At 42.3% G+C, this 72,089-nt stretch overlaps 4 protein-coding genes across 4 annotated transcripts; all 4 read right to left on the bottom strand.

Annotated features, from left to right (window-relative positions):
* Nucleotides 1–1,851: 1,851 nt before the first annotated feature.
* LOC310692605 (olfactory receptor 10G6-like) lies at nt 1,852–11,783 on the bottom strand (the record flags this gene model as incomplete). The annotated part of the gene is made up of 2 exons (XM_083473548.1): nt 1,852–2,507; nt 11,498–11,783. 2 exons carry the CDS (start codon nt 11,781–11,783, stop codon nt 1,852–1,854), a joined length of 942 nt encoding a protein of 313 aa, XP_083329674.1.
* LOC310692480 (olfactory receptor 10G6-like) lies at nt 7,854–8,813 on the bottom strand (the record flags this gene model as incomplete). Its single annotated transcript, XM_083473426.1, has 1 exon — nt 7,854–8,813. The coding sequence occupies one exon, from the start codon at nt 8,811–8,813 to the stop codon at nt 7,854–7,856; it is 960 nt and encodes a 319-aa protein (XP_083329552.1).
* A 2,019-nt stretch (nt 11,784–13,802) lies between the features above and the next one.
* Nucleotides 13,803–14,762, bottom strand: LOC310692604 (olfactory receptor 10G6-like; the record flags this gene model as incomplete). Its single annotated transcript, XM_083473547.1, has 1 exon — nt 13,803–14,762. One exon carries the CDS (start codon nt 14,760–14,762, stop codon nt 13,803–13,805), a length of 960 nt encoding a protein of 319 aa, XP_083329673.1.
* A 1,552-nt stretch (nt 14,763–16,314) lies between these two features.
* Nucleotides 16,315–23,907, bottom strand: LOC310692603 (vomeronasal type-2 receptor 26-like; the record flags this gene model as incomplete). Its single annotated transcript, XM_083473546.1, has 6 exons — nt 16,315–17,216; nt 17,766–17,892; nt 19,280–19,507; nt 21,262–21,645; nt 22,712–23,003; nt 23,699–23,907. 6 exons carry the CDS (start codon nt 23,905–23,907, stop codon nt 16,315–16,317), a joined length of 2,142 nt encoding a protein of 713 aa, XP_083329672.1.
* Nucleotides 23,908–72,089: the final 48,182 nt, after the last annotated feature.

Genomic DNA, 72,089 nt, shown 5'->3' with positions numbered 1-72,089 from the left:
AGAGGCTGCTGCATCTCTCATCGGCTGGAAAAATGTGGCTGCAGCAAAGACCACAGAGGTGGGGCAGGGCCATGCCGCAATGCTATGCCATCATGGAAAGTAGGTGGAACTGTCCAATTGCTTTGAGTCAGTGGTGCCTCACTGGTAAAAATAAAATAAAATCCCTAGCTCTCCTGCCAGTTCTCCATGGTGGCAGGATCACCTGCCCGTTTATTTCACTTAGTGATTAGAGAAAGAACATCTAACATATCTCTATGTGATTGAGAATTATTTCAGCCTGAACGTCTCGCCATAAGTGTTTGAGCCAAAATCTATGTCAACACATGCTGAGACCATGATCTACAGGAATACAGAGAGCTGCCATATACTGTGTCAGACCATTGGCCCATCTGGCTAAGTATTGTCAACACTGACTGGCAGCTGTTCCCTGGAGTTTCAGGCAGCGAATCTTTCTCTATCCTACTAGGAGAAAAAGGGGTGGTGGCGGCTGGACCTTGGACCTTCTGTAGGCAAGGCAAATGTTCTGTGTATACCCCAAAGGCATCTGATTGGCTACTGTAAGAATAGGATGCTGAACTTAGATGAGTCTTTGTTCTGATCCAGCAAGGCTTATGTTCCTTGAGTGACAGGTTAGACTAACAACAACAACAACAACTCCTTCAGCCTACCTTTCCGGAGAACTATGGATTATATGAAGGTGGGGGTAGGTGTGGGGATTGGCTGAAAGGTGCTGCAGAAATAAATTCTAGCAGACACAATTCCACTCAGTCCTGCTTAGGTTAAATGAGTGGCACTCAGTTCCTGTTGAAATCAACAAGATAATAACTCATGAGTAACGGTGTCAGATTGATTTCAGTGGGACTGAGCTTAGACTAGATATAAACCAACTGTCAGGAGCTGCTGTATTTTGTGAGTATATATGTCTATTCCATGTATTCAACCAATGAGCTGCAGGGGCCAGCAAATAACTTTCTGGACTGGCTGCTCATTGGATCATCTTGAACCTGTTCTTCTTCAGCTCTGATATGTTTCTCCTTCAGTCCTGCTGGGTTTTCAGTTCTGGCCAATAGCCCGTCTCATAGCTCCTGGTTTCTGGCTGCTGAAGCCTGCCAAACCCCTGCCCAAAAACTCAGCCTTTCCACAAACAACATTGTTTGCAAATAATTGTTCCCCCGGAGAGTTCTTAACAAGAATCACAACTCAATGAGGGTTTGAGACCCATTGGCTCCCCTCACCTGGTTTAGCCAACCAGTTGAAGCTGTTTCCTGGGGTGTGGACTGTTGCATGCTGGCAGCTTCTAGGAACCACAGGTGAAAACTGAGTGCAGAGTGGGGGCCAAAAGTGGAGAAACTATCTTGAAGGAGCATGACATGTCCCCCACCAGAGGGACTACCACTCCCCTAACACTGCTGTTTATTGTATAGGAAAGCACAACTTCAGTTTGCCTTCAAATGCAAAGTGAATAGAAATTCTTCCCCATCTGTACTCTGTAGTAAATGAGTTTAGATCTGCAGCCTCGGACATTTATGTTGCAGTCTGGAAGGCAGCCATGGATAAGCAGCAGTCGCCTGGAGAAGGACTGTATAAATTGAGCTTTAAATGCATGCATGGAAACAGATGAGTGGTGCAAACAAATGAGAATTTGTGGTTACAGATCGTTACTCTTCATCTTGCAGGCACCAGGTTGCAAATGACAGAAAAAAGATAGTAGAGCTCAGGTGAGTATCCCATGCTCAAGAGCTGCTTGCAAACAGTGGAGATGTTCTTAACCATTGGAACGCAAGAGTAGGTTTTAGAAAAGCTCGTTTATTTTCTCTGATTTTCAATAAAACTAATTGCAATAACAAGAACTCAGTTAGTTAAGTGAGTGCTGTGTTTTCTACTGCACAATTTCTTCACGCCAACTTTCATCTCATTGTTCCTCAGAGTGTATATGAGAGGGTTTAAGAGAGGGGTCAATGCTGTGTAGAACACAGCAACAATACCATCAAGGGAGTCCTGAGATGGTGGACGCAGGTAGTTGTAAACCACAGGGACATAATATATAACCACCAAGGTGATATGGGCTGTACAGGTGGAGAAGGCACGTTGTCTCCCTGTGGCAGTGGGAATCCTCAGGATGGCAGAAATAATATACACGTAGGATGTCAGGATCAGGAGGGAGCAGGTGACAGCCACTACTTCAACGTCAACCGAAATCACCATCTCATTGATGGATGTGTCAGTACAGGCCAGCTTCAGCACAGCTGGGATGTCACAGAAGATGTAGTTCACCTGACTTCCTCGTCCATATGGCAAACGGAAGGTGAGGTAGGTCTCTACCACAGAGTGCAGGCAGCCTCCAAACCAGGCGCCAACAGAAAGACAGGTGCCCAGACGATGGTTCATGATGGTGCTGTAGTGGAGTGGCTTGCAGATGGCCAGAAAGCGATCAAAAGCCATCACAGTGTACAGCAAGCACTCTGAACAGCCCAGGGTGTGGAAGAAGAAGAGCTGGGTTGCACATTCTGTAAAGGAAATGTCCCCATTGCCCTTGAGCATCCAGGAAATCATCTTGGGTACCACCACTGAGCAGATCATCATATCTATGATTGACAGATGGCAGAGGAACCAGTACATAGGCTTGTGCAAACTAGGTTCCAGTGCAACCACCAAGAGGATCAAGCCGTTTCCAAAAAGAGACAATATATACATGAGGAAGAAGAAGGTGAGCAACAGGATCTTTAGCTCTTTGGGATATGTGAACCCCATAAGTTCAAAATGTTCAAGCACTGATGTTACATTTCCACACTCCATTCAGGCAATACTTTGCCAATCTACTGCCAATCACCTGTCTGCTTCAGATGCCACTATCCTAGCTCCCTATAACACCCTTTCCCCCCACTCCAGTAGTCCTTGAACAGAAACTGAAAGAACCAAAATGCTCAGTAAGACATTACTATTTCAGACACACAGGGATGTACCCAATCAAGTTCTACTCATACTATACCTCTTGAAATTCATTTACATTATTTTCAATATATCTGCTTTGAACATGACTAACATTGGATAAAACCTCTGGTATATAGGGAGGAGACAGCCATTTAACAGACCCCCAACACATTTTTTTCATTTTGTCCTTGAGAGCAAAATTAGCAGAAACATCCTGATTTTGAAACATAGGCTGTGAATGGGCTGTTGTTAGCTGGAATGCTCCTGTGATGATAGTTTACCCATCACTGTTCATTACATCATTTTATCCCCCTTCCTCTGGAGCAGCAGCTGATGGCTGATATATTGAACAGAGCAGAGGATCTTCAAGAGAAGTGCTGCCTTTTACTCTTCTTACTCCTACAAATGAAACAACTCAGTCTATCCAGATCTCACCTAACATATAGAAAAACAGATACAGTATGTGGGTTTCAGTGGAGTGGAAAGAAGGTCAGTTAGCTGAACATCTTTGGTGATAACCATCATGTGCATGAATCTAGAAAGCTTGTAACAAAATACAACCTGTATTATTTTATCAGTCATTAGTACCCAGTTGGCATACAAGATATCCCATCCTACTCATCCCCCTCCTCCTTAAAATAAAGGTTCCTTCAAATTCCCTTCATCAGCTTTTGGGTAAGAGATAGCTTTGTTGGCAATGAGTTATCAAAAATATTGGGCATATTCTTCTGATATAGTTGTCTGGGTTCAAAGCAAGCACCCACCTGATATAAATGGGAAGAAGAGCCTAGGCAATTGGCTTCCTCCTGAACACCTGTCCTCAGGTACTCATATTTATCCCCTACCTGCATTGCTTTCTTTTCCTTATCCCCACACTGCCATCTCATTTTGCATGTTGTGGGACATAAGCTTGTGTGGTATGGCATGATCTTGAGTTAATGATGATAGGAGCTGAAACCCCAGAAGTCCTTATTAAAGTGTTACTTCCTTTGGGGGAACGTCAAGGAACCATTCCATGATGCAACCCTTTGAATATTTATGCACATCACAATTATATTCATTTGAACACTTCTTGGGAGGGAAGATTGTTGACCCATCCATATTTGACTTTCCACATTATTGCTCAGCGGAAAGTGGAGGTAACAAGGAGTTTAACCCACAGTAAACATTGTCAACTTCAGCAGCAAAATATTATAGTTCAGTCCACAGTACTGTTCCATTCCCATTTGTTTTCCAACCTTGTTGACCAAAGCAGAGATGATTAGGGCATAAAATGAACCCCTTCCCTCAGCAGTGATTGAATTAATCAAAATTAAATAACTTATAACTAAGTACCAGTTTATGATAAGTACCTGTGAAAGACAGGGATGGCTTCAAATCTGAAGGATCCTTAGGCAACCATCTCTGCTGTTCTTCCCTCTATTGCTGGGCCTTTCCTCTCTTCCCCTTCTCCCTTCCATTGCTGTGTCCTCTTTGAATTGGCTCACAGTCGGCCCTAGTATAGCATTGCATTGTCATTATACTGGCCATATATATTGTGACACACCACCCCAATCTCCATGAGCAGTGTGAGATTCCAGTGGTTCCAGGTGCGCTTGACCCAGAATCTGTGTTTCCGATTGGACAATGAGGCACAGTGGAGACTGTAGTGTCTTTGTGATATTTGGTTTATTTACACATATAAACAACCTGAGTCTAGATGGAGAGAGTGTGGAGCATTCACATTGTAAGAGGGTTTCTTGCTTCTCCCATTGGTCTCAGAACAGAGAAACCAGCCCTGCTCTCGGTCTCTTTGTTTCAGCCTGTCTCAGTCAGCCCACAGGGTGCTCTTTGCCCCCTTCCTCTTCCTTGTCTCCACTAAAAGACTGTAAGGGATTTCCTCTCCCACCCACATCAGGCAGACTGAAATCCTAAACCCTTTTTTGGTCTCTGCCCACTAGCACACAGCTGGAGGAGGGACCCCACTCTTCTTTGTTGTCTGGCACTTAATGTCCTCACTCACTAGGGGCTGCTGGCCTCGCTTGCTTTGCTCACCTACCCTCCAACCCTTTTGCCATCCCGCTTCCCACCATCTCACCAACCCCTTGTCCCTTTAGAGCTCACCGAATCTCCTCCCTCTACAACACATCTGCCCCATCACCTATCTTCTCCAAGCTCACCCCAAATGCCTCCCCCTCTTCTCACAGCTCACCCCCAAACAGCTCCCCTAACAGCTTGCCACAGCACCCACTCTTTAAATAAAATAAAATAAAATAGGGAGGGGCTTCATAGAATGGTTTTTTGAAGCAGCTGCTCCCTCCGTTAGATGTTTCTGCAGCCATGTTTAATATAATTGGGAGTGGCACTGCACAGAGTGACTCGTGAAACGCTTCTCCCTTCTATTAATCCTTGCTGTAGCCATGTTTCACAGTGGGGAGGGGTACTTAGCCCCTACTTTCCTCCATTAAATGGCTCACCTGGGTGGCTGCCACCCTGCTGTCATTTGGTTGGCATAGGCAGCCACATAAACTAAAACGTGATGATAGCCTTGCATTTTTCTCTATATAGGAAAATCTCTCTCTCTCTCTTACTGATTTACCACTTTTAAAAATTTGGTTAGTGATATTTTGTATTGTATTTGATTTTTATTCTGTATACTGTTTTGAGGTGGTTGTCATCTTTGAGTTCTGTTTGGTATCCCATTTTTATTTATTTTCTATACACTTTGTATATTGATTTAAGATTCCTTTATGCTGTATTTGATTTTAATATTGTATATTGATTCAAGGTTTTATTTGTATTGTGTTTGATATGCATTTTATACAAGGTTTGGATATTCTATTGTTTGATATTTGGCCATACTTTGTACAATGTTCTGAAATTGCACTATTTTCTCTCATCTCTTTATGAGTCTCTTGAATAGAGAGCAAGTTAGATATTCCCCAAATAAGTAAATATAAAATATAAATATACATTTACATGCATATGTTAGTGACTCTCCAGACTGGGCCCAATCAATCAAACTTTTCAACCCAATTACCATATTTTTCGCCCTATAGGACGCACCGGCCCGTAGGAAGCACCTAGATTTTTTTTTTTTGGGGGGGGAAATAAAGGATTTTTTTTATTCCCCCCCCCAGGCACGGGGCTGGGGCGGGGGAAGTCCGAGCATCCCCCACCCCAGCCCCCAGAACAGGCAGATCTCCGCAAGCCGTTGGAGGCCAGTTCAAAGTCGCGCCGGGCTCCCACAGCTTGCGGTGAGCTGCACGAAGCCTGCTCTGGGAGCATGCGGGGCTGGGGGAGGGGAAGCCCAAGCTTCCCCCATCCCCAGCCTCCAGAATGGGTCCCAGAGCGATCCCGAAGCTGTGCGCAGCTTCGCGATTGCTCTGGGAGCTTGGGGAGGGGCTTCCCCCATCCCCAGCCCCCAGAACAGCCCGCCCCCAGCCTCCAAACCACGTTGGGAGACAGCGGGATGGCGCGCTGCGCCTCCCCTCTGTCCCCTGAGCTTGCGGGGCTGGCGGCAGGGAGAAACGGGCTTCTCCCGCCGCCAGCCTCCAAACCACATCGGGAAACAGCGGGATGGTGGCGTTCTGCCTCCCCGCTGTCCCCCGAGCTTGTGGGGCTGGTGGTGGGGCTCTCCTGAAGCCTGCATTTGCCCCACAGGACGCACACACATTTCCCCTTCATTTTTGGAGGGGAAAAAGTGCGTCCTATAGGGCGAAAAATACGGTAGTTTCAACATGAGAGAGTTAAACATATTCCACTGAAATCTGTGGGACATGAATGTCACTGTGGTTGGATCCAGGAGTGGTATATTGGAATGATTGACACAAAGATTTCAACATGGCAACACTCTAGGGCAATTCATTTGAGGAGACTAAAAGGAAGACAAGTGCCATTAAAATGAAGCATTCAATCATGAAATATGCTGGGGAAGAAATAGATGCTGTGATTCCTTTCACTTCAAGGGCAGAAGATACTTAGGAAGGAGCACCCTGCATCTTGTACAATTGAATCCTCCGGTTACCAGCTGAGAAACAGCATCAGCCTCTCCAGCTGTGATTCCCTAGTGACTTGCTTTCAAAGGCATTCTGCCTGTGATACTGGAGGCAATGAAACCATCATGGCTAGTAGCCACAAACAACCTTAAATTCACTCTATGATGGTGCCTATCACAACATTTTCTGTTGTGGTGGTTTTGAGTTGTTGTCTCAAAAGACAATGGAGTGGGAATTGTAGTCCAACAACTTATGGAGAATGCCCCATTGGTTACCCCTGCTTCACAGTTAGTATTTGAAAATAACCAGGTCCCAGTGGTTTACTCCACTGTAGCAGGTTTCCATTAGTTCCACTGCATCTATGCTCTCATTGACAACCAGGCACTCCAGCTGACACATTTTGGCTCAAAAGCTTTTAACATTAACTTATAAAGACCAACAGATTCTCTCTCTCTCTCTCTCTTAATGGCTCTGGCATGTATGTTTCCCCTTCAAATTTCATTGGTCTCTTTCAATAGCTGTTGTTGTTGTTGTTGTTAACAACAACAACAAAATTAAATTTATATACTGCCCATCATCCATAGATCTCAGGGCTATTATGTGCTATTGCACTTTGATTGCTTAGTTCTATCCAGCCACCTTTGGACCAGTCAGAAATATTTTCATCCTAATCACTTAGGGATGATTCATCCTGAACCAGAAGTTGCTTAGATCCTATTAGATTTTCCCCAGTTTCATCTTCTCACAATACAAAAAGCCAACAGATGAATAGTTTAGACAAAGAATATTTTTAGGTTTGAGATTTCTATTTACAACAGGTAAAAGGAGAGAATAGAGATCAGGGAAATGTTCCATGTTCAGATTATTTGTTGTCTCTAGCTATTCCTAAAATACCCATATCTACTTAACAGTTGGACTGCAAGGATTTCTCAATATATAATGTTTTCAAGAAGATGATCTCACATGGTTAAGGGAGTGCTGTGGTTTCCTACTGCACAATTTCTTCACACCAACTTTCATCTCATTGTTCCTCAGAGTGTATATGAGAGGGTTTAAGAATGGTGTCACCGCTGTGTAGAACACAGCAATGGTCCCATCAAGGGACTCCTGAGATGGTGGACGCAGGTAGTTGTAAACCACAGGGACATAGAATATCACCACCAAAGTGATATGGGCTGTGCAGGTGGAGAAGGCACGGTGTCTCCCTGTGGCAGTGGGAATCCTCAGGATGGCACAAATGATATACATGTAGGATGTGAGGATCAGGAGGAAGGAAACCAAAGACACAATCCCAATGTCAACAAAGGTCACCAGCTCATGGAAGGATGTGTCTCCACAGGCCAGCTTCAGCACAGCTGGGATGTCACAGAAGATGTAGTTCACCTGGTTCCCCCGTCCATATGGCAAATGGAAGGTGAGGTAGGTATGTACCATAGAGTGCAGGCAGCCTCCAAACCAGATGCCAATAGAGAAGTTGAAGCAAATCTGATGGTTCATGATGGTGCCGTAGTGGAGTGGTTTGCAGATGGCCAGAAAGCGATCAAAGGCCATCACGGTGTACAAGAAGCATTCTGTGCAGCCCAGGAAGTGAAAGAGGAAGAGCTGGGACACACAACCTGTGACGGAGATGACCCCATTGCCCTCTATCAACCAAAAAATCATCTTGGGCACCACCACTGAGCAGATCATCATATCCAACACAGACAGATGGCAGAGGAACCAGTACATAGGCTTGTGCAAATGAGGTTCCAGGGCTACCACCAGAAGGATCAAGCCATTTCCAGAAAGAGATAATATATACATGATGGAAAAGAAGGTGAGCAACGGAAACTTTAGCTCTTTGGGATATATGAATCCCACAAGTTCAAAATGTTCAAACACTGATGTTACATTTCCACACTCCATTTAGGCAGCACTCATCTTAGCAGAACAGAACGGATGGTGATAATGGTCACAAATTGAAGGAAAACCAAAGTCAGCATCTCTTGGTGGGATGTGTCAGCTCAGGCTAGTTTTCATCTATATCTTCCATCAGTGGGTGGGTGCAAATTTCAGTTATGTCTAACAACTCCTTTAATGTGCCAGTCTTTTATTGCCACATGATATAAATGGCAAGAGAGTCCTAATATGCTCTTGTATTATGCATCTACCCCTCTTGTTCTGATCACCCATCTTTATAATCTTCTTTTTGTTCCCTCTCTGCTCTCTTCTTATCTTGTGTCTCTTAGGTTACCAAGCCCTGGCCATTGGGGTGCTCTTGAGTTAATAACAGCTGAAACTCCAGAGGGCCTCATTAAAATGTTGATTCATTTGTGGGAACCATGGGAATCATTCCATAATGGAACCTTGTGTTTAGTTATGTGACTTACTAGGCAGCATAAGTGGTGATGGTGGATACATTATGTGGTTGGTATATGTAAGGTGTGATAGGTCATGTGTGTGTGTGTTTGTGTGTGTGTGAAACCACTCTTTACCCCCCTTCCCACTATGTCCCCTAATCCTAAGTTCCCGAGTTCAATGACTTGACCTAGCACCTGATGTTCAGCAAGCAGAAGAACTGTCCCATTGATCAGGCAAATGCACATGGCCAGGATTTTTATATTTATGCTAGATGTGGCCAATCCAGGCAGTACATTACTCAAATATATTTCACCAGAAGCCTGAGAACAAGCTGTGTTAATTATGAACCCCCAAATTTGGAATTTCCTCCAAACCTCCCAAAGAACAGAGTAAATAATACATCAAATTCGGGTACCTTATTAACAGTGCTTGAAATCCAACCTTGTTCAATTTACTCCTAATCTGGGCCAAAGTTTTGCAATTGTTTTGCAGAATTTGCAGTGCAAACTTGATGTTTTGCAGAGCCCCCAAAACTGAATAGCTGCAAAATGCTGTACATAAAACTTTGGCCCAATTTTGGAGTAAATCGGACAAAGTTGGATTTTGAGGTGTTAGCCACATGTTCTTATGTTCGTGTTCTATCTACCCCATTTCCAGTCCATGCTTTATTTTAACCCTTTATATCTTTTTCAAAACAGTTTATTAGAGAAAATTAGTATCTGAAAACATTACATAGTGCACTTCAGCAATACACTATGAATATAACATTGGCATCAATGCAAATATGTCTAATCCTGAGAACTATAATTTATGATGAACGAATCTTTATTTTTTTACTGAAGAAGTGTGACTCGAAATATTTACTAAAAATATCAATTTATTTTTTATTTGTTAGTATTAAGGTAACAGAAAAGCAAAATCTTATAAAATAAAATAGTTTTTCAACCCAAGAATGTGGATAGTCATCAGGGAGATGCTTATACAATCAAGGTAAGTAAAATTATACACATGGATATTAAACTAAAACATATTTCAGGAGGACCAAACTTCTTTCTTAGGGGCAGGTAAGGAATTGTGCAGAAAAGCAAAAGTTATTTCAACCACAAAACACCCTAGAACATGGCAGACATCCTGAGAAATTCAGAAGGGAATGCAAGGAGGCTTCTTCAAAGTACAGCCACATAGTTTTTTAAATATATCATTTAATTATTTTTGCTTTTCAATCCTACCTTTCAACCAAGGAGTTCAAGGTGAAGTACATTCTCTTCTTCTCCCCCTTTTATCCTCTCAACAACCCTGTGAGGTTGCTTAGGCTGAGAGATGGTGACTGAGCCAAGTCACCCAGTGAGCTTCATAGCTGACTGGGAACTTGAACCTGGTTTCCCAAGTGTTAGTCCAACACCCTAACCAATACATGACCCCACACCTTAAACTGAGCATAGACAACACTGGCAGTCACCCCAGGTCCCACAGAACTGGTTGGCTAAGTTCCAGCCTATTCCATCATTGTTTCAGCTCCTGCAACCAATTCATCACATGGTGAAGCCAATCCGACTTGAACTGGCATTCTAAAAAGCAGCTAAAAAGCTGTGTGAAGATGGGTGCTGTTTACTCTGCATTCCCACTCCACTTTTTCACCAGAGCGGTCTTCATCTCCTTGTTCCTAAGTGTGTAGATGAGCGGGTTCAGAAATGGGGTTATCGTGGTGTAGAACACGCACACCACAGCATCCATGGAGTCCTGAGAAGCTGGCCTCAGGTAGTGATAAACCACAGGTAGGTAATAAACACCCACCACAATGAGATGGGCTGTGCAGGTTGAGAAGGCCCATCGACGCCCTTCCCTGCTGCTGATCCTCAAAATAGCTGAAATGATGTAGACATAGGAGGTCAAGATAAGGAGGAAGCAGGTCATTGCTACAATGCCAATGTCAATCAACATCACCATCTGATTGAGCTCTGTGTCAGCACAAGTCAGCTTCAACACTGCAGGGATGTCACAGAAGATGTAATCAACGTACTTTCTCCACCCATATGGCAAATGGAAGGTGAGGGTTGTCTCCATGATTGAGTTCAGGCAGCCTCCAATCACCGTCCCCAAGGAGAGGCCAAGGCAGGCTTTCCAATTCATGATGTTGGTGTAATGGAGGGACTTACAAATGGCCAAGAAGCGATCATAAGCCATCAAGGTGTAAAGGAGACTTTCTGCACATCCAAGGAAGTTGAAGAAAAATAACTGAGAGATGCAACTTGTGAAGGAGATGACTTTTCCACCGGGGATAAATCCTGCAATCACTTTGGGAACGACGACAGAAGAGAAAGCCATGTCCAGGATGGACAGATGGCAGAGGAACCAGTACATGGGCTTGTGCAACTGGAGGTCAGAAGCCACCACCCAGAGAATGAGAGAATTTCCAGACAGGGTCAGCAGGAACATGAGCAAGAAGAAGAGAAACAAAGGGACCTTCAACTCTTGTGGGTATGGAAGCCCGGAGAGGACGAACTCTGTTGGTGCTGTTAAATTTGCACACTCCATTGGTAAGAGAGGCAGATTTAGGGGAGTGTGACTGGCTTGGTTGCACGGGACACGGAGCTTCAAGGGTGCTGTAGGGGGTGTTGCAACTATGCTTTAGAATGGAGTGTGAGAAATGGGGGGGGGGCTCTGAATTTTGGGGTTGCACAGGGCGCTGCTGAAATTTGAGGCCGCAAGATCTGCTGCTGTTCGTAAGATACTTTGTGGTAGGTGGGATCAAAAACTGGGGGAAATGACAGTGCACAATATTCAGAAATAATCCCAAACTACATTAATATCAGGATTTCATGCACATGATGTTTTTGCCATGATCTCATTCTCCAAAGACTATTTTGAGCTTATTTTATTTTATTACTTATTAAATCCTTAACGTCGTCCAGAAATGCATTTGGGAGCTATTCAATCCAGTTTCCTGATAGGCGTTGGCCAAATGACCTCTTTGATGAGATTATAGGTGTGCTATAAAATCACTGGTAAAATTACCTGAGGAATGGCTAGAATGTCTGATGGATCATAGGATAATTCGATCACTTATCAAGACATCATTAGCAAAAGCTTGCTGAAGCTTAGTTGTTATTATATCATTGCAGTTAGTTTCTGTTCAGGAGACTCATGGATATTTTACCAAGCTATTTGCCTCAGACATACCTTCAGTCAAACGTCAGCTAGCTGAGTGTGCAGAGGAGATTCTGAAACTAACTCCCCTCTTCAGAGTAGTAACTGTGTGATCTTCTGAAGGAGATTAAACAGAGGGTGTAGAAACACCTTAACTGCTTTCAGTTGTGTTGTGGCCAGGCAAGTCCTGAGCACACAAATTAGATTTTCTCTTATTCATATTTGTTTCTTCTGAGATGCAGAAAGAAAGAATAACCAGTCTGGGGGATACAGATTGGCTACAGGATAGCTGTAGAAGATAATCAACTGAACATTTTCCACCATGACAGACCATTTCGTCTCCCCCCTGTGTCTTTATAATGTTGCAGCTTCTCTGAATTTCATGCAACCTCCTTACTTGTTCTCTCGGGATATGTGCACATCTGGGGAACATGTTTATGCCCTGTGGTTTCACCAGAGTCCAGCGTGTATTATTAAAACTATTGTTTATTTGAAAGTTAAAAAAATATTGTTGCTTGGAACTCTACTGGGGAACAATCATTTGCAAACAATTGTTTTGGTATAGAGGCTTGGCTATGGGCAAAAGTCTGGGGTGAGACAGCAGCGAGAAGCCAGGAGCTACACGACAGGTAATTGGCCAGAACTCATGGGCTGGATAGGACTGAAGGGGAAACCAGGGTTTCAACATGAAAGAACAACAAAAATTACAGAAACACATCAGAACTGAAGAAGAACTGGTTAAAGAAGATCCAATGGGATGCCTGGGTGGGCAGTATCGGTCCAGAAAGGTCTTCACTGCCCCCTGCATTTCACTGGATGACCACATGGGGCACACAAAAACCAGCAACCATAGGTAGGTACCACCTGCACAATTACTACCTAAATTGGACTTTGAATCCATGTGCACAGATAGAGGAAGAGATGTGAGGTATAACCAAAGGAGACTTTGTGGTCATGGATGGTTATTTCCTATCATGTGCAGAACACATGGTAAATGGCATAAAGGGTTACAATAGAGCGAGGTGGGTATTCGATGCTCAGGTTGTGCACCATGGTGTCTGTCTTCTCTTGCAATGACCAGAAAATCAAATGTTCATAAACACTCAAGATCTACACAACAGTTGGACTGCATGGTTCTTTAAAAATAAATAAATATTAAAAAAACACACACAAAGCAAACCAAAAGGCATGAAATATTTGTTTCCTCCAGGTTTCAGCAAAACTCCTACTTAAAACCATCATAGAATTGGAAAGGATCAACTAGTTCAGGGTTTCCTAGACATGGGTCTGCAAGTTCAAAAACAGCTGGAGATGCAAGCTTGGGAAACCCTGATCTTGTCCAATACTCTGCAACACAGCAATATGCAACTGTCCCTTATGAGGATCAAACCTGCAACCTTGACATTATCAGCACCACGCTCGAACCAACTTGTTAGAACCCTGCCATTTTGTACTGCACAATTTCTTCAAACCCACTTTCATCTCATTGTTCCTCAGTGTGTATATGAGAGGGTTTAAAAAGGGGGTCACTGCTGCATAAAACATGGCAATGATGCCGTCAAAGGATTCCTGAGATGCTGGCCTCAGGTAGTTGTAAACAACAGGCACGTAATAGATCATCACCAAGGTGATATGGGCTGTGCAAGTGGAAAAGGCACGGTGTCTGCCCTTGGCAGTGGGAATTCTCAGGATGGCACAAATGATATAAAAGTAAGATGTCAGGATCAGGAGGAAGCAAGCCATGGCGACCAACCCCACGTCAATGAAAGTCACCATCTCATTGAGGGATGTGTCCACGCAGGCCAGCTTCAGCACAGCTGGGATGTCGCAGACAATGAAGTTCACCTGGTTTCCCCGTCCATATGGCAAATGGAAGGTGAGGGAAGTCTCTAGAGCAGAGTGCAGAGCACCTCCCAACACGGTGCCAGCAGAAAGGTAGAAGCACACACGGTGGTTCATGATGGTGCTGTAGTGTAGTGGTTTGCAGATGGCCAGGAAGCGATCAAATGCCATCACAGTGTAAAGGAAGCATTCTGTGCAGCCCAGGAAGTGGAAGAAAAAGAGCTGGGCTACACACCCTGCAAAGGAGATGGCCCCATTCCCTCCCATCAGCCAAACAATCAACTTGGGCACTACCACTGAGGAGACCATCATGTCTATGATGGACAGGTGGCAGAGGAACCAGTACATAGGCTTGTGCAAGTGGGGTTCCAGTCCTACCACTAAGAGGATCAAGCCATTTCCGGAAAGACACAATATGTACATGAAGAAGAAGAAGATGAGCAACATGGACTTTAGGTCTTTGGGGTACAGGAATCCTAGAAGTTCAAAATGTTCAAGGACCGATGTTACATTTCCACACGCCATTCAGGCAGTACACATCATGGGAGAACAAAATATATGGTGTTGATGGTCACAGATTGAAGGGCAAGCAAGTCAGCATCTCTTGGCCGGATGTGTCAGCTCAGACCAGTTTATCCTGAGATGTTACCCCAGAGTGAACTATTTAGGATAATGTTTAGAGGTAAAAATATAGAAATGTCATTTTAAGACACTTGTAGTCTAACAACTCCTTTAACACAGTGATTATATATACTTAATTTTCATGCTGCTCTGAAGAGAATCTGTTTCTGGATTGAAATCAATACATTTTCCTAACCTCTACTGCTCTAAGGTATGGGAATTCACATGTCTTGAAACCATTATTCACCTGTGGATCTTTATACATCACACAAATCTTTATACATCACACAAGGCCCACCAGATGAAGATCTCGGTGCAGACAACAATGGGAATAAATCTAGAAAGTGTTTTTTTAATGCAGTCTGCATGATTTTATCCAACATCAGTATAACATTCCTACTTGAAATACTTTAGCATTTGAATCCTATTCTTTTACCCTCTGATCACTCCCCAAATACTCTTTCCCAGCTTTAAGGAAGATACGACTTTGTCAACAATAAGCTTTACCATGTTATCAAGAACTAACGTATTCTTCTGAAATAGCTGGTCAGGTTCAAAGGAAGGACCCACCTGAAGGAAATGACAACTCTAGCTTTGCAAGGAAAATACCAGGAAATTGACTTTATCCTAAAGACCTGCCCTCTCATTCTCACCCCCCATATTTATACCCTGTGTATCTCCTACTTCTCCTTTCCCCTCTGCTCTCTAGTCAAATTGCACTCCTCAAGTGATGGGAAGTTATGCCTGTGAGACCTGGGTTGTTTTGAGTTAATGGTGCTAATGGCAAACTCAAGAGGCCCTCATTAAAACATGGCTGATTTGGAAGTATACAAAATAATTAATTCCATGATGCAACCATCCTGTGTCCAATTATTCCCTTTGCAATGATGTTCTTCTGAGCACTTATTGGGAGAAGGAATATTGTTCCATCCATACGCATACCCTCTGAGTGTACCGATTTTCCAGGGACAGTCCCGGAATTAAAAAAACCCATCCTGGCTTCTGATGTGATCCTAGAATATCGCTATTTCCTTTGCCAGGGCTGCTGCTGTGAAGCTGAACAAGGGCTGCTGTAGCTACTGTGAGGGAACATTGCATTGCCTCTCCATGGACGCTACTGCCATCCTCTTCCCTTGGGCAGATTGTAGCAGCTGCTGGAGAGTGGGCAGGAAGGACGAGAGGTGGCTGCAGCCAAGGCCCAGTACCATGTGACACACTGGCTCTGAAGGGCAAGCAGAGGTCAGGGCTGCACTGGGTGGGAAGAAAGGAGGAGTGGAGCATAGTACAAAGAAACAGAGCCCTTTGAGCAGAAATGTGGGACACCCATGGGAATGCAGGAGAAAAAAAAGGTAAGGAGCAAACACTGCACATATCTGGAGTATGGACCCAGAAAGTGATACCAGCCAGCAAGTCCATGCAGCCTCAGACCCAAAAGAACCACAAATTCCATTGTCATCTATACCTTTCTTTTTGTTAGCTGCTCTCTGTTGTTCAGGTCAGGCCTCACCACAATAATGTAGCATTTAGGGCAAAAAATGCAAGCCAGTAACCCAGCACCAGAAGCAAAGATGGAGAAGATCTCCACAGCCACCATGTATTTTCCTCTGGTGCTCAGGTAGGTTGGAATGAAGGAGAGCCAAACACTGCAGAAGACCAGCATGCTGAAGGTGATGAACTTGGCTTCGTTGAAAGTGTCAGGCAACTTCCTGGCTAGGAAGGCCACCGTGAAGCTGAAAGTGGCCAGGAAGCCCATGTAGCCCAAAACACAATAGAACATGGAGACTGACCCTTCATTACAAAGAAATATGATTTCTTCCATCATTGAGTGCATGTCCACATCTGGGAATGGGGGAGAGGTTGCCAGCCAGAGGACACAGATACCTACTTGAACAATGGAGCAGGAAAAGACAATGGAATATGCCAGTTCTTTGCCTACCCATTTCCTCATATTGGATCCTGGTTTGGTAGCCATGAATGCCAAAACCACCAATATGGTTTTGGCTAAGATGCTGGAGAGAGCCACAGAGAAGACAATGCCAAAAGCAGTTTGTCGGAGAAGGCAAGTCACCATATTAGGTTTTCCGATAAACAGCAAAGAAGAGAGGAAACACAAGAGGAGGGAGATAAGGAGACCATAGGTGAGGCTTCGGTTGTTGGCTTTGACTATGGCTGTATTGCGATGCTTAATGAAGATGCCGAGCACCAGAATTGTGACGAGAGAGAATAAAAGTGCAGAGGAAGTTGAAACAATAGCCAAGGTTTCATCAAAGGCTAGGAAGTTTGGAATCTTAGGAATGCATAGATCCTGGCCGCTGTTTGGATACTGATCTGCTGGGCAACTGACACATGTATCCATGTCTGAAAATACAAAAACAATGTGTGACAATTTGAAGCCTCCAAAACTATTTTTAATAATTTCCTCATCAATAATCCATCTAGCACAGTGTTTTCTACCTAAAAATGTTTAAGAACTTCAAGTCCAAAAGCTTTTAAGCTAGAGGCATCAAAAATTAATCTCATGAATCAAACCCGGAATTTTCTACATGGAGGACATCTTCTCTTATAGTCCCCCTGCTTGGTCTAAGAACCACATAAACTGTATAGCAAATTAAATAATAAATTACAGTTGAAATCTTTGGAGTCCAGAAAGGCATTCATCCTTTTGTCAAACAACCTAACTCTTAGAGGAGAAATGACCAATTCTATTCCACCCTAATTTTGTAGAAGGTGAAGGTAAAAAATAAATTTTTTAAAATTCTTCAAAATATTTTAATGATAAAAATATTTTGATGTTGTCTATAAACAATGAGATCAACACATCAATTTAATTTAAACCTTCCCTCCTTCAGCAGTTTAATAACCATGGAATTGCATTGTTTGGTATTGTCTTAAGATTACATGGTTCACCTTTCTCATTTGAGATCATTCCTTCTGGACATGGATCACAATCATAACAGCAAAACTTCTTCCCCTCCTTCTTTGTCTTCCTGTATCCAGAATGGCAGATGTCATTACATACAGAAGGGGGTGGCACCTATCCAAAGAGGTAGGAAAAGTAAAATTGGGGGGGATTTATCTAGTATCCAAGATCAGGTGATTTAACAATAAATACAAGGACTAATAGTGTGAAATATATGATCCATAGGTGCACAGGTGTCACATACAGTGGGGTAAAGAGCTGCTCCTCTAAGCATTATACAAACTCAAGAAAACTGCAATATTCATACCTAGATCATCCACCCTTACAGCTGTGCCAGAATTCAGTCTAATTTCACCTCAGAACCTAACTGCATTTTCTTCAAGGATTTCACGTATGTTTTTTGTTGTGACTCAAGGAGATGGGAATTAAAGGTACCCCATTACAGTGGTTCTGTTCCTACCTGCAGGGTCACTCTGAGAAACTAGTACTAGGGAACCACTCCATGGCTTTTGGGCTTTGGTGTCCCTTTAAGACCCATTCTGTGTTTTGTTGCCATTTATCACCTGTATGCAACTCTTCAGAATCATATCCTAGGATCCAGAACACAGTGTTATCTGTATGGTGATGATGTGTTGCTCTATCTCTCCATTCCATTGGAATGAGAGGAGGTGGTGAAGTTGCTGGACAGGTTTCTGGAGAGAGTGATGGATTGGATGGGGGTTGAATCCTGATAGGAGGGAAATGCTTTGGTATGTGGTTCCTACTCCTGACCTGTTCTGGGAGAGGTTGCACTCTCTCTGAAGCCAGAAGTTCTTAAGTCTGGAAGTACTCCTTGATTCTAACTCATCACTAGAGTCTTAAGTTGCTTCTGTGGCTAGAAGGGCTTGCACCCACCTATTCACCAGCCACAGCTGCTCCTATGTATGCACCCTGAAATCAGCATCATACAAACTCAAGAAGATTATAATGTTCATTCTCATTCCAAACAATGATATAGCTGTCTTAGTCTTCAATCTAATGCCACTAACTGAAGATTTGCCTCAAGGAATCCACAAACAAGAATGTTGGCCAACGCTGGACTCTCTGATAGCTGTTCTTCCTTCTTAGTGTGAGATGTCTTTTGTGCCTCTTGATTTTTTGGTATTTTGGCTCATTCTTTGATTTACTGTTAGATCTCACAGTATTTCTTATAGGACAACATTTTCTCCTAGATGGTTTATAGGCATAAAATAAAAATAAAGGGAATTTCAGTCTCACATGCAGTATCTTATCATGTACACAGTCGAACAGGCAGGGCCTCAGAAGCTGAAGCTGCAAACATAGATGAAAAGTCACTCTTTCAAATAGAGTATCTCTCCATCAAAGTAGTATTCATGCAGATTGAAATCTTATTTTAAACCAGATTTTCAATACTGAATTATTATTAACTTTTCAAAGTTAATAATGTGCTATTACGTCCCATATTGGAGATAACCACAAATTATGGCATTTATTTCCATACCTTAGTGAAGCGCCTGTGCCATTTGATTCTGTCTTCATTAATGGTGAGCTCCTTGCCCGATGGAGCCTGAGGATCCAACCTTCCCACTTTCACCCTGACATATGAATTATTTGGGAAAGTGACCAAGTTGGTAATATCCAAGCCAGCTGCTAACTCTCCATACTCATTTAAGGTAATTTCATCCCCAGCACTGTTGTTGAATGAGATTCTCTGCAGGAATGAATGGAGCTAAGACAAAGAGAATAAAAATGTCTATAAAGCATTCTGATTAAGATTGTTGGATAGCATCCCTAGATGGAATCAAATCCTTTTCCTTTAGCAGTTAAACACTTCAGTTCACAATGGAGAACAATATTTCAGTTGCACATACAGGAGTGGGAAATCACGAATCAGTCTCAATTCAACGGTCAAGAGGTTTCCATAAAGATATGTGAAGGACAGTTAAGCCTATAGATCTGTTTGCTTGGGATCAACCTTTGTCAAAACCCATGAAAGGGAAGGAATTTGAGAAGTCAAGTAAGAGAAGAGATGGGAGCTCATTCTCTCAAGACATTGGTAGACAACATGAGAACGTCTGATTGGACCTTTACTTAGTTTATAGAGTAGACTTGAGCATTGGTGTTAGGGAGTGGCTGGATGTAGAGGAAGGGTAGGAGGCTCCAGCTGGGCAACCCTCAAGGCTCAGAGCTAGGGGATTGGTGGTGGGATAACAACGAGTGGTCAGTGGGAGAAGAGGGAGCAGACTGGGAGGAGGAGGTGTCAGAAACAGAAGAGGCAACAGGGTTAAGGGAGCAGGAAGAGGCTGTGCCAGACTGAAATCCAGACTTAGAGGCAGAACAGGAGGAGGGGCGAGAAAAGCAGGGTCTAGAGACAGTGATCACACAGTTGCTAGCCTCTTCTGGGGACCTACCAGTGAGGCTTCAGGGCTCGGAAAACCCTGGTTGTGGGCATACAGGGAAAGATGAGGAGCTGGGGACGGGGCCTTCCAGGACGTGCCCAGGTAGTGGCAGCTCCCTGATAGGCTGTTATTCTGTTTTCTCTTGGATATGAGGATCCGTGCAATAGCCAGTGCCTGGGGTTGGGGTCCTGGTTCTTCTCACTTAGAATTATGTGCCCAGTGCCAATGGGCCCCAGGCCCCCAACCTTACACCACTGGGTAACTGGACAGGTAAGAGAGACAGAGATAATTGGGGAGGTATATGGGGAGAAAACGGAGGGGTTTGCAGTGTGGAGAAGGTGGTTGGCACAGCTACAGTTACCTGTAGTTGTTGGTAGTCTGTTGCTTCTGAAAGTCTGTGTCATCTAAAGTCTGCTTAGTATCATTATAGGAAATACTCTAATTCCCATCTTTCATACAATAAATTTACTTAAGGTTTATTTTTAATTTCTGAAGTTTTATTCTTTTATTTCTTTACTGATGATTAAATGCTTACTCACAAAATGGACCAATGCAGTGAATGCTTTGTAACAGGGAACAATACCTGCCAAGGATCTACATATTGAGGAGAGAGTTTTCCTTTAGCATCTCTTATTTTGTGGTTGATTCCAGCCAAGTGCTTGCTATTTAAAGCATGCGCCAAAGCATAAACAGCATTATAGATACTGTAGCTGTGGCCAGTCATGCTCATTTCAAAAAGTGGTGCTGGGAGGTTCTCCAGTATTTCCTCTCCAGTGCACATTTTATCAAAGAATGTTGAGAAAGTGGAATTTGAAAGTGAACAGCCGAATGCATCTTCCCAGAAATCGTGGATGAAACCATCTGTTTCTGTCCAATGAGGACGTATACTTTGAAGAAAGTATTTAAAGTTGTGAATCTCCTTGAAGTGAATTGCAAAGGAGATAGCACCATGGAGCATTTGTATATTAAAATCAATAGTTTCTTGAAGGCTATGTAATATGAAATCAATTTGGGCAGTTGTAATCCATACTTTTCCTTCACGGGACTTCTTACGAAGAAATAGCAGCTGAGTTAACTTCATTACCTTTAAAGTAACTGACAACCATATAATAAATCTACTTTCTCCGTATACAAGGACTGCATTGGCTTTGCTGGTTGTGAAAGTTGGTAACAAAATCCTTGAGTCATCCAGCATTTCCAGTAAGTTAGCATTATAATGTATATTGGGTTTAACTCTTTCTGTAAATGCTGAACAGATTCCATTCTTTAAAAACATTTGCTCAATTGTCTGTAAGAACTGCTCCCCAGCTTCATTAGCTGGAGTCAAGAGCCCAACCCATTTCCATCTGAAATGCAGAAGTAACTGGATAATTCCCTGATACTGAAGGTCTTCATTGGGGACCATGCGGTAAAAGGAAGGGAACTTGGTTCCATCATTTATGGCTGGTTCAAATAAACCATATGAAATCTGGAAAAAGCAAAAGCCAAATGTTTCCAAGTGGAAACGAGAACTCACGATATTCCAATTTATTGAAACACCCCCCACACATATATAGAATATATATTCAATCTATATCCCAAGTTTACCAAGTTTAGGGACAGCACCAAACCCAACTTACATAGAAAACAGGGATAATTTTGCTCAATGGTTCCTGTAGATATTTATTGTTGTTATTATGGCATCATCACAGCTTCATTCTTGTACATATTGTCTCCAATTAGAGAGGAACATTTATCAAGGCTAAGTGGATCATTGAACAAAAGTCCAAGGTGGAGGTGGAGCAATAGAAATTGTTGATCATGCTCTTTTGCTTTGTAACCTTTATAGCGTTTGTAGAGAGAGGTTGCTTCTGCATCTGCTAAGAACTCTCTCAGGAAGATATCTTGGGAAATCCTGAAGATCTCTATTAGACTGCATATGTTATTATTCGCTGAGCACAATAAACCACATCATATAAAATATCAGTAAGATACAGAAACACCATGCTAAACATTCCAGGAAAGATTAAAAGAATAAAAATGAAATCCAACAATGAAGTAGAACAGCACAATACTGAAACCACTATATAACGCTCTGAAATGACGGGTGAGAGGTGACAGAACAATAGCAAGAAAACAGCCTTTTCAATTAGCCTTTGAAAGTGAACAATGTTGATTAACATCATACTTTGGGAAATGACTATCTTGATTTTTAAGGGGAGGAACATTTTTAGTTAATGTGTTCTGAGTACGGTAATTTTTGCTTATGAACCAATGTCAATGTCATATATTGAGTAGCTCACAGGAAGCCAGTGCAGTGCCTGCAAGACTGATGTATATTAACCAGTCTAGGTGCCTCATATATATACCTGGCAGCTATACAGAAATCTCCTGTTTTATCTATTAAACACAAATTGACCTTCTTATAAACATTGTTGGATATGGTTATTATGGTTCTTTTATTTTGTCCATTTCCCCACTCCATATTTATGAATCAGTAGATTCCTACTGCAAGGAAAGCATGAAAACTCTGTTTTCCAAAACCCATATTCTACCTGTGGAATCTTGAAAAGACCTAAGATGTTTGCCATGCACCAGGAGGTATCAGAGCTGAGTCCCCCAATGACTCCTATGACATTTTTGTGGATGCCACACCTGTAGTTGGGAACAAAGTGATGTGATTTAAAGAGCAGGTCCAGAGTGTTTCTGTAGGTCATCTTTGAATCATAATAGCTATCATAGATGTGGAAGCCAAGAGACACATTGGGCAACATCCTGGGATTTTCGTTGATCTCATCAATAGCAAACACCAAGGCCAGGATTTGCTGGTAGAACTTTGTCACCACCCTGCAAATGGAGTGAGAGTGGGAAAATTAAACATAATCTAGATATGAGAGTTTCACCTCCTGCTAAAACGAGAGGACAAAGCCAGAATAATTTATTTATTTATTTAGGCAATAAAATAATACTGTGTCATTTAAAAAGCTGTTGCACTTTTCTTCGATATCTTCAGCAACCCACGTTTGTTTCCACCAGCTTGAAAATTTGGGTATTGCCCAAGCCAAGGTGTTCCCACGTCTGAAAATTTAATAAAGTTCTGACCAATTTTAATGTCATAACACATTGTCACGACTCATTATTCCACCTGGTGTCGTCTGCGGTTGGGGGGTCTCCACCTGGGCACGCAAAAGCTGTTGCATTTTTCTTCGATACCTTCAGCAACCCATGTTTCTTTTCACCACCTTGAAAATTTGGGTATCATCAACAAAGTTGAGTACAACACTTTTGGCTATATGTTTCACCTGTCTTTATATGCCATATCTTTTCTCTTTCTCCTGCTCTCTTTTCTGTCTCTCTTTACAGAATTGGATTTTTAAAAAAGCTTAATGTTCATAGCCTATGTGCACAGAGATTTCTAAAAAAATCTCTCCACATTCAAAAAATAAAGTGGAAGAGATTCCCCCCCAATCAATAAAAGTTATTTTCAGTCGGAAACAGCTTATAAGCAATAGATAAAATAATATTAATTACCGGTTACTTACAGTGGGGTATCAGTGAAGACCTGGGAAGGGTGTTTCTTGAAGGATAATTTGGGCACTATGTAAAAGATATGAGATGCCATTGCACCAATGACCAGGTCACCTGGCTCATACCACTCGTGTGGAACATGAACAGGATTATTTGCTGCGCATTTAGCACTTTGTACTTGGGACACTATATTGGGGAGCAGCAGGAGCAGCAGGAGCAACATCCTGATGGCAAATACACTTGTGTGCATGGACTCCCCTGCTTCTTTCTACAGTATTATTCCTCTTCTCCACCTGATCTAAACTAGACAAATTGGGTGGCAGCTGACTCAGTCAATTTGGTACTGTAAGGGACACGTATCCACCTTATTGTTAGCTTGAACATTGTCACAACAGAATGCCTTGGATGCCAAACAAGATGCAGTGGTTTGATATGAAAGAGGGAAACTGATAAGTGATAAGTAACAAAGCCCAGCCTTGTTGTCTATGGAGCACAGAGGAGGTTATAATCATTTCAGGCTTGGTTGTTGATTCTTTTTTTCCACTGTGACATCTGGAGGACCAGCCAGGTGGATTGATTATTGTAATTTTAATAATGATAGGGGAGAGAATCACCTGTGCAGTATTTTTGGATTCTATGGCTCATCAGCAGTAGGGGAACTGCTAAAATATTACTATTATTATTTTTTAAAATATATATTTCATTGATTTCCCAATATTGTTCCAATACCAGCCTCATTGTAACAATACCATTTTTATTTCATTAATGCAATTATGAATGCCAATTATTCAAATGTCAAATTATATGATTTAATTAAACTGGCCCCCTTGCATGCTAGATTTGATGGCTTCATTCTTTTACATTGTTTCTGCGTTCCACTGTGTTAATAATTTTCATTACATTCCTTGCAAATAAAGTAATCCCTTATATAACAGCTACAGTCTTGAGTTTCTATTTGTGTTGGTATATATTAGGTAATTTATAAAGTTTTAAGTGAGGAACTCTAACTGTATCCCTTATTCTTTCCTGCATGTGACAATTTCCCCCCATGATGTTTTCCTTTCCATATATGGTGCTATATCCTTCATTCCTACAGCTGTTGATGGTTCCCATCATGCCCTGGGAGAAGTGGTTATCCCACTGTTTCCAAAAGTCACTGCAACATTTTGTCCTGTGATTCGGCTTCCAGTAAAAAAGCAGTATTCACCATTTTTTCCCAGTCTAGGAAGAATGATCTGAACCCAGACTGCAGATAGTTAATCCAAAAACCTCCATTGCCACAGCTCGTAGACAGGAAGCCGGATCTGCCGATGTAATTATATTTGTCACATCACAAAATCATAGGCAAGGAATGAACCTAAAAGGTCATCTAGTTCACTCCTTGCTATGGCAGAATATCTAGAGTTGAGCTGGCTCCATCCTTTCCCTGCTTCCTAATCTGGGAGATCCTTCATTCTCCCACTTATGTAACACTGATCAGACATGGTTTGCCATCGCCCTAATTGAATTGTGGCAGCTATTCTGGAGAGCATTTAAACCTTATCAAGATGTGGGGACCCTGGATAATAGCATCAATAGACCTTAGAAACAACACATCTGTATTCTCTGACGCCATTTGGTATGTTTGAGATATTCTCTGCCACAACTCTTTCACTCTGGTTAGAAGTGTAGTTCAGAAGACTAAAAGTCTTGTCCTACTAGAGATAGTAATATCCAATGTGTAAAGAGAGATAAAGATTGTAGAGCCCTCAACTATTTCACAATGTGTGTTCCTTCTGGGACCCTGTGTTGTCTTCAACATGAATTTGCAGATTACTTGAAATAATTGATGAGACTTTTTATTAATAATCAAGCACTCATATATGTACAACATCCATCAACTGAATGTAACTCTTTCTAAATTGAAAGTCGTGACAGTTTTGCTATTAAGAATCTATTTGATTCAAAGGTATAGTAATAAATGACAGGGATGTATAGAGTGTTAGGGGAGGGGTAGGAACTGTAGTGGGGAACAAGTCATGCTCCTTCTGGTGTAGTTTGTCTACTTCTGATCCCCACCCTGACCTCAGCTCTCCCCTGTGGCTCCTAGAAGCTGTCAGTATGCAACAGCAGCCACACTCCAGGAAACAGATTCACTGGCAGCCTACACCAGGTGAGTGTAGACAATGGATCTCAAACCTTCAGTGAGTTAGGGAATTTCTCAGCATGCAAAGACAGGATATAGCAGATTGAGTGGATGAGAGCAAAAGAGGTCCAATGCTCAACAAGGTGGCTACTGAAAGGGCTGCAGAAGGAAATGAGGGGCAGATGGGTCTCGTAAACATAGGAAGGGAGCCCATCTAGGAGAAGGAAACTTTGAACTTAAACCAAAACTGCTTTACAGCTGTACTTATTCGTGAAAAAGGCTTTGGGAGTAGAACCTGAAGTAAAATCTGTACCCATTGCCTTTGGGAAACTTTGGCAGACAAAAAAAGTTAAGAAGCAAACTCTACAAAGATCCAGAGTAGGGACCCGGAAATTTATACCATCTAGCAAGTCCATGTAGCCTCAGATCCAACAGAACCACAATTTTTTCTGTCATTTATAACTTCCTTTGTGTTAGCTGCTCTCTGTTGTTCAGGTCAGGCCTCAACACAATAATGTAGCATTTAGGGGGGAAAATGCAACCCAGTAACCCAGCACCGGAAGCAAAGATGGAGAAGATCTCCACAGCCACCATGTATTTTCCTCTGGTGCTCAGGTAGGTTGGAATGAAGGAGAGCCAAACACTGCAAAAGACCAGCATGCTGAAGGTGATGAACTTGGCTTCGTTGAAAGTGTCAGGCAACTTCCTGGCTAGGAAGGCCACCGTGAAGCTGATAATGGCCAGGAAGCCCATGTAGCCCAAAACACAATAGAACATGGAGACTGACCCTTCATTACAAAGAAATATTATTTCTTCAGTCATTGAGTCCATGTCCACATCTGGGAATGGGGGAGAGGTTGCCAGCCAGAGGACACAGATTCCTACTTGAACAATGGAGCAGGAAAAGACAATGGAATAAGCCAGTTCTTTGCCTACCCATTTCCTCATATTGGATCCTGGTTTGGTAGCCATGAATGCCAAAACCACCAATATGGTTTTGGCTAAGATGCTGGAGAGGGCCACAGAGAAGACAATGCCAAAAGCAGTTTGTCGGAGAAGGCAAGTCACCTTATTAGGTTTTCCAAGAAGCAACAAAGAAGAGAGGAAACACAAGAGGAGGGAGATAAGGAGACCATAGGTGAGGCTTCGGTTGTTGGCTTTGACTATGGCTGTATCACGATGCTTAATGAAGATGCCAAGCACCAAAATTGTGATCAGAGAGAATAAAAGTGCAGAGGAAGTTGAAACAATGGCCAAGGTTTCATCAAAGGCTAGGAAATTTGGAGTCTTGGGAATGCATAGATCCTGGCCACTGTTTGAATATTGATCTGCTGGGCAACTGACACATGTTTCCATGTCTGAAAACAAACAAACAATGTGTGACAATTTGAAGTAACCACAACTAATCTTAAGAATTTTCTCATCATTAGTCCATGTAGCATAGTGTTTTCTATCTGAAAATGTTTCTGAACTTCCAGCCCAAATGCGTTCCCTCTTGATGCATCAACAATAAATTTCATGTATGAAATCTGAATTTTTTACATGAAGGACATCTGTTTTTTATTGCCCTCCTTACTTTTTCTTAGAACCACATATATTGCACAGCAAAAGGAGAAATACATTACAGCTGAAATCTTTGAAGCCCAGAAAGGTGAGTTTGATTTAATTTTCACCCTCTCATGAAACAACCTAAGTCTTAGAGGAGAAAGCACCATTTCTATTCCTCCCTAACTTTACAGAAGTTGGAGGTGATATATATTGTCTACTATTTAAATATTTGTCTTCAAGCCATTTGAAATATAAGGTTACATTGAAGTTATCTATAAAAAATGAGATCAACACATCAATTTGATTCAAACCTGTCCTTCTCCAGTGGTTTAATAACCATGGAATTGCCAGTGAGCCCAGACCTTACTGAAATAAATTGCATTGTTTGTTATTGTCTTAAGAAGACATTGTCCACCTTTCTCATTTGAGATCATTCCTTCTGGACATGGATCACAATCATAGCAGCAAAACTTCTTCCCCTCCTTCTTTTTCTTCCCGTATCCAGAATGGCAGATGTCATTACATACAGAAGGGGGTGGCACCTATCCAAAGAGGTAGGAAGAGATAAATGTTTTAGGGGATTTATCTAATCTCCAAGATCAGGTGATTTAACAGTAAATAGAAGGACTAATAGTGTGAAATATATCATCCATATGTGCACAGGTGTCACATACGGTGTGGTAAAGAGCTGCTCCTCTAAGCATTATACAAACTCAACAAGACTTCAATATTCATACCTAGACCATCCACCCTTTCAGCTGCACCAGAATTCAGTCTAATCTCACCTCACAACCTAACTGCATTTTCTTCAAGGCTTTTATTATAGTGACTCAAGGAGATGGCAACTAAACGTACCCCATTACAGTGGTTCTGTTCCTACCTGCAGGGTCACTCTGAGAAACTAGTACTAGGGAACCACTCCATGGCTTTTGGGCTTTGGTGTCCCATTAGGACCCATTCTGTCTTTTATACTATTTATTTATTTTTATACTATTTAAACAACTATTTGACTTTTAGAAGACATCTGAAGGCAGCCCTGTTTAGGGAAGTTTTTAATGTTTGATGTTTTATCAATTTATTATTAACATTATTAACATTTTGTTGGGAGCCGCCCAGAGTGGCTTGGGAAACCCAGCCTGATGGGCGGGGTACTACTACCAATACTACTAATTTATCATATTTATGAAACTCTTCAGAATAATATTCTAGGATCTGGCACATGGTGTCATCTGTATGTTGATGAATTGTAGCTCCATCTCTCCATTCCATTGGATAGCGAGGAGGTGGTGAAGTTGCTGGACAGGTGTCTGGAGAAAAAATGGATTGTATGAGGGCTAACTCTTTATCAGATAGAAATGCTTTGGGTGGGTATTTCCTATGCCTGACCTGTTCTGGGAGTGGTTGCACTCTCTCTGAAGCCAGAAGTTCTTAAGTCTGGGAACACTCCTTGATTCTAACTCACTACTAGAGTCTTAAGAGGCTTCTGTGGCTAGAAGGGCTTGCACCCACCTTAGACCTATTCACCAGCTACAACCGCTCCTAGATGTACAGACCCTGAAATTAGCATCATAAAAACTCAATCAGATTATAATATTCCTTCTCAGCCCAAACAACGATATAGCTAGCTTAGTCTTCAGTCTAATACCACTAACTGGAGATTTGCATCAAGGAATCCACAAACAAGAATGTTAGCCAACGCTGGACTCTCTGAAAGCCATTCTTCCTTCTTAGTGTGAGATGTCTTTTGTGCCTCTTGATTTTTTTGGTATTTAGGCTCATTCTTTAATTTACTGTTAGATCTTACAGTAGTTCTTATAGGACAACATTTTCTCCTAGATGGTTTATAGGCATAAAATAAAAATAAAGGGAATTTCAGTCTGACATGCAGTATCTTATCATGTACACAGTCGAACAGGCAGGGCCTCAGAAGCTGAAGGTGCAAACATAGAGGAAAAGTCACTCTTTCAAACAGAGTATCTCTCTATCAAAGGAGTATTCATTTTAAGCCAATATTTTCAATAGTGAATATCAAAGTTATAATATGTTAAGTTCTTTTGTTACATCCCATATTTTGGATAACCACAGATTATGGAATTTCAGGGACTGTGCATTTATTTTCCATACCTTAGTGAAGCGTCTGTGCCATTTGATTCTATCTTCATTAATGGTGAGCTCTGTGCCTGGAGGGGCCTGAGGATCCAGCCTTCCCACTTTGACTCTGATGTATGATCTATTTGGGAAAGTGACCATGTTTGTAATATCAAAGCCAGCTGCTAACTCTCCATATTCATTTAATGTAATTTCATCGCCAGCACTGTTGTTGAATGAGATTCTCTGCAGGAATGAATGGAGCTAAGTGGAAGGGAAATCAAAAAGTCTATAAAGCATTCTAATAGTTTGATTAAGATTGTTGGATAGCATCCCTAGATGGAATCAAATCCTTTTCGTCTAGGAGTTAAACACTTCAGTTCACAATGGAGAGCAATATTTCAGTTGCACAATGGGGAGCAATATTGCACATACAGGAGGCGTGGGAAACCATGAATCATTCTTAATTCAACAGTAAAGAGCCTTCCATAAAGATATATGAAGGAGAGTTAAGCCTGTTTGCTTGGGATCAGCCTTTGTCAAGACCCAAGAAATGGAAGGAATTTGAGAAGTCAAGCAAGAGATGAGATGGGAGCTCATGTTCTCAAAACATAGAAACATAATATGAGAACGTCTGACTGGACCTTTCCTTAGTTTATAGAGTGGACTTGAGCATTGGTGTTAGGGACTGGCTGGATGCAGAGGATTGGTTAGAGGCACCAGGTGGGGACCCCCAAGGGACCCCCAGGGAAAGAAGGTTTAGAGCCAGGGGATTGGTGGTGGGATGACAAGGAGTGGTCAGTGGCAGAAGAGGGAGCAGAATTGGAGGAGGAGGTGTCAGAAACTGAACTGGCAATGGGGTTAAGGGAGCAGGAAGAGGCAGACAGCAATCCAGGCTTAAAGGCCGAAGAGGAGGATGGAGAGAAGTGTTGGCTATTTTCAGTATAGTAACGCTGCAGAGAGCTTGCTGGGGAGACCGTGTATTAAAAAGGGACCCAAAAATAACTTAAACGAGGTTTTAATTACAAAAACAAAAACTCCTTATACACTAAATACATCAACAACAAACCAGACCCAACCACCAACCCATCCCCCAGGGTAATGGGAGAGCTAGGTGCTGCTCCTTATATACTACACCCAATTGCTGACACAGCCTAATCAACACAACTCAGCAGCACCTGCTATGTTTCACAGCTGTAAAGCTGGGTCTCGTTATTTTGCTCTGGCCCTTGCTCTGGCCCCTTAAAGACATACACATCGGGTGGAACAATGATGAACCTTTACATTTGAAGAAACCATTGGAGATGGAGAGAAGGAGGGTCTAGGGTCCAGCGTGTTCTGAGGAGCAAGTGGTGGGGCCTGCACTGGCTTTAGGGCCCTGATACCACTGGCGGTGGGCAGACAGGGAAGGATGAGGAGGTGGGGAAGGGCCTTCCAGGATGTGCCCAAGCAGCGGCAGCTCCCTGATTGACTGCTCTTCTGTTTTCTCTTGGACAGGATGAGGATCCCCACAGAAACCAATGCCTGGGGTTGGGGTCGGGTCCTGGTTGTGATCCCTCAGAATTATGTGCCCAGGGCCATGCGTTCCTGGCCCCCAACCTTACACCACTGGGTAACTGGACAGGTAATAGAGACAGGGACAATTGCGGAGGGATTTGGAGAGAAAACAGAGGGGTTTGCAGTGTGAGGAGGTGGTTGTCACAGCTCCATTGACGCTTAGTTGGTGGTAAATTTTTGCTTTATTTCTTTACTGGTCATTAAATGCCAACTCACATAATAAAGCAATGCAGTGAATACAATGAGGTAGTAGGAAAATATACCTGCCAAGGTTCTGCATATTGAGGAGAGAGCCGTCCACCAGCATCTCTCCTTTTGCGGATGGTTCCAGCCAACTGCTTGGTAGTTAAGGCATGTGCCAAAGCATAAACAGCATTATAGATACTGTAGCTGTGGCCAGTCATGCTCATTTCAAAAAATGGTGCAGGGAGACTCTCCAGCATCTCCTCTCCAGTACACATGTTATCACTGAATGTTGAGTGAGTGGAGTTTGAAAGTGAACAACTGAATGCATCTTCCCAGAAATCTTGGATAAAACCATCTGTGTCTGTCCAATGAGGACGTATACTCCGAAGAAAGTCTTTAAAGCTGTGAATCTCCTTGAAGTGAATTGCAAAGGATAGAGCACCATGGAAATTTCTTATATTAACAAATTTTTGAAGGCTATATAATATGAAATCAATTTGGGTAGTTATAATCCATACTGTTCCTTCACGTGACTTCTTTTGAGGAAATAGTAACTGAGAAAACTCCATTGCGCTTAAAGCAACTGACAACCATATAATAAATCTACTTTCTCCATATACAAGAACGACATTGGCGCTGCTGGTTGTGAAACTTGGTAACAAAATCTTTATGTCCATCATTTCTATTAAGTTACTGTTATAATTCATATTGAATTTAAGTCTTTCTGTGAATGCTGAACAGATTCCTTTCTTGAAAAGCATTGGCTCAATTGTCTGTAAGAAACGTTCCCCAGCTTCATTAGCTGGAGTGATGAGCCCAACCCATTTCCATCTGAAATGCAGAAGTAACTGGATAATTCCCTGATACTGAAGGTCTTCATTGGGGACCATGCGATAAAAGGAAGGGAACTTGGTTCCATAATTTATGGCTGGTTCAAACGAACCATATGAAATCTGGAAAAGCAAAAGCCAAATGTTTCCAAGTGGAAAGAAGAGATCAGGATATCCCAAAATATTTGTATATGAACACACACACACACACACACACACACACACACACACACACACTGAATATATATCCTAAATGTACCAAATTACATAGAAAAACAGAGGTACCGTATTTTTCGCTCGATAACATGCACCCGACCATAACACGAATGTAGTTTTTAGAGGAGGAAAACAAGAAAAAAAATATTCTAAACGAAACAGTGGATGTATGATTTTTGTGGTTCATGCTGTGGCCACAGACATGTGATCTGACGGCGAGTTTGGGGTAGCCCAATGCAAAAATCCTGAGGATCCATGTGGATCCATGTTTGTACCCACATTTTTGCACCATTGCGGCCCCAGGCTACAGTGGGTGCATGATTTTTTGGGTGCAAACTGTAGCCATGGACATGCTATGTGATCTGATGGTGAATTTGGGGTGACCCAGTGCAAAAATCCTGAGGATCCATGTGGATCTGTGCTTTGTAACCACGTTTTAAGTGGGGAGGGAAGGAAAAGCACTCAAGGGACAAGGAACACGCGTGGAGTGTGTGGAGTGTGTGGAGTGTGTGTGCTAATAATGCAGAAGAGGGGTATAAGGGGAGAAGGCTCCTCTCCTCTCCCGCTTTGCTCCTTTAAAGCAAGCAGGCTCTGCTTCTCTCCCTCCTCCCTGGCTCATCCCCCGGCTTAGCGAGCTGAAAAACTTTGCTGCAATTTAGCGAGCTGAGTGGGGAGGAGGGACAGAGAGCCTGCTTGCTTTAAAGGAGCCAACCGGACAGGAGCCGCTTACACTCATGTAAGCGGCTCCTCTCCTCGCCCGCTTTGCTCCTTTAAAGAAGCAGGCACTCTGTCCCTCTCTCCTCTTCATTCAGCGGTTCTTCTCCCGCTGGAAACCACGGAGGAGGGAAGCATTCGCTCCGTAACACGAACAGACATTTCCCCTTACTTTCTAGGAGGAAAAAAATGTGTGTTATGGAGTGAAAACTATGGTAATTTTGCTCATGGTTTCTGTAGATATTTATTGTTATTATTATGGCACCATCCCAGCTTTATACTTGTATACACTGATTGTCTCCAAGTAGAGAGGAGCATTTATCATCGCTCATGTTAATATAGTAAATGGAAGACTCAACAAAAGTCCAAAGTGAAGGTGGTTCATGTACTTTTGCTCTGTAACCTTTATAGCGTTTGAAGAGAGAGGTTGATTCTCTGTCCTCTAAGAACTCTCTCAGGAAGATTTCCTGGGAAATCCTGAAGAGCTCCAAAAGATTATATATGTTATTGTTTTCTGAGTACAATAAACCACATCATAAAAAATATCAGCAAAATGCAAAATAATGTACTAGCACTAGTCAAAACAACTAAAGTGAAATACAACAATGAAGCAGAATAGCACAATGCTGACACCACTATATAAATGACGCTCTGAAATGACAGATGACAAATGCCAGAACAATAGGAAGGAAACAGTGTTTTCAATTAGCCTCTGAAAGTGAACAATGTTGATTAACATCATCCTTTGGGAAAGGAATATCTTGATTCTTAAGGGGAGGAACATTTTTAGTTAATGTCTTCTGAGTAATTTTTGCTTATGAATGTATGTCAACGTCATATACTGAGTAGCTCGCAGGAAGCCAGTGCAGTGCTTTCAAGATTGATGTATATTAACCAGTCTAGGTGCCTCCTTTACAAACCTGGCAGCTATATATACAGAAATCTCCTGTTTTATCTATTAAACACAAATAGCCTTTCTTATAAACATTGTTGGATATGCATATTATACCCATTTTACTTTGTTCATTTCCCCACTCCATATTTAGGAATCATTAGTTTCCTACTGCAAGGACAGCATGACATCTCTGTTTTTCAAAATCCATATTCTACCTGTGGAATCTTGAAAAGACCTAAGACGTTTGCCATGCACCAGGAGGTATCAGAGCTGAGTCCCCCAATGACTCCTACAACATTTTTCTGGATGCCACACCTGTAGTTGGGAACAAAGTGATGTGATTTAAAGATCAGGTCCAGAGTGTTTCGGTAGGTCATCTTTGAATCATAATAGCTATCATAGATGTGGAAGCCGAGCGAGACATTGGGCAACATCCTGGGATTCTCGTTGATCTCATCAACAGCAAACACCAAGGCCAGGATCTGCTGGTAGAACTTTGTCAACACCCTGCAAATGAAGTGAGGTTTTGTTTGATGGGAAAATTAAACAGTGCACAGAATCTAGATGGGAGAGACTCACCTGCCTCCCTATAAAGAGAGGATGAAGCCAGCAAAGTTTATTTACTTATTTGGGCAATCTAGGAATACTGTGTAATTATAAAAGCTGTTGCACATTTCTTCATATCTTCAGCAACCCATTTTTTTTGCCACCTTGAAAATTTGGGGATCATCAAAAAAGTTGATTACCATACTTCTTGGCTATATGCTTTTCCTATTATTATGCCATCTCTTTTCTCTTTCTCCTACTCTCTTTTCTGTCTTTACATATTTGGTGTTTTTAAAAAGCTTATTGTTCATTTACAATATGCACATAGCCTATATGCACAGAGATTTCTAATAAAATCTCTCCACACGTTTAAAAAATAAAGTTCTAAAACTAACCCCCCAATCAATCAAAGTTATTTTAAGATACAGCATATATGGAATAATTAAAATAATATTAATTAACGGTTACTTACATTGGGGCGTCAAAGAAGTCCTGGGAAGGGTGTTTCTTGAAGGAAACCTTGTGGACTATGTAATAAATATGAGATGCCATTGCACCAATGACCAGGTCACCTGGCTCATGCCACTCGTGTGGAACATGAACAGGGTGATTTGTTGTGCATTTAGCACTTTGTACTTAGGACACTATATTGGGGAGCGGCAGAAGCAGCAGGAGCAACATCCTGATGGCAAATTCCCTTGTGTGCATGGACTCCCCTGCTTCTCTCGACAGTCTTATTCCTCTCCTCCACCTGATCTGAATTAGACAAATTGGGTGGCAGCTGACTCTGTCAATTTGGCACTTTAAAGGACATGTATCCACCTTATTGTTAGCTTGAACACTGTCACAACAGAATGCCTTGGATGCCAAATAAGATGCAGTGGTTTGATATGAAAGAGGGAAACTGATAACTGATAAGTAACAGAGCCCTGCCTAGTTGTCTATGGAGCACAGAGGAGCTTATAATCATTTCAGGCTAGCTTGTTGATTCTTTTTTTACACTGTGGCATTTGGCGGTTCAGTCAGGTAGATTGATTATTGTAATTTTAGTAATGATAGTGGAGAGAATCACTTGTGCAGTGTTTTTCGATTCTATGGCACATCAGCAGTAGGGAAACCGCCAAAATATTACCATTTTTATTGATTTAAAAATATTGTTCCAATAGCGACCTCATTATAACAATACCAATTTTATTTAATTAATACAATTATGAATGCCAATTATTCAAATGTCAAATTATATGATTTAATTAAACTGGCCCCCTTGCATGCTAGATTTGATGGCTTCATTCTTCTTCATTATTTCTGTGTTTCACTATGTTAATAATTTCCATTGCATTCCATGCACATATAATAATCTCTTAGATAACAGCTACAGTCTTGTGATTTCTGTTTGTGTTGGTATATGCGTTCTACAATTCCTCCCATGATATTTTCCTGTCCATATATGGTGCTGTATCTTTCATTCCTGTTGATGGTTCCCATCATGCCCTGGGAGAAAAAAATCACTGCATCGCTTTGTCCTGTGATTCGGCTTCCAGTAAAAAAGCAGTGTTCACCATTTTTTTCCAGCCTAGGAGGAATGGTCTGAATCCAGACACAGATGTTGAACCCGAACCCAAAAGCATCTATTACTGCAGTTGGTGGACAGGAAACTGGATCTGCCAATGTAATTATATTTGTAACGTCACAAAATCATAGGCAAGCAATGAACCTACAAGGTCAGCAGGATGGCTAGAGTTGAGCTGGCCCCATCCTTTCCCTGCTTCCTAATTTGTTAGTACTGGATTATCCATCACTCTCCCACCTATGTAACACTGATCAGACATGGTTTGCCATCACATTAACTGAATGGTGGCAGAAATTCGGGATAGCATCCTTGCCTTATCAAGACGTGGGGACACTGAATTATAGCATCAGTAGAATAGAAGTTATTAATAATGCAGTTGTTTTAAAAGGGATTATTATTTTGACCGGAATATAATAGAAATTAATAAGGTTTTGGAATGCAGAAATAAAGGAAATCATCTAGCATGTGGGGGGGGGGCACCTAAATTATATGAATCGGTATGTGAGTGATTAGTATTAGTATTATAATTTGATATTGTTTTAATGAGGCTATTATTGGATGGTAATTTAAAATTAATAAAAATTATCTGAAGCCACCACTCTTTCAAACAGGTTAGAAGTATAATTCAGGGGAGAAAAGGCTTGTCCTATTATTGTCCTATTATTGTTAGTAATATCCAGTGTGTTTTCCTCCAGATATTGTTGCATATCTCTGCTCCTTTTCTTTCTTAAAACTACTTTAAAAAAACAAGGGAAATGGCTGTTTTAAACTTCTCCTTCTTCTATTCCTCAGCTGCCTTGTGTGGGAGAGATAATGTAGAGCCCTTAACTATTTCACAATGTTTTTTGTTTATGGTACCCTGTGTTGTCTTCAAGATGAATTTGCAGGTTACACGAAGTAATTGATAAGAGACTTTTTATTAACAATCATTCATACAGTACATGTACAACACTGAACCACTGAAATTAACCATTTCTAAATGAAAAGGCTGAGAGTTTTGCTATTAAGATTCCATTTGCTTTAAATATACAGTAATACATGACAGGGGTGTATGAAGTGTTAGGGAGGGGTAGTAACTCTAGCGGGGAACAAGTCGTGCTCCTTCTAGGGTAGTTTGACTACCTCACATCCCCACCCTGCACTCAGTTCTCACCTGTGGCTCCTAGACGTTGTCAGCATGCAACAGCAGCCACATCCCACAAAACAGATTCAACTGGCTCCCTAAACCAGGTGAGGGCAGCCAATGGGCCTCAAATACTCAGTGAGTTATGGAATTTGTCTGCATGCAAAGACAGGATATAGCAGATGAGAGCAAAAGTGGGCTCAATGCTTAAAAAGGTGGCTACTGTAGGTGCTGTAGAGGGAAATGAGGGGCAGATGGGTTTCGTAAACCTAAGAAGGGAGCCCACCTAGGAGAAGGAAACTTTGAACCTAAACCTCCACTGCTTTACAGCATTACTCATTTGTGAAAAAGGCTTTGGGAGTAGAACCTGAGGAAAAATCTGTACCCATTGCCTCTAGGACATCTTTGGCAGACAAAAAACAGAGCCCTTTGAGCAGAAATGTGGGACACCCATGGGAATGCAGGAGAAGAAAAAGGTAAGGAGCAAACTCTGCACATATCCGGAGTAGGGACTCATAAAGTGATACCCGCCAGCAAGTCCATGTATTCTAAGACCCAACAGAACCACAAATTCCAATGTCATTTATACCTTTCTTTGTGTTAGCTGCTCTCTGTTGTTCAGGTCAGGCCTCAACACAATAATGTAGCATTTAGGGGTGAAAATGCAAGCCAGTAACCCAGCACCGGAAGCAAAGATGGAGAAGATCTCCACAGCCACCATGTATTTTCCTCTGGTGCTCAGGTAGGTTGGAATGAAGGAGAGCCAAACACTGCAGAAGACGAGCATGCTGAAGGTGATGAACTTGGCTTCGTTGAAAGTGTCAGGCAACTTCCTGGCTAAGAAGGCCACCGTGAAGCTGATAGTGGCCAGGAAGCCCATGTAGCCCAAAACACAATAGAACATGGAGACTGACCCTTCATTACAAAGAAATATGATTTCTTCAGGCATTGAGTGCATGTCCACATCTGGGAATGGGGGAGAGGTTGCCAGCCAGAGGACACAGATCCCTACTTGAACAATGGAGCAGGAAAAGACAATGGAATAAGCCAGTTCTTTGCCTACCCATTTCCTCATATTGGAGCCTGGTTTGGTAGCCATGAATGCCAAAACCACCAGTATGGTTTTGGCTAAGATGCTGGAGAGGGCCACAGAGAAGACAATGCCAAAAGCAGTTTGTCGGAGAAGGCAGGTCACCATATTAGGTTTTCCGATAAACAGCAAAGAAGAGAGGAAACACAAGAGGAGGGAGATAAGGAGACCGTAGGTGAGGCTTCGGTTGTTGGCTTTGACTATGGCTGTATTGCGATGCTTAATGAAGATGCTGAGCACCAGAATTGTGATCAGAGAGAATAGAAGCACAGAGGAAGTTGAAACAATGGCTAAGGTTTCATCGAAGACTAGGAAGTTTGGAATCTTAGGAATGCAAAGATCCTGGCCGCTGTTTGGATACTGATCTGCTGGGCAACTGACACATGTTTCCATGTCTGAAAATACACAAACAATGTATATTGTTTGAAGTAACAAATTGATGTTACTTCAATTTGAAGTAACCAAAAGTATTCTTAAGAATTTCACATCACTAGCCCTTTTAACATAGTGTTTTCTACGTCAGAATGTATGAGAGCTTCAAGTCCAAATAACAATAACAATAGCAATAATAATAAATTTGTATTTATATCCCTCCCTCCCCAGCCGAAGCCGGGCTCAGGGCGGCTAACAACACTAAAATAATACAACATTCTAAAATCATTTCATTATAAAATTAATTCAAATCAAATTAATGGGAACCATTGGGTTAGAGTTCTCTGAAGATTGCCAAAGGAGGGAGTAAGGTTGTGTCCTGGCCAAAGGCCTGGTGGAACAGCTCTGTCTTGCAGGCCCTGCAGAAAGATGTCAAGTCCCGCAGGACCCTAGTCTCTTGTGACAGAGCGTTCCACCAGATAGGAGCCACAGCTGAAAAAGCCCTGGCTCTGGTTGAGGCCAGTCTAACCTCTATGTGGCCTGGGACCGCCAAGATGTTTTTATTTGAAGACCATAAGTTCCTCTGTGGGAAATACCAGGAGAGGCTGTCCGTAGGCATGAGGGTCCTAGGCCATATAGGGCTTTAAAGGTTAAAACCAGCACCTTAAACCTGATCCTGTACTCCACTGGGAGCCAGTGCAGCTGGTATAGCACTGGGTGAATGTGATCTCGCAGCGAGGACCCCGTAAGGAGTCTCGCTGCAGCATTCTGCACCCGCTGGAGTTTCTGGCTCAGTGTCAAGGACAGCCCCATGTAGAGCGAGTTACAATAATCCAGTCTGGAGGTGACCATCGTGTGAATCACAGTGGCTAGGTCAGGGTGAGAGAGGTAAGGAGCCAACTGCTTAGCTTGGCGGAGATGAAAAAATGCCGCCTTTGTTATAGCTGCAATCTGCGCCTCCATGGAAAGGGAGGTGTCGAAGATTACACCCAAACTCTTAACGGACAGTGCTGGCACTAATTGCGCCCCCGCAAGAGATGGGAGTTGCCCCCCCAATCCCATATCGTCCCGACCCAGCCACAGGACCTCTATCTTTGAAGGATGTAACTTCAACTGGTTCCCACGTAACCATCCAGCCACAGCTTCCAAACATCTGATCAGTGTGTCTGAGGCCGAGTCAGGATGGCCATCCATCAACATATAGAGTTGGGTGTCATCAGCATACTGATGGCAGCCCAACCCAAAATTCCGGACAAGCTAGGCGAGGGGGCGCATAAAGATGTTGAAAAGCATCGGGGAGAGTATCGCACCCTGAGGCACTCCACACACCAAGGAGTGGCTCCGCACACCAAGGAGTGGTTCCCCCCCAAGCGCCACCCTCTGTCCCCAACCAGAGAGAAACGAGCGCAGCCATTGAAGGACTTTGCCCTGGATCCCCACGTCGGCAAGGCATTCGTGATCGACCATGTCAAAGGCTGCTGACAGGTCTAGAAGAATCAGCAGCCCTGACCCGCCTCGATCCAGCTGCCTGCGGAGATCATCTGTTAGGGTGACCAGAGCCGCCTTGGTCCCATGACCAGCATGGAAGCCGGATTGGAATGGATCCAGAGCTGATGTTTCATCCAGAAACCCACCAAGCTGTTCAGCAACCGCTCTCTCAATCACCTTACCCAGGAACAGAAGATTTGAAACCGGGTGGTAATTGGATAGATCTAAAGGATCTAATGATGTTTTCTTTAAGAGCGGGCGCACCCCTAGGAATGTCCCGGTGCCAAGGGACAAATTGATGATATCCTCTAGGGGGGCCCATACCTCGTCTGGACAAGCTCTAATCAGCCAGGACGGGCACGGGTCAAGAGGACAGGTGGTGGGCTTTCCAGCTTGGAGGACCCCCACATCGGCTGGGGATATCCAGTCAAAGTGGTCCAATACTGGACCTGAGGACAGTCGAGGGGCCTCCAGTTCCATTTTGTATCCAAATTGGCAGGGAGGTCACGGCGGAGCAACAGGACCATCTCCGCAAAAAAGCTCACAAATGCCTCACAGCTGTGTGTCAAATTGTTATTTAAATTTGGCTGTCCCTCCAGGGATGTTAAAGACCTAATTATACTGAATAATTGCGCTGGGCGAGAGCTAGCAGATGCAATGGAGGGCGAGAAGTAAGGCTTCTTAGCGGCCTTTACTGCCATCTTGTAGGTTTTCATAAAAACCCTATAAGATGTTCTTGAGGCTCCATCACGGGCACCCCGCCATACTCGCTCTAGCCGCCTGGTTTCTCCATTTCCAGGGAGCCCGGTTTCTCTGGGGTTGAAGAGGGCGCTTAGGTGTGATCTCATCGATGGCTGCCAGGAGCTGGATATTCCAGCCCTCAACAAGCTCAGTCAATGAGTCGCCAGGGGGAGCAATGTCCTGCAAGGCTTGACGGAATCTATCAGGGTCCATCAGCCTCTGTGGGTGAGCCCAAATCGGCTCACCACCTAAGCAGGGTGGGGGTGGAATGTCAATCCTGGCTTTCAGAGCGTAGTGATCAGACCATGGCACCTTCATTGAAGGAGACATGATCACACCTATACCGACACCAAAGATAAAATCCAGCATGTGGCCTGCTTGATGTGTGGGACCCGAAACAAACTGGGAGAGCCCTAGTGTTGCCATGGAAGACGCCAGGTCCAGAGCCTGTGAGGAGGGAGTGGCATCAGCATGGATGTTGAAGTCCCCCAATACCAATAGGTTAGGGAACTCCAAGGCCCAGCTGACCACCGCCTCCAGTAGGCCTGACAGGGTGGCTGCTGGTGCGCTAGGTGGCCAGTACACCAGCCAGACAGCCAAGCTCTCCTCGGAGAGGCCAACACATTCAATGCTGGGGATTGATGGTGATGGTAGAGCCCTGAAAGAACAATCTTCCCGGATGAATAATGCAACCCCTCCCCCCCAGCCCACAGTCCGCTTCTCCCCCCCCCGCCAGCCTTCTAACCAAGTCGGGGGACAGCGGGAAAGGTGCGCTGCGCCTCCCGCTGTCCCCCGAGTTTGCGGGGCTGGCGACGGGGCTGTCCGAAGCCTGGAGAGCAAGAGGGGTCGGTACGCACCGACCCCTCTCGCTCTCCAGGCTTCAGCGAAAGCCTGCATTCGCCCCATAGGACGCCCACACATTTCCCCTTCATTTTTGGAGGGGAAAAAGTGCGTCCTATCGGGCGAAAAATTCGGTATATTCTTTGTCAGCCTACTATTATAATATTAGACAATCCAATTAATTAAATCAAAAATAAACCCCAAAACATTCCACAGCTAAACAGAACTACCATATAACGTACATAAAGGAAGAAAAAAACCTAATCAGCAGGAGAACAACAATCAAACATCTAAGAGTAAGCAAGCAAAAGCTTAAATATTATCGTGAAACAATGGACTAAAACGAATGGCAAAGGAAGGGGGGAGGGGGGAAAGGGAAAAGAAAAGGTTCTTGTAGCAGACTAAGTTCTTGTAGCATGCTTTTGTACTAGGTGTATCTAAAATAAAACGTGTATCAATTCTGGAATTTTCTACATGGGTGACATCTTTTTTTTTTTACTGTCTCCCTGCTTTTTCTTAGAGCCACATAAACAGTACAACAAAATGAGAAATGCATTACAGTTGAAATCTTTGGATCTCAGAAAAGCGAGTTTGATAAGAGTTTCCCCCTATTGTCAAACAACCTAATTCTTACAGGAGAAAACACCACTTTTAGTCCACCCTAATTTCGTTGAAGTTGGAGGTAAAATATATTAGCTTCCACTTAAAAAAGAAATTTTCAAGATGTTTTAAAGATTAAAATATATTGATGTTATCTATAAACAATGAGAAGAACACATCTGTTAATTTAAGCCTTCTCTCCTGCAACAATTTAATGTCAATAAAATTGCCAGGAGCCCAGAGGTTCAGCAGTATCTTAAGATGTCATCTCTAACCTTTCTCATTTGAAATCATTCCTTCTGGACATGGATCACAATCATAGCAGCAAAACTTCTCCCCCTCCTTCTTTTTCTTCCCGTAACCAGGATGGCAGTTGGCATTACATAGAGAAAGCGGTGGCACCTATGCAAAGAGATAGGAAGAGTTTAATATTATGATATTGTTTTGAGGAATTTATCAAATATCCAATATCAGGTGATTTAATAGTAAATAGGAGGACTAATGGTGCGAAGAAGAAGAAGAAGAAGAAGAAGAAGAAGAAGAAGAGGAGGAGGAGGAGGAGGAGTTTGGATTTGATATCCCGCAAGTAGAAGGAGTCTCAAAGTGGCTAAAAATCTCCTTTCCTTTCCTCCCCCACAACAAACACTCAGTGAGGAGAGTGGGGCTGAGAGACTTCAAAGAAGTGTGACTGGCCCAAGGTCACCCAGCAGCTGCATGTGGAGGAGCAGAGACGTGAACCTGGTTCACCAGATTACAAGTCTACCACTCTTAAGCACTACACCACACTGGCGAAATGATCCATATGTACGTTGTTGTGACGTGGGGTTTGTGATTTCAGCTCTCTTGACATAATATGCTGGAGACAGTTCTCTAGTAACACTTCTTTATTAAAGCAAACAAGACTGAAGACTGAGGAGGGGAAAGCTACATTTATAGGGACAGGGGACTAGCTAGAAAGGATACATATTGGAGGGAACAATATCAGGCAATCACAGTCCTGCCTTTTGGAGGAAACCAATAAGACAGAGGATCCAAATACAGCAGCTTAAATGAACCAATAGTAGCTGTACCCTCTGAAACCAAAAGGCAGTTACTTTACCCTAATGCAAATACAGACAATACTAATACAGATATAAAATCCTTTGACTCAATACACAACATACAGAAGTGGCACATATAGTGGGGTAAAAAGCGACTTCCGGTCGGTGCCAGCGCTTAATGGCGGTCCTAGCTCCGAGCTCCGGAGAAGGACTGCTTCGCAAGTTCGGGTCTTACCCGCTACGGCAAGCGGGGGACCCCTAAAATCCCAGGCGCTGAAGCCTGAGAACAAGGAGACTCGGTGGGCACCTTTGCGCCCCCCGGTACCGTGAAAGAGCCTTTTTAAAGGCTACGGATCGACATCGGGAGAGAGCGCGGTGCTGAGAGTCGCTACCCAGCCTGCAAAGTGAAGCCGCGTCGCCATAAGCGGAGAGCGCCGATTCCTTCCTGAAAAGAAAATTTGGACTGAATTCCCGTGAGTAAGAGCTGAAAAATAATCGGGACCCTTTAAATTTTAAAAATTGGACTAAAAACGGGGGAGATCTAAACAAAGGAAGTCTGCCTCCCCCCGACTGCAAGTGAAAGCAACGGAGCTCTAAACTTGCATCCGTTTAAACCCGTTCTTTAATCAGTTAAACCGGACATTTGGACCTTTGATCTCCCCTCTAGCTAGCAGGGCAGAGGGGAGGTGAATTGGATTAATAACTGCATGATCTATTGGAAGTAAAAAACCTCTGCCATCTCACCCATCTGAAAGCATGAAACGGTCTGCCTTTTTAGCACACTGAACTGACTTTTCCCTGTGAAGTGATACTCTGATACAAAGTTTCCACAGTGCCTAGCTACTGTATAATACAAGAAGAAACAGTATAAACTGGACAACTGTGGCAGTTTAAAGCTACAAGTTTTTCAGCAATACTGACTTTGACTGTGTGAATCTCTTGTTTTATATCCTGGATAATCTCCTCTGTTTTTGTATTTGGAATTTTGTTCTATGGCCATTTTGATTTGCTCCCTCTAGAGGACAAAGTAAAGTCCGGCACAGCCTGATAGTGGAATTTTCCAAGGGAGAATAAATCCCGTGGGAATTGACCTTGACATGAGTGGCTCACAAGAAGAGATAGTCACAAGAGCCAAGACCAAGCAACATCAACAACAACAGCTGCAGCAGCAACAGGTAAAGAAAAGAGGCTCAATTTCAGGCGCAACAGCCGTATCAGCAGGAACAACAGGACAAGACAAAGGAGCAGCCGTCTCTATGGAAGCTGTGACAGATGCTCTGCTCAAGATAAACCAAACTCTGGAGTCTTTGACAAAACAGACTTCAGAGAACACACTAAAATTAACAGAAATTTCAGCAAGATTAAACCAGAATACAGAATCTATAAATAAATTGGTCGAGGAAAACGCCACTACGCGCCAGATTGCGGAAGACGCCAAAGCCACGGCGGGAGAGACACAGGAGAAATTAGAGCCGATTGCCAAGAAGGTTTATGAGCATGATGCAACTTTGGCCTTGTGGGAGTTACAGAGGAAAGAGAGAAACTTAAAATTAAGACTGATCCCGGAGAATGAAAGAGACAACCTTGTGGAATATCTGACACGGGAGTTTGCGGATTGCTGGGACCTTGAGGAGGACGAATTCAAAATCACGACTGCCTTTAGATTGGGTAAAAAGCAAGACAGAAAGACCCCGAGAGACTGCTTGATTACACTCAGATCTAAGGAGGAAAGAGATAAAATATTAAGACTACACTTTGAAAAGGCCTTGCAAATTGGAAATTCAGCTGCACAGATCTTCAAAGACATCCCAAAATACATTTTGGATTTAAGAAATTTCTACAAGGACTTAGTTCTTTTGTTAAAGAAAAATTCCATCCGCTTCAGGTGGGAATTCCCACAAGGACTGTCATTCGACTACAAGTTAAAGAAGGTGAAAATAAAGTCAATTCAAGATAAAGATAAATTTTTGGCAAGATACCAGGAGGACCTACAGAAGGGGACTGTGGATGTACTTGCAGAACAGAGGAGAGCACTGGATATTCTGAATCTCTCGATTGGACAAAATCCACCACCATCAGAAGAAGAGCAACAACTTGGAGCTGTTGGAGGTGCCCTAGGAAAATAGCAAGATGGCTCTGCAATTCCTTAGTTGGAATTGTAATGGGCTCAATGGGCCTTTGAAGAGAAGACAAGTATTTCATATATTGAATAGAGAACAATTGGACTTGATATGTCTACAAGAAACTCATATAACCAGAGCCCATAGGAGACTACTTATAAATAAAAGGCTAGGACAAGAATTTATCTCATCAGACAAAGTTAAGAAGAGAGGAGTTGTAATATATGTGAAGGAAAAATGGGCTCCAAAAATGATATTCAAGGACGAACAAGGGAGATATCTGGCAGTGGAGATACAAATACAAGGAGAAAAATTTCTAGTGGTTGGAATTTACGCACCAAATGAAGGCAAATCTGACTTCTTTAAGAGACTCCATGAAACCCTCAATGACTATTTGGATTACAATATGATCATCATGGGAGACATGAACGGAGTGGTCTCCACCAACATGGACAAGGCACAAAGACTAACAGTTAGTAAGGAAGGGAGACTCCCTAAGACTTTTTTTGAAATGACAGAGAATATGGACTTGATAGACATATGGAGAACAAGGAACCCTCTGGAGAGAGAGGGAACCTTCTTCTCCCAAGCAATGATGACCTGGACCAGAATCGACCAAATTTGGGTTACTAGTGGAATGGCTCCAAAGATTAAGAAAGTGGAAATCTGCCCAAAAACTTGCTCCGACCATAACGCCGTGAAGATGGAGATGAAACTTACAATAACTGGTCAATTTAGATGGAGAATGAATGACAGCCTCTTTCAAGATAAGGAGATTCTCACGAAGGCCCAAAAGACTCTAAAAGACTATTTTGAAATAAATTTGAGGACCGACGTGGAGAAAAGAGTGATCTGGGATGCAAGTAAAGCGGTTATGAGAGGATTTTTGATTCAACAAAATTCAATAAAGAGGAAAAAACAAAATGAGAAAAAAGAGAAGATTTTGGAAATGATAAAGGAAGGAGAGAGAAAATTAAGAACAAAACCAAAATCTCAGGACATTTTAAGAGAGATTAAGCTATATCAAACACAATATATGGAACTGATGAACCAAGAGATTGAATGGAAGATAAAGCAAATGAAGCAAAAGACCTTTGATTCAGCAAATAAATGTGGCAAACTTTTGGCGTGGCAATTGAAGAAAAGGCAGAAATTAAATACAGTTACAAGCCTAGAGGTGGATGGAAAGAATATATCTAAACCTAATGAAATTAGAAATTGCTTTTTAAGTTATTTCAAAAAACTCTACACTCAAGGCCCGCAAAATGAAGAAGATATAGACAAATTCCTTGGAAAATATGGATTACAAAACATCTCTCATCAAAGTAAGATGGACTTGAACCAGAGAATCTCAGAACAAGAGATAGAGGCCGCCATTCAGAATATGCAACTGGGCAAATCTCCGGGACCAGATGGACTGACTTCCAGATACTACAAATCGTTGAAGGAATGGTTGACTCAACCACTAAGAGAAGTTTGCAATGAGATCCTTGAGGGAAAAAGGGCGCCTGAATCGTGGAAAGAGGCATATATTTCACTCATACCAAAGTCAGAGACTGAAAAGACCCAACTTAAGAACTACCGCCCAATATCACTCCTTAATGTGGATTACAAAATTTTTGCAGACATTTTGGCAAAAAGATTTAAAAGAGTTTTGATGGAGAAGATTCATAAGGACCAAGCAGGTTTTCTCCCTAAAAGACACCTGGCAGACAATGTAAGGAATGTAATAGACATTCTGGAAAAGCTAGAGGTGAATATAAACACTAAAGCAGTATTGATTTTTGTGGATGCGGAGAAAGCCTTTGACAATATTTCTTGGAGCTTTATGAGGAAGAATCTTCATGGGATGGGGGTAGGCCAGGGTTTTGAGAATGGTATGGCTGCAATATATTCTGAACAAAAAGCTAAACTGATTGTAAACAATGTTGTGACTGAGGAACTTAAGATAGAAAAAGGAACACGACAGGGGTGCCCGATTTCCCCATTACTTTTTATTTCAGTTCTGGAGGTGTTGCTGAATATGATAAGAAATGACCAGCAGGTCAAAGGTGTGCAGGTCGGAGCTAAACATTATAAGTTAAGAGCGTTTGCAGATGACCTAGTATTGACTTTGCAAGAGCCAAACACTAGTACGAAAAAGGTTTTAGAAATAATACAACAGTTTGGCCAGGTAGCTGGATTTAAGTTGAACAAGCAAAAAACTAAAGTCTTAGGGAAAAACTTAACAGATATGGAAAAGGAGAAATTTCAAGAGGAAACAGGTTTGACTGTGGTAAAGAAGGTGAAATACCTGGGGGTTTACTTAACATCTAAGAATGTGAATTTGTATAAGGACAACTATGAAAAATGTTGGTCAGAAATTAAAAAAGATCTAGAAATATGGTCAAATTTGAAATTGTCAATGCTAGGCCGAATTGCAGTAATTAAAATGAATGTATTGCCTAGAATGCTATTTCTGTTTCAGACCTTGCAGATTCTTGACAAGATGGAATGTTTTAAGAGGTGGCACAAAGACATTTCGAAATTTGTCTGGCAGGGCAAAAAGCCCCGAATTAAATTTAAGATATTGACAGATGCTAAAGAAAGAGGGGGGTTTGCCCTGCCGGACCTAAAATTGTACTATGAGGCAGCAGCTTTTTGCTGGCTGAAAGAATGGATGCTCCTCGAGAACACAGACATCTTGGATCTGGAAGGTTTTAATAATACCTTTGGTTGGCATGCATATCTTTGGTATGACAAAGTTAACAGTGTCTTTAAAAATCATATTGTGAGAAAAGCATTGTTTAACGTTTGGGTAAGATATAAAGACCTATTGGAAAATAAAACCCCTAGATGGGTCTCACCAGTGGAGGCTAAAGCAGTGAAGAAACTCAATATGGAGGTCGGATGGCCGAAGTATTGGGAAATTTTAGAACAGGATGGAGATAAGTTCAAACTACAAAGTCAGGAGAAACTGAAGCACAAAGTAGAAAATTGGTTTCAATATCGTCAAATAATGGAATTTTTTAAACAGGATAGGAAAGTTGGTTTCCAGGTGGAAAAATCAAAATTAGAAACTGAACTGTTAGAACCCAATACTAAGAATTTATCTAGAATGTACAACTTGCTGTTGAAATGGAACACACAGGATGAAACAGTTAAATCGGCTATGATTAAGTGGGCTCAGGATGTTGGACATAACATTATGTCAGCTGACTGGGAATGGTTATGGAACACCGGTATTAAATTTACGGCATGTAATGCCCTAAAGGAAAACATTATGAAAATGGTATACAGGTGGTACATGACCCCAGTCAAGCTGGCAAAAATCTATCATTTGCCTGATAATAAATGTTGGAAGTGTAAAGAGACTGAAGGTACCTTTTATCACCTTTGGTGGACATGCCCGAAGATTAAGGCCTTCTGGGAAATGATCTATAATGAAATGAAAAAGGTACTTAAATGTACCTTCTCTAAAAAGCCAGAGGCCTTTCTCTTGGGCATTGCCGGCCAACTGGTGACAAAGAAAGATAGAGCTTTTTTCATGTATGCCACAACAGCGGCAAGAATACTCATCGCAAAGTATTGGAAGACACAAGATTTACCCACACTGGAAGAATGGCAGATGAAAGTGATGGACTTTATGACATTGGCCGAAATGACAGGCAGAATCCGTGACCAACGAAAGGAGATGGTGGAAGAAGACTGGAGAAAATTTAAAAGTTACCTTAAGGACCACTATAAACTTAATGAATGTTAAAAATGTTCTGGTTCTCAGAAACAAAGGGGTACAGGGACATAAGGTTAGAATATAAAAAAGGACTAAGATGACAGAGATTTGAAAGTAACAACTGGGACTTGCTAGTTGAAGTATGGACATTGGGATGCAGAGAGGGGGGGTATGGGGAAGTCCAAGAAAAGAGGTTTATATGAAATTATGTTTGAAACTATGCGTGTTTGTTTGTCATTTTCAGTGTTTGTTTGTCTTTTTAAAATTTTGTAAAACCAATAAAAATTTTATAAAAAAAAAAATATAGTGGGGTAAAAAGCTGCTGTTCTTAGCATCATACAAGCTTAAGAAGATGTCAGTATTGTTGGCTATTTGCAGACTAGTTGCACTGCAGAGAGCTTGCTGGGGAGACCACACATTACAAGGAATGCAAAATACCGTAACTTTAGCTAGATTTTTTTAAAAAACCAAAAACTCCTTTTACATTAATTATAATATATCAAGAAGCATGACCGAACCACCAACCCATCCACTAGGGTACTGAGAGAGCTAGGTGCTGCTCTTTATATACTATACCCAATTGGTGACACAGCTTAATTAACACAACTTAACAGCTGTGAGTTAAACACCAGAGCCTAGGACTTGCTGATCAGAAGGTCGGCAGGTCGAATACCCATGAGGGGGTGAGCTCCCATTGCTCGGTCCCTGATCCTGCAGACCTAGCAGTTCGAAAGCACGTCAAAGTGCAAGTAGATAAATAGGTACCGCTCTGGCTGGAAGGTAAATGGCGTTTCCGTGCGCTGCTCTGGTTTGCCAGAAGCAGCTTAGTCATGCTGGCCACATGATCTGGAAGCTGTACGCCGGCTCCCTCAGCCAATAAAGTGAGATGAGCGCCGCAACCCCAGAGTCGGTCACAACTGGACCTGATGGTCAGGGGTCCCTTTACCTTTACCTTTTTAACAGCACCTGCTATAGTGCTTCACATCTGTAAAACTAGGTCATGTTATTTGCTCTGGCCCTTAAAGACATACACATCTTGTGGAATAATAATGAACTTTCTAATTTAAAGAGGCCATTCAACAAGTATTCGTGCCTGGACCATCCTACCTTACAGCTGTGTTAGAATTCAGTGTGATTTCACCCCTGGCTTGGCCTTTTGATGGAGTCACCACTTAACAGCATTTGCTTCAAGGAGTTCATATGGTGTTCCTTTGTGGTGGCACAAGGAATTAAAGGTAAGCCATTATAGTGGTTCTGCTCCTACCTGCAGGGTCAGTACAAGAAACTAGCAATAGGAAATCATTCCATGACTTTTGGGTTTTGGGTTGTGGTTTCCTGTTAGGCCACATCCTGTCTCAGAGAGAAATGCTTTGGGTACCTATGCCTGACCTGTTCTGGGAGGAGTTGCATTCCGTTTGAAGCAAGAGGTCTGGGAGCACACCTCAATTCTAACACATCACTAGTCTGAAGTGGTTTCAGGTACTAGTGAATTTCAAAATGAATAATGTGTGAAGTGTTTTTGTTACATCCCAAACCACAAATACTGGGTTTTCAGGGACTGTGCCTTTATTTCCATACCTTAGTGAAGCGTCTGTGCCATTTGATTCTGTCTTCATTAATGTTGAGCTCTTTTCCCGGAGGGGCCTGAGGATCCAAACTTCCCACTTTGACTCTGACATAGGAATTATTTGGGAAAGTGACCAAGTTGGTAATATCAAAGCCAGCTGCTAACTCTCCATATTCATTTAATGTAATTTCATCCCCAGCACTGTTGTTGAATGAGATTCTCTGCAGGAATGAGTGGAGCTAAGTGGAAAGAGAATCAAAGTTAAACGCTTCAGTTCACAATGGAGAACATCCATATTTTAGTTGCACATACAGGAGGAGTAGGAAATCATGAATCAGTGCCAATTCAACATTCAACAGACTTGCATCAAGATATTATGGAGAGATGAGACCATAGACGTGCTTGCTTGAGACCAGCCTTTGTCAAGATCCAAGAAAGGGAAGGAAATTGAGAAGTCATGTATGAGAAGAGATGGGAGCTTATGTTCACAAAAGATAGGAATGCAACATGAGAACCTTGGACTGGACCTTTCCATAGTTTATAGAGTGGATTTGAGCATGGTTGGATGTTGGATGCAGAGGAGTGGCAGGAAGCAGCTGCTGGGGAACCCGAAAGGGACGCCCCAAGGAAAGGAGGCTCAGAGCCAGGGGATAGGTTTTGGGATGACAAGGAGTGGTCAGGGGGAGAAGAGGGAGCAGACTGGGAGGAGGAGGTGTCAGAAACAGAAAAGACAACAGGGAAGAGGCAGTGGCAGACTGAAATCCAGACTCAGAGGCAGAAGAGGAGAAGGCAGAAAAGCAGGGTCTAAGAGACAGTGATCAAACAGTTGCCAGTGTCTTCTGGGGACCTACCAGTGAGGCCAGAAACCCCTGGTGATTGGCAGACAGGGAAAGATGAGGAGTTGGGGACGGGGCCTTCCAGGACGTCCCCAGGTAGTGGCAGCTCCCTGATGGGCTGCTCCTCTGTTTTCTCTTGGATATGAGGATCCCTGCAAAAGCCAGTGCCTGGGGTTGGGGTCCTGGTTGTTCTCCCTCAGAATTATGCGACTGGGGCCAGTGGGCCCCAGGCCCCCAACCTTACACACTGGACAGGTAAAATTAAAAAAATTCCTTCCTGAAGAATCTGAAGAAGTGTGCATGCACACGAAAGCTTATACCAAGAACTAACTTAGTTGGTCTTTAAGGTGCTACAGGAAGGAATTTTTTTTATTTTGACTATGGCAGACCAACACGGCTACCTATCTGTAACTGGACAGGTAAGAGAGACAGAGAGAATTGGGGAGGGAAATGGGAGAAAACGGAGGGGTTTTGCAGTGGGAAGGAGGTGGTTGGCACAGCTACAGTTACCTGTACTTGTTGGTAGTCTGTTGCTTCTGAAAGTCTGTGTCATCTAAAGTCTGTTTAGTATCATTATAGGAAATACTCTAATTCCCATCTTTCATACAATAAATTTACTTAAGGTTTATTTTTAATTTCTTAAGTTTTATTCTTTTATTTCTTTATGGAAAAGTAAATGCCTACTCACAAAATGTACCAATGCAGTGAATGCTTTGTAACGGGGAACAATACCTGCCAAGGATCTACATACTGAGGAGAGAGTTTTCCCTTAGCATCTCTTCTCTTGCGGATGGCTCCAGCCAAGTACATCCTATTTAAGGCATGTGCCAAAGCATAGACAGCATTATAAATAGTGTAGCTGTGGCCAGTCATGCTCATTTCAAAAAATGGTGCAGGGAGACTCTCCAGCATCTCCTCTCCAGTACAAATGTTATTACTGAATGTTGAGTGAGTGGAGTTTGAAAGTGAACAACTGAATGCATCTTCCCAGAAATCTTGGATAAAACCACCTGTGTCTGTCCAATGAGGACGTATACTCCGAAGAAAGTCTTTAAAGTTGTGTATCTCCTTGGAGTGAATTGCAAAGGAGATAGCACCATGGAACATTCGTATATTAACAGACAATTTTTGAAGGCTATATAATATGAAGTCAATTTGGATAGTTGTAATCCATACTTTTCCTTCACGTGACTTCTTTTGAGGAAATAGTTGCTGAGTTAACTCCATTGTGAATAAAAAAGCTGACAACCATATACTAAATCTACTTTCTCCATATAGAAGAATTGCACTAGCTTTGCTGGTTGTGAAAGTTGTAAACAAAATCCTTGAGTCCTCTGCCATTTCTAGTTTGTTACTGTTATAATTCATATTGAATTTAAGTCTTTCTGTAAATGCTGAACAGATTCCATTCTTGAAAAGCATTGGCTCAATAGTCTGCAAGAAACGTTCTCCAGCTTCATTATCTGTAGTGATGAGCCCAACCCATTTCCATCTGAAATGCAGAAGTAACTGGATGATTCCCTGAAACTGAAGGTCTTCATTGGGGACCATGCGGTAAAAGGAAGGGAACTTGGTCCCATCATTTATGGCTGGTTCAAATGAACCATATGAAATCTGGAAAAAGCAAAAGCCAAATGTTTCCAAGTGGAAACAAGAACTCATGATATTCCAGTTTATTCAAATATAAACACGTGCACGCACACACACTTAAATATTGAATATATATTGAATCTATATCCCAAGTTTACCAAGTTTAGAGACAGCACCAACCCCAGATTATATTGGAAAACACAGATATGCTTGCTCAATGTTTTCTGTTGATAGTTATTATTATTATGGCATCATTACAGCTTCATTCTTGTACATATTAATTGTATCGAAGAATAGGGGAGCATTTGGGAGAGGAGCTTTCGGCTAGCTGCGATGGAGGATTGCTGAATTCCATCACTGCCGTACGTTCCAGAATCACAGGCTGAGATGGGAGTAATCAGCCTCCCTACACTCCTCAGGCTGGGGAGTGGCAGCTCATCCACAGATTGCCCAAAACCTGGCCCCAAATTCAGAAGGAGGGGCTGGGGATGGGCTGGATGGAAAGCCTGGAACGTTTCTTGGCAACTCTCTAAAGTCGCCTCCATTTAGCAGCAAACTTTCAATTATTAAGATGAAAAATTGGATTTAGGTTTTGGACATGATCTGAGCAAAGGGGGAGAAACTACTCTTCTAATTAATTCAGCTAAAAAGGATTTGAATGGAAGAAGTATTAACATCTATGTAGACTTGGTACTTGGAACTGAAGTTCAGCCTCCTTTTTATTATATTTATTATATTTATTTTTGCTATGCTATATGGCAAAATCCTCTTCTGAAAGAACCAGCTGCCTGATTATTTATAGCAAGCGAGACTGGAGAGGTGGTGTATTTGGTGATATAATATGATTCTAATAGTCATTAACTGTGTGGAAATAACAATTATTCAAAAGTGGAAAACCAAGTTCAAAGTATTCGGCTGCAGAAATATTTGGAAGAGGATAAAGAGTTTCCCAACTTGGATTTGGAGAATGACTAGAGAGACGCCAAAAAAACTTAGGAGGTTTGCCTGGAATTAGAATCGGAATGACGCAGCTCCAATTAAACGAGCAGCCAAGACCGAAAGTAGATCAGCTTGTCAGATTAAATGCAGAGCCTTAGGGGGATAGGTGCCTTTTAATATCTTACTTAATATTTGCATTCCCAGTTTTATATGGCAAAACCTTCCCTGGACCGGTTAACCATTTGAAGGACACCTGGTCTTAAAAGCATTGGGCAGATGCCTTGCTTTGATTTTATCTGGACTGACTTGGCTGCTGCCCAAGTTGAGAAGATTTTTGGGCTGGCTTGGCGGAAACATACTTTTTTGAAGAGACATCGTGAACATACAGAGAGAACGTAAATTCCAGACAGAATATATTGTTTTGTTTTATCTCGCTTGTTTGATAAACTCAGAGGCTGTGAAAAGTAATGAGGATTAACACCGGAATGATTTATGGGAACTATTGTGAAAATTATGAAAGCAGTAGAAGTATGAGATGATCAGTACAACCTGCCTGAGAACATGGGAAGATACCTCCAATTTTTTTTTTTTTATAATTTGGCATAATGTTTGGACTGTTTGATGGTTGAATAATATGTATCATTTGGAATATTTAATATGATTTGATTGGATTGTTAAAGTGGAAAATTTAATAAATATTATTTTTAAAACAAAGAAGAATAGGGGAGCATTTATCATGGCTCATGCTGATATACTAAGTGGATGATTAAGCAAAACTCCAAGGTGTAAGTGGAGTGATAGAAATTGTTGATCATGTACTTTTGATCTGTAACCTTTGTAATGATTGTAGGGAGCGGTTGATTCTCTATCTACTAAGAACTCTCTCAGGAAGATTTCCTGGGAAATCCTGAAGAGCTCCATTAGATTGTGTATACTATTCATCTCTGAGCACAATAAACCAAATCATATAAAATATCAGTAAAATACAAAATACTTTACCAACACTATTTAAAACAACTAAAATGAAATGCAACAATGCAACAGAATAGCACAATGCTGACACCACTATATAACTCTCTGACATCACAGATGACAAATGCCAGAACAAAGCAAGATAACACTTTTTCAATTAGCCTCTGAAAGTGAACAATGTTGATTAACATCATACTTTGGGAAAGGACTGTCTTGACTTTTAAGGGGAGGAATATTTTTAGTTAATATGTTCTCAGTTATTTTTGCCTATGAAGCCAATGTCAATGTCATATATTCAGTAGCTCACAGGAAGCCAGTGCAGTGCGTTCAGAATTGATATATATGAACCAGTCTAGGTGCCTCCTTTACAAACCTGGCAGCTTTACAGACATTGTTGGATATGCATATTATGGCCCTTTTACTTTGTCTATTTCCCCACTCCATATTTATGAATCAGTAGGTTCCTACTGCAAGGACAGCATGACATCTCTGTTTTTCAAATCCATATTCTACCTGTGGAATCTTGAAAAGACCTAAGACGTTTGCCATGCACCAGGAGGTATCAGAGCTGAGTCCCCCAATGACTCCTATGACATTTTTCTGGATGCCACACCTGTAGTTGGGAACAAAGTGACGTGATTTAAAGAGCAGGTCCAGAGTGTTTCGGTAGGTCATCTTTGAATCATAATAGCTATCATAGATGTGGAACCCGAGCGAGACATTGGGCAACATCCTGGGATTCTCGTTGATCTCATCAACAGCAAACACCAAGGCCAGGATTTGCTGGTAAAACTTTGTCAACACCCTGCAAATGAAGTGAGGTTTTGTTTGATGGGAAAATTAAACAGTGCACAGAATCTAGATGGGAGAGACTCACCTGCCTCCCTATAAAGAGAGGATGGAGCCAGCAAAGTTTATTTACTTATTTGGGCAATCTAAGAATACTGTGTAATTAAAAAAGCTGTTGCACATTTCTTCATCTCTTCAGCAACCTGTGTTTGTTTTCACCACCTTGAAAATTTGGGTATCATCAAAAAATTTCAGTACCATACTACTTTGCTATATGCTTTCCTATTTTTTATGCCATTACTTTTCTCTTTCTCCTACTCTCTTTTCTCTTTCTCTTTAAACAATTAGACTCAAAAAAGCTTATTGTTCATTGGCAATATGCAGATAGCCTATATGCACAGAGATTTCTAATAAAACCTCTCCACGCATTTAAAAAATAATGTTCTAAAGCAATCCGCCCTTAATATCAGTCAAAGTTATTTTCAGTCAGTTATAGCATATATGGAATAATTAAAATAATATTAATTAACGGTTACTTACATTGGGGCATCAATGAATTCCTGGGAAGGGTGGATCTTGAAGGAAACCTTGCGGACTATGTAATAAATATGAGATGCCATTGCACCTATGACCAGGTCACCTGGCTCATACCAATCGTGTGGAACATGAACACGATTATTTGTTGTGCATTTAGCACTTTGTCCTTGGGACACTATATTGGGGAGCATCGAAAGCAGCAGGAGCAACATCCTGATGGCAAATACCCTTGTGAGCATGGACTCCCCTGCTTCTCTCAACAGTATTATTCCTCTCCTCCACCTGATCTGAACAAGACAAATTGGGTGGCAGCTGACTCTGTCAATTTGGTTCTTTAAGGGACATGTATCCACCTTCTTGTTAGCTTGAGCATTGTCACAACAGAATGCCTTGGATGCCAAATAAGATGCAGTGGTTTGATATGAAAGAGGGAAACTGATAACTGATAAGTAACAGAGCCCAGCCTTGTTGTCTATGGAGCACAGAGGAGCTTATAATCATTTCAGGCTAGCTTGTTGATTCTTTTTCTCCACTGTGACATCTGGAGGTTCAGTCAGGTGGATTGATTATTGTAATTTTAGTAATGATAGGGGAGAGAATCAGTTGTGCAGTGTTTCTGGATTCTATGGCGCATCAGCAGTAGGGGAACTGCTAAAATATTAATATTATTATATTTAATTTTTTTTATTGATTCACCAATATTGTTCCAATAGCGACCTCATTATAAGAATACCAATTTTATCTAATTAAGGCAATTATGAATGCCAATTATTCAAATGTCAAATTATATTATTTAATTAAACTGGCCCCCATGCATGCTAGATTTGATGGCTTCATTCTTCTTCATTTATTCTGTGTTCCACTATGTTAATAATTTCCATTGCATTCCATGCACATATAATAATCTCTTAGATAACAGCTACAGTCTTGTGATTTCTGTTTGTGTTGGTATATTAGGTAATTTATAAAACTTCAAGTGAGGAACTCTAAGTGTAGTCCTTATTCTTTCCTGCGTGTGACAAGTTCCCCTCATGATGTTTTCCCGTCCATATATGGTGCTGTATCCTTCATTCCTGCAACTGTTGATGGTTCCCCTCATGCCCTGGGAGAAGCGGTTATCCCACAGTTTCTAAAAGTCACTGTATCACATTGTCCTGTGATTCGGCTTCCAGTAAAAAAGCAGTGTTCACCATTTTTTCCAGCCTAGTAGGAAGGGTCCGAATCCAGACTCCAGATAGTGAATCCAAAAGCATCTATTACTGCAGCTGGTAGACAGGAAGCCGGATCTGCCAATGTAATTATATTTGTAACATCAGAAAATCATAGGCAAGGAATGAACCTACAAGGTCAGCAGGATGGCTAGAGTTGAGCTGGCCCCATCCTTTCCCTGCTTCCTAATTTGTTAGTACTGGGGTATCCATCACTCTCCCACCTATGTAACACTGATCAGACATGGTTTGCCATCACATTAACTGAATGGTGGCAGCAATTTGGGATAGCATCCTTGCCTTATCAAGAAGTGGGGGCACTGGCTGCGGCGCTCATCTTGCTCTATGGGCCGAGGGAGCCGGCGTTTGTCCCCAGACAGCTTCCGGGTCATGTGGCCAGCATGACTAAGCCGCTTCTGGCGAACCAGAGCAGCACAAGGAAACACCTTTTACCTTCCCGCCAGAGCAGTTCCTATTTATCTACTTGCACTTTGACGTGCTTTCGAACTGCTAGGTGGCGCAGGAGCTGGGACCGAGCAACGGGAGCTCACCCCGTCACGGAGATTCGAACCGCCGACCTTCTGATCGGCAAGTCCTAGGCTCTGTGGTTTAACCCACAGCGCCACCTGTGTCCCTTCTAAGGCGGTACTTACTTTCAATCACCCAGCCCTTTAATAAATGCAGCTCCTGAGGTACTTTCAGTAAGAGTCTTAAGGGCTCACCCCCCTTCCTTCACTGGGATTTGGAAGTCTCTTCTTTCCTCAGAAGAGTCTCTTCCCTCCAGATTAGTTTGAGACCTAAGTAGACTCATCTCTTTCAGTTCCTACTTCTCCTGTCTCACACTCAGTTTCCGAGCAAGATTTGATCCTAATACTCCTGCAGGACACCGGAGTGGATGTTTTATTCCAGAACCAACTCTCCCTCCTCCACACTCTTTGTATTTCAATCTGACTCCTATCCTATCTTCCTACCTAACTCCCAACCTCTCCAGCCTCCCTCCTCAACCACCTCAACTCAGCTCCCCTCTTAACCACACTCTAACTCCATCTCCCTAGAAATCCGCTCCTTTTAAACTCTCCCTCCTGGAACCACAGCCAATCAGAGGCTGCCATTCTTTAACCATTTGCTGACAGGAAAGAAAAAGTAAAAAGAAATAATTGTGGAACTAACTTTTCTGTCAGAACAGACAACATTTTACAAGGACTGGAAGAAACACCACGGAAAGAATAATTGCCACAAGGATATAGTTTCTGTGCCTCATTTTTAGTTCTATTAATCATTTCATGTGTCAACACGAATAGAAGTTATTAATATTGCAGTTGTTTTACAAGGGATTATTATTTTGACTGGAATATTATAGAAATTAATAAGATTTTGGAATGCAGAAATAAAGGAAATCATCTAGCATGTGGGGGGGCACTTAAATTATATGATTCAGTATTTGAGTGATTAGTATTAGTATTACAATTTGGTATTGTTTTAATGATGCTATTATTGGATGGTAATTGAAAATAAATAAAAATTATTATAACAGAAATAGCATAAATAGACTTTAGAATCAACTTTAGAAACAACACATCTGTATTCTTAAAGATAGGCTTACTTGATATATTCTCTGCAACCACTCTTTCAAACTGGTATCATTCAGAAAAAAAGGTTTGTCTTATTAGTGTTAGTAATATCCAGTGTGTTTTCATCCAGATATTGTTGCATATCTCTGCTACTTTTCTTTCTTAAAACTTTTTTAAAAATCAAGGGAAATGGCTTTTTTAAACTTCCGCTTCTTCTATTCATCAGCTGCTTTGTGGGTGAGAGATAAAGAATGTAGAGCCCACAACTATTTCACAATGTAATTTGCTTCTGGTACCCTGTGTTGTCTTCAAGATGAATTTGCAGATTCCATGAAGTAATTGATAATAGACTTTTTATTAACAATCATTCATACAGTACATGTACAACATTATACAACTGTCGCTCCTAGAAATTGCAACAACAGCCACATCCCACAAAACAGATTCAACTGACCACCTAAACCAGGTGAGGGCAGCCAATCGAATTCTCACTGAGTTAGGGAATTTCTCTGCATGCAAAGACAGGATATAGCAGATGAGAGCAAAAGTGGGCTCAATGCTCAAAAAGGTGGCTACTGAAGGTGCTGTAGAGGGAAATGAGGGGCAGATGGGTCTCGTAAACCTAGGAAGGGAGCCCACCTAGGAGAAGGAAACTTTGAACCTGAACCTCCATTGCTTTACAGCATTACTCATTTGTGAAAAAGGCTTTGGGAGTAGAACCTGAGGAAAAATCTGTACCCATTGCCTCTGGGACATCTTTGGAAGACAAAAAAAGTTAAGAAGCAAACTCTACACATATCCAGAGTCAGGACCCGGAAAGTGATACCAGCCAGCAAGTCTATGTATTCTCAGACCCAACAGAACCACAAATTCCAATGTCATTTATACCTTTCTTTGTGTTAGCTGCTTTCTGTTGTTCAGGTCAGGCCTCACCACAATAATGTAGCATTTAGGGGTGAAAATGCAAGTCAGTAACCCAGCACCAGAAGCAGAGATGGAGAAGATTTCCACAGCCACCATGTATTTTCCTCTGGTGCTCAGGTAGGTTGGAATGAAGGAGAGCCAAACACTGCAGAAGACCAGCATGCTGAAGGTGATGAACTTGGCTTCGTTGAAAGTGTCAGGCAACTTCCTGGCTAGGAAGGCCACCATGAAGCTGATAGTGGCCAGGAAGCCCATGTAGCCTAAAACACAATAGAACATGGAGACTGACCCTTCATTACATAGAAATATGATTTCTTCAGGCATTGAGTGCATGTCCACATCTGGGAATGGCGGGGAGGTTGCCAGCCAGAGGACACAGATTCCTACTTGAACAATGGAGCAGGAAAAGACAATGGAATAAGCTAGTTCTTTGCCTACCCATTTCCTCATATTGGATCCTGGTTTGGTAGCCATGAATGCCAAAACCACCAATATGGTTTTGGCTAAGATGCTGGAGAGGGCCACAGAGAAGACAATGCCAAAAGCAGTTTGTCGGAGAAGGCAAGTCACCATATTAGGTTTTCCGATAAACAGCAAAGAAGAGAGGAAACACAAGAGGAGGGAGATAAGGAGACCATAGGTAAGGCTTCGGTTGTTGGCTTTGACTATGGCTGTATTGTGATGCTTAATGAAGATGCTGAGCACAAGAATTGTGATTAGAGAGAATAAAAGTGCAGAGGAAGTTGAAACAATGGCCAAGGTTTCATCAAAGGCTAGGAAGTTTGGAATCTTAGGAATGCATAGATCCTGGCCGCTGTTTGGATACTGATCTGCTGGGCAACTGACACATGTTTCCATGTCTGAAAATACACAAACAGTGTGTGACAATTTGAAGTAACCAAAAGTATTCTTAAGAATTTCCTCATCACTAGTCCATTTAGCATAGTGTTTTCTGCATCGGAATGTATAAGAGCTTCAAGCCCAATGCTTTTGTCAAACAACCTAAATCTTAGAGGAGAAAACACCTAGTCCACCCAAATTTTCTAGAAACTGGAGGTAAAATATATTAGCTGCCACTTTTAAAAAAAATCTTCAAGATGTTTTAAAGATTAAAATATATTGATTTTATCTACATACAATGAGAAGAACACATCTGTTAATTTAAGCCTTCTCTCCTGCAGCAGTTTAATGTCAACGAAATTGCCAGGAGCCCAGAGGTTCTGCAGTATCTTAAGATGTCATCTCTAACCTTTCTCATTTGAAATCATTCCTTCTGGACATGGATCACAATCATAGCAGCAAAACATCTTCCCCTCCTTCTTTTTCTTCCCATAACCAGGAAGGCAGTTGGCATTACATAGAGAAAGCGGTGGCACCTATGCAAAGAGACAGGAAGAGTTTAATATTAAGATATTGTTTTGAGGAATTTTTCAATAATCCCATATCAGGTGATTTAACAGGAGTTCACATGGTGTTCCTTTTGTGGTGGCTCAAGGAATTTAAGGTAACCCATTATAGTAGTTCTGCTCCTACCTGCAGGGTCACTACAAGCAAATTATCTCATGACTTTTGGGATGTGGTGTCCTGTTAGGCCCCATTCTGCCTCCTATGCTATTTATCATCTATATGATACTCTTAGGAATAATATGCTAAGATCTGGGACATGGCATCATCTGTATGCTGATGATATGCAGTTCTATATTTCCATTTCACTGGAATGAAAGGAAAGCTGAAGTTGTTTTACAGGTGTCTGGAGTGAGTGAGTGATGGATGGGATGGGGGCTGACTCCCATCCATGCTTTGGGTGGGTGGTTCCTACACCTGCCTTGTTCTGTGAGGGGGTGCATTCCCTTTGAAGCAAGAGATCTGGGAGAACTCCTTGATTCTAACTGAAGTATTTTTTGGTGCTAGCTAGGAGTCCTCCACCCACCTTAGACTTATTCTCCAGCTACAACCACTCCAAGGTGTATATATCCTGAACTTGCTTCATACAAAATCAAGAAAATTATGATGTTCATTCTCAACCCAAATACTGATACAGCCAGCTTAGTATTTAATCTAATGCCACTAACTGGAGAACTGCTTCATGGATTTCATAAACAAGAATGGTGGATGATGCTGGACTCTCTGATAGCCATTGCTCCTTCTTAGTGGGAGATGTCTTCTGCACATGTTGCTCATTTTGGTATTGTTGCTCATTTGTTTTTGTACTGATAGACCTTATAGCGTTTCTTAAAGGACAATATTTTCTCCTGGATGGCTTATTGACATGCAATAAATAAAAAGGGAATGTCAGTATCACATGAAATGTAATACTACATACAAAGAAAAGTGCCTTTAGCAAAATTGAAGGCCAACAAGCACAGCTTCAGAGGCTGAAGGTGCAAACATACAGGAAAAGTCACTCTATCAAAAAGAGAATCTCTCCATTAAAGCACTATCCATCTAGATATGAAAACTACATATGAAAAATAAGCTATATTAAATAATAAATTTCAAAATTATTAATGTATGAAATGCTTTTTTTACATCCCATTCTGTGGAAAACCAGGGTCTGTGCCATTTTTTCCATACCTGAGTGAAGTCTCTGTGCCATTTGATTTGGTCCTCCTTAATGGTGAGCTCTTTGCCCGAAGGGGCCTGAGGATCCAGCCTTCCCACTTTGACTCTGATGTATGATCTATTTGGAAAAGTGACCAAGTTGGTAATATCAAGGCCAGCTGCTAACTCTCCATATTCATTTAATGCAATTTCATCCCCAGCACTGTTGTTGAATGAGATTCTCTGCAGGAATGAGTGGAGCTAAGAGGAAGAGAATGAAAAGGTCTGTAAAGCATTCAAATAGTTTGATTAAGATTGTTGAATAGTTTTCCTAGATGGAATTAATTTCTTTTCCTCTAGAAGTTGAACAAGGGAGAGGAGGAGGGAGAAAAGCAGGGTCCAGAGACAGTGATCACACAGTTGCTAGCCTCTTCTGGTGACCTACCAGTGAGGCCAGGTTTGGCTTCGAGGGCCAGAAAACCCTGGCAGTGGGTAGACAGGGAAAGATGGGGTCTTCCAGGACATGCCCAAGCAGTGGCAGCCCCCCGAATGAGGATCCCCACAGAAGCCAGTGCCTGTCATGGGGGTTCTGGTTGTGCTCCCTCAGAATGATGTAAACTGGGGCATGGGCCCCCGGCCTCCATCCTTTCACCACTGGGTAACTGGGCAGGTAAGAGAGACTGAGAGAATCGCAGAGGGATGTGGATAGAAAATGGAGGGGTTTTGTAGCATAGAGAAGGTGGTTGGCACAGCTACAGTTACGTGTAGTTTTTGGTAGTCTGTTGCTTGTGAAACCTCTGTCATCTAAAGTCTGTGTAGTATCATTATAGGAAATATTCTAATTCCCATCTTTGATAAAATTACTAAAGTTTTATTTTTTAATTTCTTCAGTTTTATTCTTTTATTTCTTTACTGATAAGTGAATGCCTACTCACAAAATGTACCAATGCAGTGAATGTTTTGTAAGAGGGAACAATACCTGCCAAGGATCTGCATACCGAGAAGAGAGTTTTCCCTTAGCATCTCTTCTGTTGCGGATGATTCCAGCCAAGTGCATGCTATTTAAGGCATGTGCCAAAGCATAGACAGCATTATAAATAGTGTAGCTGTGGCCAGTCATGCTCATTTCAAAATATGGTGCAGGGAGGCTCTCCAGCATCTCCTCCCCAGTACACATGTGATCGTTGGATGTTGAGAGAGTGGAATTTGAAAGTGAACAACTGAATGCATCTTCCCAGAAATCTTGGATAAAACCATCTGTGTCTGTCCAATGAGGACGTATACTCCGAAGAAAGTCTTTAAAGTTGTGAATCTCCTTGAAGTGAATTGAAAAGGATAGAGCACCATGGAACATTCGTATATTAACAGTAAATTTTTGAAGGCTATATAATATGAAATCAATTTGGGTAGTTGTAATCCATACTTTTCCTTCACGTGACTTCTTTTGAGGAAATAGTAGCTGATATAACTCCATTGTGCTTAAAGCAACTGACAGCCATATAATAAATCTACTTTCTCCATATACAAGAACTGCATTGGCTCTGCTGGTTGTGAAAGTTGGAAACAAAATCTTTAAGTCCACCATTTCTTCTAACTTAGCATTATCATGTATGTTGTGTTTAAATCTTTCTGTGAATGCTGAACAGATTCCATTCTTGAAAAGCATTGGCTCAATGTTCTGCAAGAAATGTTCTCCAGCTTCATTAGCTGGAGTCATGAGCCCAACCCATTTCCATCTGAAATGCAGAAGTAACTGGATAATTCCCTGATACTGAAGGTCTTCATTGGGGACCATGCGGTAAAAGGAAGGGAACTTGGTTCCATAATTTATGGCTGGTTCAAATAAACCATATGAAATCTGGAAAAAGCAAAAGCACCATCCCAGCTTTATACTTGTACACATTGATTGTCTCCAAGTAGAGAGAAGCATTGATCATCGCTCATGTTAATATATTAAGTGGATGACTCAACAAAACTCCAAAGTGGATGTGGATCATGTACTTTTGCTATGTAACCTTTAAAGCAGTTGAAGATAGAGATTAAGTCTCTATCTTCTAAGAACACTTTCGGGAAGATTTCCCGAGAATTCCGAGGAGCTCCATAAGTTTATGTATGTTATTGATCTCTGAGCACAATAAACCACATCATAAAAAATATCAGTAAAATGCAAAATAACGTACCAGGCACTAGTTAAAACAATGAAATCCAACAATGAAGTAGAACAGCACAATGCTGACACCACTATGTATAAAACTCTCTGAAATCACAGGTGACAAATGCCAGAATGATAGCCAGAAAACAGTCTTTTTAATTAGCTTCTGAAAGTGAACTTTGGGAAATGACTATCTTGATTTTTAAGGGGACAAATATTTTTTAGTTAATGAGCCTTGAGTTGTTCCAAATATTGAAGCCATTGTCAATGTCATAAATTGAGTAGCTCACAGGAAGCCAGTGCAGTTCATTCAGGACTGATGTATATGAACCAGTCTAGGCTTCTCCTTTACAAACCTGGGAGCAAACCTCTATTACATCTATTAAACACAAATTGCCCTTCTTACAAACATTATTATATGCATATTATGCCCCTTTCACTTTGTCCATTTCCCCACTCCATATACATGAATCAGTAGATTCCTAATGCAAGGAAAGCATGACATCTCTGTTTTTCAAATCCATATTCTACCTGTGGAATCTTGAAAAGACCTAAGACGTTTGCCATGCACCAGGAGGTATCAGAGCTGAGTCCCCCAATGACTCCTATGACATTTTTCTGGATGCCACACCTGTAGTTGGGAACAAAGTGGCGTGATTTAAAGATCAGGTCCACAGTGTTTCTGTAGGTCATCTTTGAATCATAATAGCTATCATAGATGTGGAAGCCGAGAGAGACATTGGGCAACATCCTGGGATTCTCGTTGATCTCATCAACAGCAAACACCAAGGCCAGGATTTGCTGGTAGAACTTTGTCAAAACCCTGCAAATGAAATAAGAGTGGGAAAAGTAATCATAATCTAGGTATGAGAGACTCACCTGCCTGCCTTTATAAAGAAAGGACAAAGCCAGCAAAGTTTATTTACTTATTAGGCAGTTTCATGATACTGTGTCATTAAAAAAGCTGTTGCACATTTCTTCAATATCTTCAGCAACCTATGTTTGTTTTCACCTGCTTGAAAATTTGGGTATCATCAACAAAATTGAGTACAACACTTCTGGCTATATGTTTCTCCTAGGTTTTTATGCCTTTTCTCTTTCTCCTACTTAATGTTCTTGACACTATGCACATAGCTTATGTACACAGAGATTTCTAATAAAATATCCACACTCATTATTTAAAAAAAATAATTTCTAAAGCTATATTTTTCCAAATCAATCAAAGTTATTTTCAGTCAGATACAGCATGTAAGGAATAAATAAAATAATGCTAATTACCGGTTACTTACAGTGGGGTATCAATGAAGACCTGGGAAGGGTGTTTATTGAAGGATAATTTGGGGTCTATGTAATAGATATGAGATGCCATTGCACCAATGACCAGGTCACCTGGCTCATACCACTCGTGTGGAACATGAACAGGATGATTTGTGGTGCATTTAGCACTTTGTCCTTGGGACACTATATTGGGGAGCAGCAGAAGCAGCAGGAGCAACATCCTGATGGCTAATTCCCTTGTGTGCATGGACTCCCCTGCTTCTCTCGACAGTCTTATTCCTCTCCTCCACCTGATCTGAACAAGACAAATTGGGTGGCAGCTGACTCTGTCAATTTGGCACTTTAAGGGAAATGTATCCACCTTATTGTTAGCTTGAACACTGTCACAACAGAATGCCTTGGATGCCAAATAAGATGCTGTGGTTTGATATGAAAAAGGGAAAGTGATAACTAATAAGTAAAAAAGCCCTGCCTAGTTGTTTATGGAGCACTGAGGAGGTTATAATCATTTCAGGCTTGCTTGTTGATTCTTTTTTTCCACTCTGGCATTTGGTGGTTCAGTCAGGTAGTTTGATTATTGTAATTTGAGTAATGATAGGGGAGAGAATCACTTGAGCAGTGCTTTTGGATTCTATGGTGCATCAGCAGTAGGGGAACTGCCAAAATATTACTATTATTATCTTTTAAATATATTTTTTATTAATTTCTCAATATTGTTCCAATTGTAACCTCATTATAACAATATCAATTTTATCTAATTAATGCAATTATGAATGCCAATTATTCAAATCTCAAATTATATTATTTAATTAAACTGGCCCCCATGCATGCTAGATGTGATGGCTTCATTCTTCTTCATTAATTCTGTGTTCCACTATGTTAATAATTTCCATTGCATTCAATGCACATATAATAATCTCTTATATAACAGCTGCAGTCTTGTGATTTCTATTTGTGTTGGTATATTAGGTAATTTATAAAGTTTAAAGTGAGGAACTCTAAGTATAATCCTTTTTCTTTCCTGCATGTGACAATTTCCCCTCATGATGTTTTCCCGTCCATATATGGTGCTGTATCTTTCATTCCTGTTGATGGTTCCCATCATGCCCTGGGAGAAGCAGTTATCCCACAGTTTCCAAAAGTCACTGCATCGCTTTGTCCTGTGATTCTGCTTCCAGTAAAAAAGCAGTGTTCACCATTTTTTCCCAGCCTAGGAGGAACGCTCTGAATCCGGACTGCAGATAGTGAATCCAAAAGCATCTATTGCCACAGCTGGTAGACAGGAAGCTGGATCTGTCAATGTAATTATATTTGTAACATCACAAAATCATAGGCAAGGAATGAACCTACAAGGTCATCAGGATGTATAAAGATGAGCTGGCCCCATCCTTTCCCCACTTCCTAATTTGTTAGTACTGTGGTACCCATCACTCTCCCACCTATGTAACACTGATCAGACATCGTTTGCCATCATATTAACTGAATGGTGGCAGCAATTCTGGATAGCATACTTGCCTTATCAAGAAGTGGTGACACTGGATTATAGTATCAATAGACCAATGGGATATCAGATCCACACAAAGCATGATGGAGAACAGCAACAACTTGGAAAAAATGGATGCGACAAACTTGGCGCCTCAGTTACTGCTCACGCCCTCTCACTTAAATATATTGCCCCCACCTCACCGAACAACCTTTGACCCGAAGGCTTAAAAACAAAACCTCACTATCCCAGGGGGATCTTTGTGAGGGGGATAACCAAGAAGTCGGTGTCTCAAGCAGGTGTTCTTTAAATAAACAGTAAGGATTTATTTTTAGAACAAAGTAGTATAATACAAGTGGAGAAACTTAGGTTACTTCAATAAGAATACACTAGTTCACTTCAATTCACTTTATAGTTTGTTTCCTTTCTAAGTTGGTACTGTCCTTCATTTACCAACCCCTTTAACAAATGCAGCTCCTGAGGTACTTTCAGTAAAAGTCTTAAGGGCTCACCCCCCCATCTGCCTTCACTGGGATTTGGAAGTATCTTCTTTCCTCAGAAGAGTCTCTCCCCTCCAGATTAGTTGGAGACCTAATTAGACTCATCTCTTTCAGCTCCTCCTTCTCCTATCTCACACCCAGTCTCGCAGCAAAATTTGGTCCTATTACTTCTGCAGGATAATACACTCAGTGCTTCACTGTACACTCAGAGTGGATGTTTTACTCCAGAACCAACTCTCCCTCCTCCACACTCTTTATATTTCAACCTGACTCCCAACCTCTCCAGCCTCCCACCTCAACTCAACACCCCTCTTAACCACACTCTAACTCCATCTCCCTCCTAAGCCTCTCCTTTTAAACTCTCCCTCCTGGAACCACAGCCAATCAAAGGCTGCTGCTCTTTAACCATTTGCTGGCAAGAGAAAAAAAGTCAAAAGAAATACTTGTGGAACCAACATTTCCATCACAACAGACACAACATTTTACAAGGATTGGAAGAAACACCACGGACAAAATAACTGCCACAGACAGGAAGAACAAGGATGTAGTTTGAGTGCCACATTTGTAGTTCTATGAATCATTTAATGTGTCAACACAAATAGAAGATATTAATATTGCAGTTGTTGCATAAGGGATTATTATTTTGACTGGAATATAATAGAAAGTAATAAGATTTTGGAATGCAGAAATAAAGGAAATCATCTAGCATGTGGGGGGGCACCTAAATTATATGATTCAGTATTTGAGTGTTTAGTATTAGTATTACAATTTGATATTGTTTTAATGATGCTATTCTTGGATCGTAATTGAAAATTAATAAAAATTATTATAACAGAAATAGTGTTTTCCTCCAGATATTGTTGCATATCTCTGCTACTTTTCTTTCTTAAAACTATTTTAAAAACAAGGGAAATGGCTGTTTTAAACTTCCGCTTCTTCTACTCATCAGCTGCTTTGTGGGTGAGAGATAAAGAATGTAGAGCCCTTAACTATTTCACAATGCCACTACCGAACTTCAGGAGGAGGGGGGGTTGCGGGCTCATGACCCCGCCCACACTCACTCCCGTGAGGCTGGCGCCAGCCTCGCAGGAAGCAGGGATTCCCCTTAGTTTACATCCCCCTGCAGCGCCAGCCAATCGGCTGGCGGCAGGGGCGGGCCTTCCAGAGGCCACTTAAGGTCGGGGCAGCCCTTGGCTCGCCCCTTTTCTTCCTTTCAGCCGACGCGGTTTGCTGTTTCCCTCAGCTGCTGGACCACGTGGATCTATCTCGGAAGAGGCTTGCCGGCAGGGAAGTTTACCTTTCTTTATGCCTTTCTCCTCCAGGAGTGAGCGCTGCTTAATTTGCCTTTATTGCGCTGCACTCTTCATAATTGGGTACTTTGGCTGAATTTTACTTGATTGGGGTGCCTGGGGGTGACTGCATAGCCATTCATTGTTAGTTCCGCTGGGGCGTTGCTGTTTGTGTGTGTGTTTATTGTTCCCGTGGTCAGCAGAGGTTCTTCAGAATTTCCTCATCCCTCCTCCTTTGCTTCTCCCCCTCTCTCCCCGTGGTTTGAATGCTCTTTAAACAGCTGATTTTAAACAGTCTCCGTTCTGCCCCTTTGTTTCTCCCCTCTCTCCCCGTGTTTGAATGCTCTTTAAACAGCTGGTTTTAAACAGTCTCCGTTCTGCCCCTTTGTTTCTCCCCCTCTCTCCACATGGTTTGACTGCTCTTTAAACAGCTGATTTGAATCAGTCTCCGTTCCGCCCCCTTGTTTCTCCCCTCTCTCCACGTGGTTTGACTGCTCTTTAAACCAGTGTTTCCCAAACTTTTTTGGGCAACGGCACACCTGTTTACAAAAAAAAAATCTCGCGGCACACCACCATTAAAGCCCCGCCCCATGACGTCAGCGCGCAGCGATCGCGCAGGCTGAGCGGCGATGGGATGTGGTAGCAGCGGCGGCACACGAAGTCCCCCAGGCAGCGGAGCAGCTCGCCCGTCGAAGCCTGAACGATCATCCGCCGCGGGGAGCCGGGGGCGGCGGCGCGGTTGCGGCGGGCAGCGGCGGGGGTGGTGGTGGCGGTGGCTGCTTGCCGCCCTCCTGGGCGGAGGCGGGCACGGTGGGCACTGGCACGGCCAAGGGCCCCTGCTTGGTGCCTTCGGATGGGGGAGCTCGCTCGCTCGCCGCCCCGCGTGTGCTCGTCGAGCAGGCGCAGGCCCAGTAGCGAGCGGCGATGGGGCTAGCCGGAGAAGAGAGGGCGAGCCCCCTCCGCTCCGGCCCTAAAAAGGGCAAGCCACGCCCCCTCCAGCCAGCCGATTGGCTGGCCAGGAGGCGTGGCCGGATGGGATTCCCCTGCTCTCGCGGGGGCTGAGATGGCTGGATGGGATTCCCCTGCTCTCGCAGGGGCTCAGATGGGATTCCCCGCTCACGTGGGGGCGGATGGGATTCCCCGCTCACGTGGGGAAGGGCGTGATGCCCGCAACCCCACCTCCTGGGGCAGGCCCAGTAGCGAGCGGATGCGCAGGCCCAGTAGCGAGCGGCGATGGGCTGTGGGAGCTCGCTCGCTCGCCGCCCCGCGTGTGCTCGCCGCCGCCGCCCCGCCTCTCACCGCCCGCCTCGCCCGCCTCCACGGAACACAAGGCAAAGTTCCACGGCACACTAGTGTGCCGCGGAACAGCGGTTGGGAAACACTGCTTTAAACAGCTGATTTTGAACAGTCTCCGCTTCTCCTGTTTGTGGACATTTTATTTGCTCCCATTCCCTGTACCCCCCCCCACCCGCTTGGTTTTAAAGTGAGTATTTTACTTCCGTGTCTGCTTGGGTGTTTCACGCAGTTAGTTTTAATCCTTCCCTGTGCTCCGAGCTCCAGCCCTCCACCTCCCTCCCCCTGCTGGGTGATTCATTCTGTGGTTGCCATAGAAACGCTATTGCTGTTGCCCCATTAAGGAGGCTTTTGTTGCCGGCTGGCTCTTTGTGTTGCCATAGAAACGTCTTTGTGTGCTGGCCGGCAGGTCAATTCACAGCTAACGAGCGATAATTAGGGGCATTGTCTCCAGAGGCTGAGCTACTATATGCTGTTGCATAGTAAGATGAAGCTTGGCAGCCTTTGGGAGCCATATTATTGCATCCAGCCTGTATAGCTCAGTTGGTTAGAGGGTGCTGCTGATAACGCCAGGGTTGCAGGTTCGATTCCCATAAGGGACAGCTGCATATAAAAACTGGTTTCTTTAATGGAAGTTTAAGCTCACGTTTTCCTGAAGTTACTATTACAGTATTATTAATAGGTGGGCGGCTTCTATTGTTTGGCTACTGCTCTCTTTACTTCATTGTTTTGCTGCTGCTCATTTTAATTAAGCATTCTTTCTCTTTAGTCCTTATACATCAGTGACTCTTGAGTTGTTGTTCCTTTATTGTCCTAGCCAGCCTCTACTCTTGCTAGCTTGCTTCCCCAAGTAATTGGGGATTTTGATGCAGTTGGATTTATTTGCTGATAATTAACAAGTAGTCAGGGATATAGAGGAAAGAAACTAACCAAAGAATAAAACAAATATATATATATATTTATCTTGAGGGATAATACTTTATCTTTAATTTAATAATAATAATAATAATAATAAAAATAAAAATAAAAATAAATAAATAAATAAAAAATAAAATATAATAATAATAATAATAATAATAATTTTTTGTTTAATTTTGAATGAATAAATAAATAAACAATTATAATAAAACAAATTAAAGCAGGACCCTGACAAGTAATAAGCTTAGCAACGGTCAACTTGTGGTCCCTTCTTAAAACCGATTGGTAGTCGGTAATACGCATAAGCTGACCAGCGCCCCCACACCGATTTTGCTTTAACATGGAAGGCAATGGCAATCCTCAAGCACCTCAGCCTGGTAACGCCCTGGTGCCAACAGGTCCTTGCAACCCTTAGGCTCTGGCACAACTATTTTCCGCGCTTCAATCCTTTTACGCGCAATGCAGGACACCTATCACTCCCTCTCCGAACATAGTGGAAGTGTCACAGAAGTGTATACTGGACACCCCCCCCCGAGTCAGCAGGGTCAGGCGGGTCCCTCCACAAGTGCAGCTACCACGGATCAGCAGGCTGCCAGCAGGCCTCGGACACGCTTACA

This window comes from Podarcis liolepis (assembly GCF_965112155.1).
Source record: "Podarcis liolepis genome assembly, chromosome: 13".
In the NCBI taxonomy this organism is placed as follows: Eukaryota; Metazoa; Chordata; class Lepidosauria; order Squamata; family Lacertidae; genus Podarcis; species Podarcis liolepis.
Note: the sequence above shows the minus strand (reverse complement) of the source record. Positions and strands in the feature narration are given on the sequence as shown.